Source organism: Gorilla gorilla, chromosome X (genome assembly GCF_029281585.2).
Source record: "Gorilla gorilla gorilla isolate KB3781 chromosome X, NHGRI_mGorGor1-v2.1_pri, whole genome shotgun sequence".
In the NCBI taxonomy this organism is placed as follows: Eukaryota; Metazoa; Chordata; class Mammalia; order Primates; family Hominidae; genus Gorilla; species Gorilla gorilla.
Genome location: NC_073247.2, coordinates 141,525,198 through 141,596,915, shown reverse-complemented (window position 1 = coordinate 141,596,915; position 71,718 = coordinate 141,525,198). Strand labels below are relative to the sequence as shown.

Genomic DNA, 71,718 nt, shown 5'->3' with positions numbered 1-71,718 from the left:
GTATGTGAGGCATTGTGGTGGAGATATATACTAGATACCCACACGCAAGTGGGCAAAGGTCTGGGATCAAAATATCTATTTGGGAATCTTCAGCATATGGGTGATAGTTGAAATCATAAAAGTGGTTGAACTCTTCTGGGACTCTCATATATTGTAATAGGATGAACGGCAGAAAGAACAGATACAGATACATATAGGTTGGTTAATCTGATGGTTGGAATGTGGACTTCGTATTCGATGTACTTGGTGTGTGTGTGTGTGTGTGTGTCTTTGTTTATAATGAAGTCAATTACTCAGTAATGTGCATATAATAAATTCCGTAGTGTGTGTGGTTCAGTCACTCGACTAGTTTTTAAAACTTCCGCTAAAGCTCTGAGTTGAAAGAACCCATGGTGGTGTTGTTATACATAAATATCTTTACTTGATAGACCTCATTGACTACAGTCAGGATTCTGGTAGATAAATTGGGCAGATGAGATGAACTCCCAACCCTTCTCTGGTGCTTTCTGAATAAGGCCTGTGTTTGTCTGGCTGTACCATACATTTTATTTTCTCTTTCATTCATTTCTAAGCCTCAGCAACAACCCCCTTCTCCAACACCTTGATATAAATTGCCTTCAAACTCTAATAGAACTTGAGAATGTTGATAACCTCAAACTATGGTATCCTGATGTTTCCATAGTAACTAATGCACACCAAGGGGGAAAAGATGGAGAATAAATGAGAATAGCATTTTAACAAAATAAGTGAGGGGCAAAGAGGCTTTAGACATGTTATTACCTCTTGTTTAGGAATATGAAAATATTCATCTCCTTAATAATGGGGTTATAAAAGTTGCTACAATGAGACTTGTCAGTAGCCATTTATATTTCATTTTTCTCTATAATCATCGTCATCAAAAGCATTTAAATGCTTCTCTGCCCAACAATACTGTAGAGAGTGAGTTAAATGGACATAGTTGCCATTTTCCCATGAACCTGCAATCAGAATAGGACAGGGTAGGCCAATGTCTGTATTCCAGTCTCCCCGGCAGAGTTTTGACCTAGTGGATATTAGGAGGAATGGGGATTCAAAGAAGACAAATCAGTGTTGTGGCATTTGTTTGCTTTGATACAAGACTTTACTAGCATCTCAGCACTTCCTTGGTTAAAGGGTGCGAGAATAGGGTGCTGCTGTTTCTTCTTTCCTATTTCATAAAAAAGAGGCTTTCTGTAAGCCAGGAAGAGAGCACTCTCAAGTAATCAAATTGGCTGGCACCTTGATCTGGGACTTCCAGTCTCCAGAACTCTGAGAAAATACATTTGCGTTGTTTAAGCCAGTGAGTCTGTGGTATTTTGTTATGGCAGCCTGAGCAGCCTATACACCGGTCAGTGTACATGCACAACCGATTAAGCTATTGTTAGATAGGAATAGATTTAGTAAGGGTGAAGAGAAGACTTTTTATTTTATGTATTTATTTGAGACAGAGTCTCTCTGTCATCCAGGATGGAGTGCAGTGGTGTGATCATGGCTCACATCAGCCTTGACCTTCCAGGCTCAAGTGATCCTCCCACCTCAGTCTCCCGAGTAGCTGGGACCACAGGCATGTGCCACCATGCCTGGCAAATTTTTGTATTCTTTGTAGAGATGGGGTTTCATCATGTTGCCCAGGCTGGTCTTGAACTCCCTCTTGCCTTGACCTCCTAAAGTGTTGGGATTATAGGTGTGAGCCACCATGCCTGGCCTAATATTTTTATTTTAGAATTAGAGAGATTAGGCCAGGCACAGTGGCTCACGCCTGTAATCCCAGTACTTTGAGAGGCCGAGGTGGGTGGATCACTTGAGGTCAGGAGTTCGAGACCAGCCTGACCAACATGGTGAACCCCTGTCTCTACTAAAAATACAAAAATTAGCCGGGTGTGGTGGTACGTGCCTGTAATCCCAGCTACTCAGGAGGCTGAGGCAGGAGAATTGCTTGAACCCGGGAGGTGGAGGTTGCAGTGAGCCGAGATCACGCTATTGCATTCCAGCCTGGATGACAGAGTGAGACTCTGTCTCAAAAAAAATAATTAGAGAGATTAAATTTCCACAGATAAGTGTAATAACTAGTGGGGTATCTATCTAACCCAGAACAGAAACACAGAAAGTAGAGGGACAGAAAGTATACTGAACAGCTCCAGGTAAGGTAGATAGCATGGCTGGGATTCCGCTTAACCTGATACCTTCCCCATTTAGAAGAGAAAGGTTAAAAAGCACATTCTTCTTCTTTGTCTTCTTTTTTTTTTTCATACTCATATCACCTTTTGAAAATTAGTCTTCAGTTTAGCTTTTGTGCAATGAATTCAGAGGTTAGAAGCAAGATGTGTTGGGAGGTAGGGTGAGGCTCATCAGTGAGAATGAAAGCCAATTTCCTAGACTTGCCTGGGGAAGGTATATTAGAACGGGGGCCATTTGTTCTCAATGTTCAACTCCCACTTATGAGTGAGAACATGCAGTGCTTGGTTTTCTTTTCCTGTGTTAGTTTGCTGAGGATGATGGCTTCCAGCTTCATTCATATCCCAGCCAAGGACATGATCTCATTCCTTTTTATGGCTGCATAGTATTCCATGGTGTATATGTACCACATTTTCTTTATCCAGTCTATAATTGATGGGCATTTGGGTTGGTTCCACAAACCTGCACGTTCTGCACATGTATCCCATTTTTTTTAGAAGAAATAAAGAAAAAAGAAAAGAAAAGAAAAGAAAAAAAGAATGGGGACCATTTATCCTGGATGGCCAGAGGTTTGGTAGACATCCTCAAGTTTAGACAGGCCTTAGAGTTCAGATGAAAAAGGAGTGTATCTTCATATTAGAGGCTCAGTTTGGACAAGGGAAATTTCGGTGTGTGTGTGTGTGTGTGTGTGTTTAAAATTTGTGAAATTTGATCTTACAGTCACTGGGAGAAGGCAGAAATTTTGAGGAAAAGGAGTCCTCAATAAAGCATTCTTTTACCCTAAGGTATTTGGTCTCTTGTCATTATTACATCCAAATTAAAACAAGACAGGGAACTATGTATTCCTTGATAAAATGGTCTTCTCTTGTAATCTGTATTAGAGTACTTAAAACTCCTGATCAATCAATTATATATCGTACATTGAAATGTAATTAAAATTTTGTCACTGCAACTTTTTCACACCTCCAATTATCCTTATTTATTTATTTTTTGATACAGAATCTCCCTCTGTTTCCTGGGTAGGAGTACAGTGGTGTGATTACAGCTGACTGCAGCCTTGACCTCCTGGGCTCAAACGATCCTCCCAGGCTCAAGCAATCCTCCCAGTTCAGCCTCCCAAGTAGCTGAGACTACAGGTGTGCACCACCATGCCCAGCTAATTTTTTGACTTTTTTGTAGAGATGGGGATCTCGCCACATTGCCCAGACTGATACCGAACTCCTTGGCTCAAGTGATCCACCTGCCTTGGCCTTCCAAACTGCTGGGATTACAGTTGTGAAACACCACACCTGACCTAATTTCTTTTTAGTTTTTTCACTGTGTGGGATTCAGAGTCTAATAGATTGCTGAAATACATATTTAATACCTCAGTTTTAAATATAAGAAATATGATAATATTACATCCAATTGTAGCTGTGCAGAGGTTTGGCTTAAGATCCAAATAGTATAGCTCAGCCGGGCACAGTGGCTCACACCTGTAATCCCAGCACTTTGGGAGGCCAAGATGAGCGGATCACCTGAGGTCAGGAGTTCAAGACCAGCTTGGCCAACATGATGAAATCCCATCTCTACTAAAAATACAAAAATTAGCTGGGTGTGTTGGGACATGCCTGTAATCCCAGCTACTTGGGAGGCTGAGGCAGGAGAATTGCTTGAATCCAGCAGGCAGAGGTTGCAGTGAGCTGAGATCGTGCCACTGCACCCCAGCCTGGGCAACAAGAGCAAGACTCTGTCTCAAAAAAAAAGTATAGTTTTGTACAATATACTGATATAAAAATTAATATTTTTGTATAGCTAATATAGGCACATGGAGCAAAGTTCCAAAGTTATCAAAGGGCATACACTGAAAATTAGGTCTCTCTTTCTCCCTTATCTCCAAGTTCTCCAGTTCCTTCCCCTGAAGGTAACCACTATTACAAGTTTCTTACGTTTTCTTTTACAAATATTCCACAGTGCATTGATTCTGGAACAAGACATTTCCCCCTCCTTAGCAAGCTCTCAGTATCTGGCAGCAAAAAATGTTGCTCTTCAAGGTGAAAAACTAATGTTCCGAGTAGTAGCATGGAACAGTGACCACTCTTGTTCCTTCTCAAACTCCTCCTTAGAAACCATATTCCCAGACTGGATCAGCAGACATTTGTCTATACCACTTCTAGCTGGACATAACATGAACACAGACACCTTTATCATGAGTGTACAAGAACCCAAACACCTAACACATCCAGACGTTTAATATTTATTTAGTGCATATGTGTAAAAAAGTAGGTGCTTTTGGTAGGTTGTTGAGCAAGGAGGGGGTTGTGGTTTTATGCAAGATGGAATCAGGGAGAAATTATTCACTCTTTTCCGAGAAGTTGGAGAGGATTTTATCAAAGAGGTGCTGTGTGAATGACAGAAAGGAGATGCAGAGAGGGTATTACAGCATGAGTTGTGGTCTGGGAGAAATGTTGGAATTGGGGTTTGGGATAAAAGAAAGGCGGTAGTGTTGAGTGTTGACTCGTGAAGAGCAAGGGGAGGCATTAGATTGGCAGGAGGAGGCAGTGAAGGGAGAGTGAGGTAATATGGGATTTGCATTTGTAGATAATGAAGGCTTGTATAGGACCTGTGGACAGAAGTCAGTAAAGAACTCTGTATTTACTATGCTTCCTATATTCCTAGCACTGCTGTTGGAACTATCACTTGGTCTAGAATTTTTCTCTGAGGCACTAAAGAATGGATTGTGGGTCTGGGCGCGGTGGCTCATGCCTATAATCCCAGCACTTTGGGAGGTCGAGGTGGGTGGATCACTGGAGGCCAGGAGTTCGAGACCAGCCTGGCCAACATGGTGAAACCCCGTCTCTACTAAAAATACAAAAATTAGCCGGGCATGGTGGCATGTGCCTGTAATTCCAGCTACTCGGGAGGCTGAGGCAGGAGAATCACTTGAACCCAGGAGGTGGAGGTTGCAGTAAGCCGAGATCATGCCATTGCACTCCAGCCTGGGTGACAGAGTAAGACTCTCTCTCAAAAAAAAAAAAAAAAAAAAAAAAAAAAGAAAAAGAAAAAGAAAAGAATGGATTGTGGATAGTATGGTGGGTTTCCTACATCATGTTCTTCTCACAGGTTGACTCTATTTACTAAACAGTCATAATGCTCCGTAATAACTTGTTATGCATCTATGATCCACTCATTTATGTAAAGCAGGGTTCCTTAGCCTTGCCCCTATTGGCATTCTGGTTTGAATAATTCCTTGTTTCGGCAAGCTGTCCTGTGCATTGTAAGATGCTTAGCAGCATCTTTGATGCCAGTAACACTCTCCCAAAAATGTCTGTAGACATTGGCAAATATCCCTTTGGAAGGGGGCAAAATCACCCTCATGGGGAACCACTAATATAAAACCTCACAAACCTATGTTTTGTTCTGGAAATTGTAAATTCCCCCCACCGTTTTTTTTTTTTTTTTGGAGACGGAATTTTGCTCTTGCCCAGCTGTTTTTGTATTTTTAGTAGAGATGGGGTTTCTCCATGTTGGTCAGGCTGGTCTTGAACTCCCGACCTCAGGTGATCCGCCTGCCTCGGCCTCCCAAAAAACCCCTTTAAAAAAATTAACATCTAAACTGGATGTGGTGGTGCTCATCTGTAGTCCCAGGTACTCCAGAGGCTGGGGTGGGAGGATCTCGAGCCCAGGAATTAAAGGCTGTAGTGCGCCATGATTGAGCCTGTGAATAGTCACTGCACTCCAGCCTGGGGAACACAGCAAGACCCTCTCTCAAAAAATTAACATTTAAAAATCTTTATCAAAATAATGCATTGGGCTGGGTAAGGTGGCTCCCGCCTATAATCCTAGCACTTTGGGAGGCTGAGGAGGGTGGATTGCTTGAGCCCAGGAGTTCAATACCAGCTTGGGCAACATAGCAAGACCCCCATCTCTACAAAAAAATTTTAAAAAATTAGCTGGGCGTGGTGGCATGCACCTGTAGTCCCAGTTACTCAGGAAGCTGAGGTGGGACGATGGCTTGAACCTGGGAGGTTGAGGTTGCAGTGAGCCATGATTGCACCATTGCACTCCAGCCTGGGTGACACAGCAAGACCCATCTCGAAAATAATAATAATAATAATCATGATAATAATGCATTTATGTAAATAAAAATCACTCATAATAGAAAGCAACTATCTCCTGCCTTGCCCCTGCCTACCTGTAGTCCCATTCCCTAAGAACTGCCACTTAACTGTTTCTGGTTTGGGTTTTTCTAATGATTTCTGCCATATGCATTCACCTGTTTATCCATTTACTTAAAAAATATATTAGTTGAGCACTGTGTTTGTTTGCTCGAGCTGCCATCACAAAATACCACTGGGTGGCTTAAACAATAGAAATTAATTTTCTCACCATTCTGGAGGCTGCAAGTTCAAGATCAAGGTGCTGGCAGGGCTGGTTTCCTTTGAGGGCCACCAGGGAAGGATCTGTTCCAGGCCTCTCTCCTTGGCTTGCAGATGGTTGCTGTCTTGCTGCCTCCGAACCTGGTTGTCCCTCCATGCATGTGTGTCCCTGGTGTCTCTTCCTCTTCTAAGGACACTAGTCATATTGGAGCAGGGCCATACCCCAATGGCCTCAGTTTAATTTAATCACCTTAGTGAAGACCTTATCTCCAAACATAGTTTCATACTGAGGTACTGGCATTTCAGTACATGAATTTTGGGGGACACTATTCAACCCATAACAAGTACCTACTGTGTGCCAGTCACCGTTCTAAACACTGGGCATGGAACAGCCAACAAAACGGATGAAAATCTCTGCTCTTGGCTGGCGTGGTGGCTCAAGCCTGTAATCCCAGCACTTTGGGAGGCTGAGGCAGGTGGATCACCTGAGGTCGGGAGTTTGAGACCAGCCTGGCCAACATGGCGAAACCCCATCTCTACTAAAAGTACAAAAAATAGCCGGGCATGGTGGCAGGTGCCTGTAATCCCAGTTACTTGGGAGGCTGAGGCAGGAGAATCGCTTGAACCTGGGAGGTGGAGGTTGCAGTGAGCCAAGATTGCAGCACTGCACTCCAGCCTGGGTGACAGAGTGAGACTCTGTCTCAAAAACAAAAACAAATAGAGTAGCCAGGGAAAACCTCTCTGAGAAGTCGACATTTGAGTAAGGACCTGAAGAAGGTGATAGAGAAAGTCATGCAAATGTCTGGGGAAGGATAATTCTAGGCAGAAAGAACAGCTGGTGCCAAGGTCCTGAGGTGGGAACATGTCCAGTTTGCTCAAGGAACAGCAAGGAGGCTCCTGGGGCTGGTGCGAAATGAGCAAGGGGGAGTAGCAGGAGCTGCAGGGGTCGGGGCATGGTGAGGCAGATGATGGCATAAGGCCTAGTAAACCATTGTCATGGCTTTGGCTTTTGTTCTGAGTGAGATAGCAAGCCATTGGACAAGTCATGGGTGGAGGTAGGTTTCAAAAGAATCTCTCTAGCTGCTCTGTGAATAACAGACTAAAAGGGGGTTAGGGAGGAAGCAGGGAGACCAGTAAGGGGAATGTTGCAATAATCAATTTTTTCTGAATCCTTCCTTGGTTTACCAGCTCTAGACATCCTCTATTGACCTGCTCTGATAGGTGGGGATTTAGCTCACTTCTGCTGCAGCACTGCCTTTTTCTTCCTGCTAATACATCACTAGTTTTAGTTTCTCTGTTTAGGTCCTTTCCCCAGAGGCAATCATTCTAATGGTATCTTTTTGTTTGTATGCCTTTTTGGTTATCTTTGTGCCTTTTTTTTTTTTTTTTTTTTGAGACAAAGTCTTGCTCTGTTGCCCAGGCTGGAGTGCAGTTATGTGATCACAGCTCACTACAGCCTCGACTTCCTGGGCTCAAGTGATTCTCCCATCTCAGCCTTCTGAGTAGCTGGGGTGACAGACTTGCATCACCATGCCCAGCTAGTTTTTTGATTTTTTTGTAGAGACAAGTGTCGCCATGTTGCCCAGGCTAGTCTTGAACTCCTGGGCTCCAACAATCCACCACCTCAGGCTCCAAAAGCCCTGTGATTACAGGCATGAGCCACTGTGCCTGGCCTCTTTGTGCCTTTATATAAGGTACATAAACCTCTATTTCTTGTTCATCTATAGATAATATCTCTTAATTGTACACTTTCTAAAATTAGAGTATTAGTGCCGCTACACATCCTTCCACCTCCCCTCATTCTGTCTACTTTCCAACTTCTGTAAGCTATGCTTTTACATTAAGTTTGTTAACATTTCCTTTATACTTTGTAATCATAGTTAAATTTCCTGTGATTTGTCTCTAGGTTAGATTCCAAAAGTTGAAAACCAATAAAGATAGTATTTACATTGTTATAATTATATAAATATTTTTCAGTGTAAAGCCAAGGGATGTGCCTTGATTGCATTTTCTTCTTTATAGTTCCAATGTCACAACCTCCATCAATAACTCTATATCATTCCATATTCTAGCTGCCTTTATTATTAGAAAATGGCATTCTTGATTGCCTTTTTTTGTAGTTAAGCTAGATATATGCCTTCTTTACCATATCTCTGCTATCTTCCAGCTTCTTCCTTATTTTGTCTATTGCTTAGAATAAAGTCCATTCTTCTTAAAGCCCACTTCCTGTGTTAGTTCTTTTGTTGTTGTTGTCGTTGTTGTTGTTGTTGTTTTCCTTTTTCTTTTTTTTTTTTTATGAAGATGGAATCTTGCTCTGTCGCCCAGGCTGGAGTGCATGATCTGGGCCCATTGCAGCCTCCGCCTCCTGGGTTCAAGTGATTCTCCTGCCTCAGCCTCCCAAATAGCTGGGATTACAGGCATGCACAACCACGCCCGGCTAATTTTTGTATTTCTAGTAGAGACGGGGTTTCACCATGCTGGCCAGGGTGGTCCCAAACTCTTGTCAAGAGGTGATCTGTTCACCTCGGCCTCCCAAAGTACTGGGATTACAGGTGTAAGCCACTGCAATTATATTTTATTATTATATTTTATTATTTATATTTTATTAATATAAATGTTTAGACTTAATATTTAGGGGACACTTGCCTGTCAGCACATAGATAGTTAATTATTGAGGAAAAAATATATATTTTTAACAAAAGTGTTCTTTATTTGTACAAAGCATTACAATCTTCTCAGCATTCTTTATTCACAAACTTTTCACTATATTTATTTAACAAGTTAACAGTGTCAAACTACATGTTACTACCTGTCAAGCCCCAAGCGTTCAACTTAGAGACAAACAAAAAGTGCTTGGAGCACTGAATGGAAACAGAAAAAGGCTAAGAAAGGCCAACAGAGATATTTTAGAAGCAGTCAAAGAGGATGGTTTGGGGAGAGTTAGATTCCTGAGCAACATCAGATTTCCCTTAAGGTTCAGAGGGGCTTCACAAAATAATTTTTAGTAGACATGAGACAAAATTAGCTGGGCTTGGTGGCATGCATCTGTAGTCCCAGATACTCGGGAGGCTCAGGCAGGAGGATGACTTGAGCCCAGGAGTTCAAGCAGGCAGTGAGCTATGATCATGCCACTGTACTCCACCCTGGGCCAGAGTGAGAGAGAGACCCCATCTCTTAAAAAAATAAATAAATATGGGGGAGGGGCGCCAGCCATTGCTGAGGCTTGAGTAGGTAAACAAAGCGTCCAGGAAGCTCGAACTGGGTGGAGCCCACCGCAGCTCAAGGAGGCCTGCCTGCTTCTGTAGACTCCACCTCTGGGGGCTGGGCATAGCTGAACAAAAGGCAGCAGAAACTTCTGCAGACTTAAATGTCCCTGTCCGACAGCTTTGAAGAGAGTAGTGGTTCTCCCAGCATGGAGTTTAAGATCTGAGAACAGACAGACTGCCTCCTCAAGTGGGTCCCTGACCCCCGAGTAGCCTAACTGGGAGGCACCTCCCAGTAGGGGCCGACTAACACCTCACACGGCCGGGTGCCCCTCTGAGACGAAGCTTCCAGAGGAATGATCAGGCAGCAACATTTGCTATTCTGCAATATTTGCTGTTCTGCAGCCTCCACTGGTGATGCCCAGGCAAACAGGGTCTGGAGTGGACCTCCAGCAAACTCCAACAGACCTGCGGCTAAGGGTCCTGACTGTTAGAAGGAAAACTAACTAACAGAAAGGACAACCACACCAAAACCCCATCTGTACGTCACCATCATCAAAGACCAAAGGTAGATAAAACCACAAAGATGGGGAGAAACCAGAGCAGAAAAGCTGAAAATTCTAAAAATCAGAGTGCCTCTTCTCCTCCAAAGGAATGCAGCTCTTCACCAGCAATGGAACAAAGCTGGATGGAGAATGACTTTGACAAGTTGAGAGAAGAAGGCTTCAGACAATCAAACATCTCCGAGCTAATGGAGGATGTTCGAACCCATCGCAAAGAAGCTAAAAACCTTGAAAAAAGATTAGGCAAATGGCTAACTAGAATAATCAGTGTAGAGAAGTCCTTAAATGACCTGATGGAGCTGAAAACCATGGCATGAGAACTACATGATGCATGCACAAGCTTCAGGAGCCAATTCAATCAACTGGAAGAAAGGGTATCAGTGATAGAAGATCAAATGAATGAAATAAAGCAAGAAGAGAAGTTTAGAGAAAAAAGAGTAAAAAGAAATGAACAAAGCCTCCAAGAAATATGGGACTATGTGAAAAGACCAAATCTATGTCTGATTGGTGTACCTGAAAGAGACGGGGAATGGAACCAAGTTGGAGAACACTCTGCAGGATATAATCCAGGAGAACTTCCACAAACTAGCAAGGCAGGCCAACATTCAAATTCAGGAAATACAGAGAACGCCACAAAGATACTCCTCAAGAAGAGCAACTCCAAGACATGTAATTGTCAGATTCACCAAAGATGAAATGAAGGAAAAAATGTTAAGGGGAGCCAGAGAGAAAGTTCAGGTTACCCACAAAGGGAAGCCCATCAGACTAACGGCTGATCTCTTGGCAGAAACTCTACAAGCCAGAAGAGAGTGGGGGCCAATATTCAACATTCTTAAAGAAAAGAATTTTCAACCCAGAATTTCATATCCAGCCAAACTCAGCTTCATAAGTGAAGGAGAAATAAAATCCTTTACAGACAACAAATGCTGAGAGATTTTGTCACCACCAGGCCTGTCTTACAAGAGCTCCTGAAGGAAGCACTAAACATGGAAAGGAACAACCGGTACCAGACACTGCAAAAATATGCCAAATTGTAAAGACCATTGATACTAGGAAGAAACTGCATCAACTAACGAGCAAAATAACCAGCTAACATCATAATTACAGGATCAAAATCACACAAAACAATATTAACCTTAAATGTAAATGGACTAAATGCTCCAATTAAAAGACACAGACTGGCAAATTGGATAAAGAGTCAAGACCCATCAGTGTGCTGTATTCAGGAAACCATCTCACGTGCAGAGACACACATAGGCTCAAAATAAAGGGATGGAAGAAGATCAACTAAGCAAATGGAAAACAAAAAAAAAGGAGGAGTTGCAATCTTAGTCTCTGATAAAACAGACTTTAAACCAACAAAGATCAGAAGAGACAAAGAAGGCCATTACATAATGGTAAAGGGATCAATTCAACAAGAAGAGCTAACTATCCTAAATATATATGCACCTAATACAGGAGCACCCAGATTCATAAAGCAAGTCCTTAGAGACCTACAAAGAGACTTAGATTCCCACACAATAATAATGGGAGACTTTAACACCCCACTGTCAACATTAGACAGATCAACGAGACAGAAAGTCAACAAGGATATCCAGGAATTGAACTCAGCTCTGCACCAAGCGGACCTAATAGACATCTACCGAACTCTCCAGCCTAAGTCAACAGAATATACATTCTTCTCAGCACCACATCGCACTTACTCCAAAATTGACCACGTAGTTGGAAGTAAAGCACTCCTCAGCAAATGTAAAAGAACAGAAATTATAACAAACTATCTCTCAGACCACATGCAATCAAACTAGAACTCAGGATTAAGAAACTCACTGAAAATTACTCAACTACATGGAAACTGAACAACCTGCTCCTGAATGACTACTGGATACATAACAAAATGAAGGCAGAAATAAAGATGTTCTTTGAAAACAATGAGAACAAAGACACAACATACCAGAATCTCTGGGACACATTTAAAGCAGTGTATAGAGGGAAATTTATGGCACTAAATGCCCACAAGAGAAAGCAGGAAAGATCTAAAATTGACACCCTAACATCACAATTAAAAGAACTAGAGAAGCAAGAGCAAACACATTCAAAAGCTAGCAGAAGGCAAGAAATAACTAAGATCAGAGCAGAACTGAAGGAGATACAGACACAAAAAAACCCTTCAAAAAATCAATGAATCCAGGAGCTGGTTTTTTGAAAAGATCACCAAAATTGATAGACCGCTAGCAAGACTAATAAAGAAGAAAAGAGAGAAGAATCAAATAGATGCAATAAAAATGATAAAGGGGTTACACCACCGATCCCACAGAAATACAAACTACCATCAGAGAATACTATAAACACCTCTATGCAAATAAACTAGAAAATCTAGAAGAAATGGATAAATTCCTGGACACATACACCCTCCCAAGACTAAACCAGGAAGAAGTTGAATCTCCGAATAGACCAATAACAGGCTCTGAAATTGAGGCAATAATTAATAGCTTACCAACCAAAAAAAGTCCAGGACCAGATGGATTCACAGCCGAATTCTACCAGAGGTACAAGGAGGAACTGGTACCATTCCTTCTGAAACTATTCCAATCAATAGAAAAAGAGGGAATCCTCCCTAACTCATTTTATGAGGCCAGCATCATCCTGATACCAAAGCCGGGCAGAGACACAACAAAAAAAGGGAATTTTAGACCAATATCCCTGATGAATATCGACGCAAAAATCCTCAATAAAATACTGGCAAACTGAATCCAGCAACACATCAAAAAGCTTATCCACCATGATCAAGTGGGCTTCATCCCTGGGATGCAAGGCTGGTTCAACATATGCAAATCAATAAATGTAATCCATCATATAAACAGAACCAAAGACAAAAACCACATGATTATCTCAATAGATGCAGAAAAGGCCTTTGACAAAATTCAATAGCCCTTCATGCTAAAAACTCTCAATAAATTAGGTATGGATGGGATGTATCTCAAAATAATAAGAGCTATTTATGACAAACCCACAACCAATATCATACTGAATGGGCAAAAACTGGAAGCATTCCCTTTGAAAACTGGCACAAGACAGGGATGCCCTCTCACCACTCCTATTCAACATAGTGTTGGAAGTTCTGGCCAGGGCAATCAGGCAGGAGAAAGAAATAAAGGGTATTCAATTAGGAAAAGAGGGAGTCAAATTGTCCCTGTTTGCAGATGACATGATTGGATATTTAGAAAACCCCATCATCTCAGCCCAAAATCTCCTTAAGCTGATAAGCAACTTCAGCATAGTCTCAGGATACAAAATCAATGTGCAAAAATCACAAGCATTCCTATACACCAGTAACAACCAGAGAGCCAAATCATGAGTGAATTCCCATTCACAATTGCTTCAAAGAGAATAAAATATCTAGGAATCCAACTTACAAAGGATGTGAAGGACCTCTTCAAGGAGAACTACAAACCACTGCTCAAGGAAATAAAAGAGGATACAAACAAATGGAAGAACATTCCATGCTCATGGGTAGGAAGAATCAATATCATGAAAATGGCCATACTGCCCAAGGTAATTTATAGATTCAATGCCAACCCCATCAAGCTACTAAGGACTTTCTTCACAGAACTGGAAAAAATTACTTTAAAGTTCATACGGAACCAAAAAAGAGCCCGCATTGCCAAGACAATCCTAAGCAAAAAGAACATAGCTGGAGGCGTCACGCTACCTGACTTCAAACTATACTACAAGGCTACAGTAACCAAAACAGCATGGTACTGGTACCGAAACAGAGATATAGACCAGTGGAACAGAACAGAGGCCTCAGAAATAACACCACACATCTACAACCATCTGATTTTTGACAAACCTGAAAAAAACAAGAAATGGGGAAAGGATTCCCTATTTAATAAATGGTGCTGGCAAAACTGGCTAGCCACATGTAGAAAGCTGAAACTGGATCCTTTCCTTACACCTTATACAAAAATTAATTCAAGATGGATTAAAGACTTAAATGTTAGACCTAAAACCATAAAAACCCTAGAAGAAAACCTAGGAATACCATTCAGGACATAGGCATGGGCAAGGACTTCATGTCTAAAACACCAAAAGCAATGGCGACAAAAGCCAAAATTGACAAATGGGATCTAATTAAACTAAAGAGCTTCTGCACAGCAAAAGAAACTACCATCAGAGTGAGTAGGCAACCTACAGAATGGGAGAAAATTTTTGCAATCTACCCATCTGACAAAAGGCTAATATCCAGAATCTACAAAGAACTTAAACAAATTTACAAGAAAAAAAATCAAACAACCCCATCAAAAAGTGGGCGAAGGACATGAACAGACTCTTCTCAAAAGAGACATTTATGCAGCCAAAAGACACATGAAAAAAAGCTCATCATCACTGGCCATCAGAGAAATGCAAATCAAAACCACAATGAGATACCATCTCACACCAGTTAGAACGGCGATCATTAAAAAGTCAGGAAACAACAGGTGCTGGAGAGGACGTGGAGAAATAGGAACACTTTTACACTGTTGGTGGAAGTGTAAACTAGTTCAACCATTGTGGAAGACAGTGTGGCGATTCCTCAAGGATCTAGAACTAAAATACCATTTGACCCAGCAATCCCATTACTGGGTATATACCCAAAGGATTATAAATCATGCTACTATAAAGACCCATGCACACGTATGTTTATTGCAGCACTATTCACAATAGCAAAGACTTGGAACCAACCCAAATGTCCATCAATGATAGACTGGATTAAGAAAATGTGGCACATATACACCATGGAATACTATGCAGCCATAAAAAAGGATGAGTTCATGTCCGTCGTAGGGACATGGATGAAGCTGGAAACCTTCATTCTCAGCAAACTATGGCAAGGACAGAAAAGGAAACACTGCATGTTCTCCCTCATAGGTGGGAACTGACCAGTGAGAACACTTGGACACAGGAAGGGGAACATCACACACCAGGGCCTGTCGTGGGGTGGGTGGAGGGGGGAGGGATGGCATTAAGAGATATACCTAATATAAATGACAAGTTAATGGGTGCAGCACACCAACATGGCACATGTATACATTTGTAACAAACCTGCACGTTGTGCACATGTACCCTAGAACTTAAAGTATAAATAAATAAATAAATAAACAAACAAGGCCGGACATGGTGGCTCACGCCTGTAATCCCAGCACTTTGGGAGGCCGAGGCGGGTGGATCATGAGGTCAGGAGATTGAGACCATCCTGGCCAACATGGTGAATCCCTGTCTCTACTAAAATGCAAAAAATTAGCTGGACATGGTGGTGCGCACCTGTAGTCCCAGCTACTTGAGAGGCTGAGGTAGGGGAATCACTTGAACCCAGGAGGTGGAGGTTACAGTGAGCTGAGATCATGCCACTGCACTCCAGCCTGGCGACAGAGCAAGACTCCATCTCAAAAACAAACAAACAAACAGCAACAACAACAACAACAAAAAGCATGATGAGATTAGAACCAAGGAATCAAGAGATCAGAGGAACTCACACTTTGGAGTACTAAGCAGGTAATCAAAGCTCCTAGACTGACATAAGTGAGAAAAGGAGGGAGAGCAGAAAGTGGGATGGGGAGCAGAGGAGAGGCAGAAGAGAGAAAGGAGGTAAGAGGCGCAGAGGGAGGAAGCTGTGCCTAGAGGAAATAAAGTTTGGAACTCATCATGAATTGAAGAATGAAAAGCCATAGTCACAAGTCTGAGAGATGGACTTCAAGAAGAGGAAGCCTGGGGTTTTACACCTTCCAGCAGGTGATGACAAATCCTGAAGCTGTACAGTAGCAGAGAGTAAGATACATGTGACACTATGCCATCTGTTTTTGTAAAAGTAAGACACTGGCACCCTTGCTTGACGAATACCATTTTAAACTGCTGATTTAAGAACATTTGTGACCAGATTACCCCCACCCCAGCAGGTCGAATATCTACAGGCAATTTAGGAAGGTTTTGAGCCAAGTGGGTCTATGAAAAACAAAATTCAGTTAATGCTTCTGTCAAGTGAAGAGACAGAACAGATTTTGTTATTATCCCACAGCATTTTAGTAGTTTCCTAAAGCTTACTTATTCTGACCAGTCTTAGTAAGCTACTATTGTCAAAGACTGTGCAATCAAACATAGGCTGACCATAAGCAAAGCCCCAATTTTCCTGAGCCTTGGCTGCCTCTGTGATCTGGAACACATCAGGCAGCATGGAAGTTATTATTACTTATTTGGGGGAATAGGAAAGACTGCGGATCAAAAACCACCTAACCATATAAATAAGTAACCAAAAGTGATCAAACTGACTAATTTAGCCGTTCAGAATCCCTTTTGCCAAAAAGTCATAACCTTGAGGTTGATGAAGTAAAACAGGATTCTGCTACTCAGATGCTTTCAGTTTAGGAAGTGCTGGTTTTGATGGTATTTCTAGTCAGTTTTTATTCTGATCTTTTCAGGCACTTCTGCCTGAGACTACCCTGCCCAGCATGAAAAAGCTTCACAGAAACATGTAGCACATCTCATTTCAAGTGGTACCTTCCAAGATGCCACAGTCTCCTGCCCTATTCAGTTGTCTACTTCTTCCTCTTCGTTCTGTTCTTCTTCCAGCCTTTCTTCATCTTCATCATTGTTCTCATCTCTGCTCTTGTCTTGCTCTTCCGAGTCTGTTTTTTTGTCTTTGTCCTTCTTCTTTTGCTCTGAGGCCCCCTTCTTGCCTTTCTGCTCTTGCCTATATGCATCCAGAGCTTCTTTTTAAAAAAAATTTTTTTATTTTTTATTTTTTCTGAGACGGAGTCTCACTCTGTCACCAGGTTGGAGTGCAGTGGCGCGATCTCGGCTCCCTGCAACCTCCGCCTCCTAGGTTCAAGTGATTCCCCTGCCTCAGCCTCCCAAGTAGCTGGGACTACAGGTGCGCACCACCACACCTGGCTAATTTTTGTATTTTTAGTAGAGACGGGGTTTCACCATGTTGGCCAGGCTGGTCTCAAACTCCTGGCCCCAAGCAATCCACCCGCCTCGGCCTCCCAAAGTGCTGGGATTACAGGCGTGAGCTAGTGTGCCCGGCCTCAAGAAAATATTTTAATGTAAAATTTCCATTGAAATATTCCCACATATAGGAAGGCAGTGGTCTGCTCTTTTCTGTATGAATGTTATATACCATTATTTTTAATAGTTGCATAGTACTGTACTGTATGGATTTCCAAGAGTTAATGGCCTTTTTTGTTTGCTAATTTTTGCAATTACACATACACAATTATGCACATTCACAAACAATTGCAATGTGTGTAGTGAACATCTTTGAACATATATCTTTGAACATTTGTGCGAGTATTTCTAGATAGAAGTAGGATTGTTGGGTCAGTGGTTGTGTAATGCAAAAATGTTAAAAGATACCGCCAAATAGCCCTGCTGAAAGATTTTTACCAGTTTACTTCTCTACCAATAGTATTTGAGAAGCTACAACCCTTTGAGGCAAGATCTCCTTAAGAAGTTGGAGACTCTGCTATGCATAGTTGAGAATTTGACTCTGCACTGTTTTGTATTTATCTTTAATGACTTCATAGGTGCTAGTCTTTTTGCCCCTAGAATATTTTAAGTTCCTTGGAGGCTGGGATCATGTCATATACTTCCTTGGTATTTCCCATATTGCCTAGTACAGGCTGAGCAAACTATGGCTGTTGCTTAATACATACTTCATGATTGATTGATAAACTGGTTCTATTTTTGGGCTGCACAGTGATTGAGGTGAGCTCTTGGAATGAGAGAGCTGGGCAGAGTCAGAGACTAGGGCTGTGCCGGGTCAGTATCAGATGCTGTCACTTGCACATCAAGTTTAGACCGTAATCTGAGAATCTAAATGTATAAAGCACCTACTACAATCCCTGGCTCAGAGGAGGTCCCCAATAAATGATTTCTATTGCTGTTATGATTCTCTTTTAATGAGAGGATTGTCTTAGGGCTACTGTTGAGGGTTCAAGCATAGGACCTAAAGCCATCCCAGGCAGAGTCAGAAATCCACAGTCCAGAGATGAAGTCAAATTGGGAACCAGTGGGAGCAGCCAGGCATCTGAGGCAGAAACAGAGACCTGGGTTTGGGCAGTTCACTTGCATTGTGATGAACACTTTCCTGGCCATCCCAGGCTGTTTTTTGGGGGAGAGCTTTCTGCATGTTTGGCTTTCATGCAAAAGTATCTTTTTTGTTTGTTTGTTTTTGAGACGGAGTCTTGCTCTGTCGCCCAGGCTGGAGTGCAGTGGCGCAATCTCAGCCCACTGCAACCTTTGTCTCCCGGGTTGAAGCGATTGTTGTGCCTCAGCCTCCCAAGTAGCTGGGATTATAGGCACCTGCCACCAAGCCCAGCCAATTTTTGTGTTTTTATTAGAGTCGGGGTTTCGCCGTGTTGGTCAGGCTGGTCTTGAACTGCTGACCTCAGGTGATCCACCCGCCTCAGCCCCCCAAAGTTCTGGGATTACAAGCGTGAGCCACTGCGCCTAGCCATGCGAGGACATCTTTAAGGTGCTGCTTAGTTCCCAAGAGAAGCCAACAATCTCAGCACAGGGCTGTGAACATAGGAGGTGCTCAGTGAAAGCAATCCCATTTACCTTTTGCCTGTTGAAACAGATAATGTGGCAGGAATGTCAATGATTTACTTGAAACGATGAGGCTAAGGATCAGCCATTCTACTAGAACAAGATTACTATCCAGGCTTTCCCCAGTCCCGGGTGGGGTAGGGGACTGGGAAACCCAGTCAGATAAGGATTCAATTCAGTGATGAATTTAGAGGTTATGAAAACGTGGTGGTACATGGATGACAAGGACTCTATACAGTGAAGAATGGGTCTCATTTTTTCTACCTCTCTACTCCAGTCAGCAGGGTGGCTAAGGGAGGGAGATGGGAGGGGGCAGTAATGGAGATGTCATTATAACATACAGCATTGATTGTGTCTCTCTTCCATGCCAGACAGTTAGCACACAATTCCCTTTATAACTCCATGATATAGGTATTAGCTTTATTTTATAGATGAAGAAATAGTCTCAGAAAGGATAAATTACTTGCCACAGGTTATACAAGCTATTACGTAGCAGAGCCAGGATTTGAACCTAGGCCTGTCTGGCCATAAGGCTTATGTGCTTTCTGAGCTACCTACCATCCTGGATCTTCTATGTCAGTGATAGCAGCCCAGGCCTCAGAGAAACAGATGTTGCTTAAGAATACTAGCTCATCATGCGTGAGTAGGGCATTCCGTGGTTCATTCTTTTGTTCATCAATTCGTTCTACACACACATGCATTTATAGCCAGAAAGCAGAAAGAGAATTGCAAGTCAGAGAGGTGGGGTGGAAAGGGCTGTGTGTGTGGGGAGGAGGGCAAAGTGACATGACAAGTTTGAGGCTACAGAAAATAGAGAATAAAGGAGCTATCATGAGCTCAAAAGCAGGATGGGGGCTGATGCTTTTTGTCTGCTCCTGGATGTCGTACTGAATGGGTCTCCGGGTGGTTACAGAAGAGTCTTTGAAGCAATACTAACAGGAAAGCTTCAACCCAGTGGTGGCACTCAGGATCAAACAGCACATTACACCTACACCTACACACGCCTACACACACACACACACACACACACACACACACACAAACACACACACACATGAAGAATAAATGTGGAGATAGGTATTTTTAAACAAATACTCCAGAACATACATGATAACACAAGGAGCTGTCTTATAAACTGGAAGGCTATACCTTGATTTTTGTGGTGTTTCTAGTGCTCATCACATGACTATAACCCCTTTTCTTCTCTCTCTTTCTTTATTTCTTTCTTTCTCTTTCTCTGTCTCTCTCTCTCTTAGATGGAATCTCGCTCTGTCGTCCAGGCTGGAGTGCAGTGGAGCGATCTGGGCTCATTGCAACCTCCGCCTCCCAGGTTCAAGTGATTCTCATGCTCAGCCTCCTGAGTAGCTGGGGATTACAGGCGCCTGCCACCATGCCTGGCTAGAGACAGGGTTTCACCATGTTGGCCAGGCTGGTCTCAAACTCCTGTCCTCAAGTGATCTGCCTGCCTTGGCCTCCCATAGTGCTGGGATTACAGACGTGAGCCACTGCGCCCGGCCTGTAACCTCTTTTCAAAAGAGCCAACACTGACTTGGATGTAAAAAGCGGGAAGTCTGTTGAAAAGAGAAGAGAAAAGAATAGGAAAAAACAGTCTCAGTTTATAGTCACAATTTAGTTGCGTGTGTGTATTAAGACTTTAAGGATTATATAAAATGATGTAACTACATAGGAGGAAGTACTATGGGATGTTTGTCCACATAAATTTTCCTTATTTTTCTTTGAGTGTTGAGCATAAATAATAACAGATTGTAATAAAACAAGCCTGACTCACATAGCCACTTAATCCGAGAGGGAATGTGACCCAGAGCAGGGAGGGACAGAGCTCAGGAATGTGTCACCATGACACATCGATTCCAGGACTCCTCAGGCTTCACCTGCACCTGAGCTATGGACAAAATATGTTTGAGTGCTACAGAGGCTTATTTTTCACTGCTCCATAGTCAGAAGGATGGCAGCTGGGGTGACCATACTATTCCTAAGGGTATCTGATATACATAGGCTTGGAAATCCACAGGGCTGATGAGGTTTAGGGAAGTTCTTCTCCCTCCCATACCAAGTGTGTGCAATACCAGCACCCTCCAGAATTCAAAGCGGGAGAATTGGAGGCAATGATACTGATCGTACACTTCATGAGGAATAAACTGATGATCATAATCAGCATGAGTGCTAAGGAAAAATGGAAGCTTTATAAAGACAAACCTTCCTTTGCAAGTTAATTACAACACATCTCAGAATTACCTAGTGTTTTTTAAATCCTTTAAGAATTTTGAAGGGTGCCATGAAAGTGTCAAATGTAATTATTATGTAGCTTTTTGTTTCATATCGTGTGGGACACATATACTGTAAAGGAAAAATAGTTCTTGACCATGTATGTGGTCCTTCAACTAACATACAACTGCCTTAGGAAGAGCTTTGGCAGTCTCTTCTGTACTAATTCCAAATACCAAATTTCTAAAACTTTGAAATTTTTATCACGCTTAGGAAAACCTAGGCTGGTAATGTAGGCATTCTCCTCCAATCTTCAACCTTTTCTCTTATTTCCTCTTACACTTGGAAAGGAGATGCCACCTTCAACCTTTTCTCATATTTCCTCTTATATTTGGAAGGCAGGAGCCATACTGGTGAAAACAGACCTAGTGTCTTTTAAAGTCACCCTATAGTATAATACTGTGGTTCCCAATTGTTTCCCCACTTCAATCTCAAACTTTTTTTTTTTTTTTTAAGACAGGGTCTCTCTCTGTCGCCCAGGCTGGAGTGCAGTGGCATGATCTTGGCTCACTGTAACCTTCACCTCCTGGGTTCAAGCGATCCTCCTGCCTCAGCCTCCCTGGTAGCTGGGACTACAGGCGAGTCCCACCGCTCCCCACTAACTTTTGTCTTTCTAGTAGAGACGGGTTTTGCCATGTTGGCCAGGCTGGTCTTGAACTCCTGACCTCAGGTGATCCACCTGCCTCGGCCTCCCAAAGTGCTGGGATTACAGGCGTGAGCCACCGCGCCCAGCCCAATCTCAAACTTTTAATGCATGCAACTCACTCGGATCAGTAGCAGTGGCTCATGGTGGCAGTAATGCAGAGCTGGGTGGCAGAAGGAAAGAATCAATCTGGTTGGTGGGTGGGAATTCTGCCTTGGATTCTCCCCTTAATTATCATAAGCTTTCCAAACCGAATAAAAATTTACAACCTTTTTGGCAATCTTTACTTCATTACCTACCTGGAAGAATTTATGTCCTCAGTGGAGTTTCTTTAACTCCATTAATGTCAATTAGTTGTTTTAGGTGCTGCAAAATGATAATATGTTCTTGGGGACATTTATCCTTTACAACATGCTTTTTATGCTTGTTTGTGTGTTTTGATTTGAAAGACTTAGAGATGCAGGCTAGGGTGACTGGGACAGATATGGGGTCCCTGGCTACTGAATGAGACTTGGGAGGCAGAGGACTTGTTTTTATGCCGATAAAGAGTAAAATCTCAAGTTGCGGTTGATTTTAAAATGCAAGCAGGGCTGGAGAGGCCCATGGCAGACCTAGTTTGGGGTGAGCACCCGGATCTGTGAGCTAGTGTTGCTTCAGCATCTCACTGTGTGTGTGTCTGTCTGCGCGCGCGCGCGCGTGTGTATGTGTGCGCGCGCGCGCGCGCGTGTGTGTGTAGGCTGGTTCCACCCTTTGCTGTCCCATCGGCACTACCCTTAACCTCCGTCTCTGCGTAACTATATTAATAGAAGGCAACACTTCACATACTGGCGCTCAGACCCCAAAGAGAGGCTGGCAGTGGCTTGGCAGGTGGGCATGCAGCAGGGAGATGGGTGGGGGAGTGGGCGGAGGCATCGTCGAGTGGCGTTAGGCAAAACCAATGGCAGTTCGGGATAGGGGCGGCCGGGGCGGAGGCGCCGTGGCCGATCGGCCAATAGAGGGCGAGCAACTACTGGAGCGACCTGGTGACGTGAGGAGCGTTCCATTTGGCCAGTGGTGGGCGGTTGCCACAGCTGGTTTAGGGCCCCGACCACTGGGGCCCCTTGTCAGGAGGAGACAGCCTCCCGGCCCGGGGAGGAGAAGTCGCTGCCACCTTTGGCTGCCGACGCCATTCCCTGGGACGGTCCGTTTCCTGCCGTCAGCTGCCGGCCGAGTTGGGTCTCCGTGGTTCAGGTAACGAGGGGTGGGGGCGGGGGTCTCCCGGGCTCGGCTGCAGGGTGGGCTGCCTCCCCTTCCGCGGCGCCTGGAGGCGGGGACGTCGGCACCGCCCTTCTCAACTCGGCAGCCGCCGAGCCCCTGGCCCGGGGTGACTACACGTGGCGGGGCGTGTGTGAGTGTGTACGAGCGTGTGGCTGCGTGTGCGTGTGGATGTGGCGCGCGTCCCAACCTGCCTGGGGCGGTGGTCCGCGGCGTGGCGGAGTCAGGGCGGGCCTCGAGAGGCCGCGCCCGCGGCTCGGCCCCGGACTCCGGCCTCCGGCCCCCCGCTGGGGAGCCGGTCGCTGCTTCCCGACGGATTTTGATCTTTGTTCTTCCAGGCCGGCTCCCCCTTCCTGGTCTCCCTTCTCCCGCTGGGCCGGTTTATCGGGAGGAGATTGTCTTCCAGGTTAGTTTTACACAAAGGACGGGTTCTCTGCACCTCTGGGCCCCCCTCCCCTTCCCCGAACCTTCTACCTTCTCGTTTCCCTGCTCCGCTCCTAGGCTGTTTTTGGACCTTTGCCCTCTCCAGCCCGGGAATGATCTCGAGTTGGCTGTTTCTCCCTTCGTCCGTCGGGCTGTAGGCTTCCGCCTCAGTCCTGCCAGCGTGGGGCATGTGGTGTCGGTAAATAGAGGCCACAACACCACACCTGAGCGGAGGAGAAGGGTGGCAGAGGCTGAGAAACTCTGGACCTGGGAATTCAGGATGCTGAGTAGAGATGGTACTTAGGACATGTCCCAGAAAGCGCCCTTGTGACTTTTCTTAGCTGCTGCCATTCCCCACCCCCCAACCAGCCATCAGCAGTCACCAACCATTCCAGAATCTCTCCTGCTTAAGTCAGCCTTTCACCTACAGGTCTCTGATGTGGTTTCATTAAGATTCTCACAAACGTTAGGCTAGACCAGCCAGATTGTTTCATTTCCCGGACTCAGGAAGTTGCAGAGGGTTTGATGAGGGGAAATCTGTTTTGTGTAAATACAATGCACGTATGTGCACAGAGCGTCCAGAACCTCCTGGCCCTGCCAGAGGGTGACTTGTTCCCTGCTGTGATTCATATTCGAGTGGCTAATTGAAGAAAAAAGGTGAAGTGGAGGAAGGGAGGGAGGTTTTATAAGGACAGAAACTCTACTATTATTTTTAGAGTCCTTTTAATGATGTTGAAAGAACATTGTGGCATAGTGGAACATGCCCTTGACTGGAAGTTAGCAGTATCAGCATTGCTGCTGTGTGGTCCTGGATAAGTTATTTCCTCTCTCTGGTCCTCAGTTTACTCATTTACAAAACAAAGTATTAATAATTGGCACGATCACCTATAAAATCCTCTCTAGTTCCAAGGTTCTGTGATGATCAGATCATCAGCATTAGATTGGAAGCATAGAGGCTTATTTAAGAAGAAATACTAGCCCCTTTCCTTTTTTGAGAACCTTTTATCATACCTTCTTTTAGAGAACAAACACGAATTGGAAATAAACTTTTCCCACTTCCCCGTCCCCACCCCTTCAGTCAGCTTTCAACTTTCTGTCTCTGGGAAAGGAGGGTTGAACTGTATTTTCTTATTATTGCCTCATTTTTTTTTCTTTTTCTGCTTTTTCTTAGGGCTAGCAATTGGACTTTTGATGATGTTTGACCCAGCGGCAGGAATAGCAGGCAACGTGATTTCAAAGCTGGGCTCAGCCTCTGTTTCTTCTCTCGTGTAATCGCAAAACCCATTTTGGAGCAGGAATTCCAATCATGTCTGTGATGGTGGTGAGAAAGAAGGTGACACGGAAATGGGAGAAACTCCCAGGCAGGAACACCTTTTGCTGTGATGGCCGCGTCATGATGGCCCGGCAAAAGGGCATTTTCTACCTGACCCTTTTCCTCATCCTGGGGACATGTACACTCTTCTTCGCCTTTGAGTGAGTTTCGGTTGAGTAGAGTTACCTGATTATGGTTACTTTGGGTCCAGGGGAAGAACCTGCTTTCTGGGGAGTTTGGGGCTGGTCCTTGGATGACTTTAACGTCCTCTTGAGCGATGTCTGTAGAGATGCCAGCTGAATTCATTGCTTCGTGGTCATCACAGAGTATGTACTTCCTAAAAAGACCAGTACCTTTGATACCAATTTTGTAGTACTGATTCGGGGCTGTCCTTGATAGACTTGGGAAATAAGAAAGTTTGTCTTAATTACTCACCTCTCCCTTTTAGTGGTCTCCTTAGAAGCTAAATGACAGATGGCCTCCCCTGCACACAAACCTGAGAGCACCCCTCATTGTTACATCACTCAGCAATCCTCACCTATTTTGTTATTCTGGGTCCTGTTTCCTTAAGGCTCAGCTCTCAGCTAGCTGGTACAGTGAAAAGCCAACTGAGTTGGGAACCTACAGATTAGTTCCAGCCTCAGCTGGACCACATACTAGTTGTGTGCGTGGCACATACGTGCTTATTAGAAGTGAGTTGCTCTTTCCCTCAAAATCACTCAACGTAAACAGCTCTATATTCTGTGTATGTCTGGTACCAGCCTTGAAGTGATTTTTTTTCTGTGGTTTAATACCTTGTACTCGAGCCACTGTTTGAAGTCTGTGTAGGTCTCGTCTCTAGGGGAGGTGGCCGGCTGGATTCTAGGGCACTGTGGCGTGTCTCCTGGGTGTGCTGAGAATGCTCTACACTCTAGGGATGGGAACGTTGCTAATTGTTTTGGGATTACTGTGAGGAGGCCTTTGAGAGCCAAGAGGTGTGTGTGTGTGGACTGTAAGCCACACCTGAGGTGAGCGTGCTATGGTGTATGTACATGGGTGACCTGGAAATGGAGGGCTTATGCTGGGGTGTGGCCATGGGAGGTAGGAGGGGGCACCTTGGCCAGCCTAGTGGGGAAGTAAAATGAGCTCTGGTCCCTTGGGGCTCATTTTTGTCCTTCTGTGAGGGCTTCAGGCTTTCCCAGTGCACCCAGAGTGATTTTTGGGCTGCTTTGCCAGACTTTTGGGTGGTTGCAGCTGGCTTGAGTAACAGCAGGGGGAGGGGGATCCAGTTTATAACGGGGCTGGGAAAGTAAGGTCAGAGGAACTCTTTGTTAAAGGTCCTTTTGCTGCTGCCGCTGCTACTGCTGACTTTGTGAAGTGTTTAGTGAAGTCAGGCAGGTTGCTGAAGCCTTCTTATTTGCTTTCCAGTTTGAGTTTCCTGAATGAGTGTGTGTGTGTGCATATGTGCACGCACGTGCTTGTGTGTGGTACCAGTGAACATGTGTAGTCAGGCAGGCATAAGCCCCTAGCATTAAAAATTGTTTTTCCTTCTCCTCACCCTTCTCTCCAAGTATTCCTTGCCTCATTCCTGCCCTGCTTCTTCTTGGAAGTGCAAAGCTGACATCTGTTCTTTATCATTCTTCCTCTCTTTTTGTCCCCACCCCCACCCCCAGGTTAAATTTTTATTATTACAACTATTCCAAACAGAGATGAGCCTTGTTCCCAGGCTTTGAGTTAGTTGGTAGTTCTGGGCCCAGGAAACCTCTGGTTTGACTGGCCAGGGGTACTTGAAATTTGGAGGTATTGCCATTTGTCCCCTTTTGTATCTGGGAGCCAGCAGAAGAATCTGATTGGAATCTGTTCCACTGAGGCCCCTGCAGGCCTCTGAAGAAAACCGCTGGTGGGATGAAGCTTCTAATTAGCCAAGTTACCATTTGACAGAGGCAGGTTGAGTTTTCTACCATGACTTCCCCCCGCCCCAGGTTATTTCTTGCATTTTGAAGGGTGAGGTTATTTGTAAAACTTACTTGAGTACCAGCTGTCTGTGTGAAAGACTAAATATTTTTGAAGATAGGGCTGGAGGAGGGAGTAGTGGGAAGAAGAGGGGAGAAGGAAGTAAATGTGTTAGCAGAGGAGTGCAGGGGGGAGGTGGAAATGTGACCACAGAGGAGAGGACCCTGGTGATGAATACTTTGTACATGTGTGGATGTGCGTGCTTATGTATGTGTGTGTGTGTCTGTCATATACAGACACATAGACACTTTAGGTGGTGGCTGCCTTGTGCCTAGCCAGTGACAGGTTGTACAAGGTACACCAGCATGCCTCTGAGGAATGAAATCTCCTTCTGGTTGGCCTCTTTCTTTGGCGTCTATAATTTCCTGTCCACCACATAGTGGGGGCAGGGTTTGGGGAGCAGAATGTGGGCTGCTTTGTTAGTATTAGGATTTAGCGCAGTGGCTCATGCCTGTAATCCCAGCACTTGGGGAGGCCAGGGCAGGCAGATCACTTGAGGTCAGGAGTTCGAGACCAGCCTGGCCAACATGGTGAAACCCCCGTCTCTACTAAAAATACAAAAATTAGCCCCGTGTGGATGTTGTGCGCCTGTAGTCCCAGCTACTCGGAAGGCTGAGGCAGGAGAATCCCTTGCACCTGGGAGGCGGAGGTTGCAGTGAGCTGAGATCTTAGCCTGGATGACAGAGTGAGACTCTGTCTTTAAAAAAAAAAAAAAAAAAAGAACTTAGCGAGGCCTCAGGAAATCAGTTGATCTAGCCCCCTGCCTTCAGGCAGGTGAGGGTGTCTGAATAGACAAATGGTGATCTATTTTCATTCTTACATTGTCTAGGAGTAGAGACTCCACATCCTCTGGCTGCTGTATTTTTGCCTTGTGGGAAGGTAGTCCAAATCTTGAGGCACATCTGGAGCTGCATTTTAGTAGCAGGGTCCTGCTTGCAGTAGGTGCTTAGGAACAAGTGTGAGTTGATTTATAGCTGCCTGCAGCACAGCTCTGGGCCAGCCAGATGGCTTGAGAAGTCTGGTCAGGCATGTGGGTGCCCCTTAATGAAAAACGCATAATGTTAGCAGTGCTGGCAGATGTCCTTTTATTTTTGGATTATGCCTTTACATATCTTCTAGAAGACTTTTCAAATGAGTGACCTGTAATTTTCAGTGGACACGTAGTAGATTGAATACATAAAACAAAAAAAAGTTGTCCATCCTGGAGCCAGTTAGCTCTGTATTGTTAGAGTGTTTCTTTTTTTTTTTTTAATTATTTTTTATTTTTTATTTATTTTTTGAGACAGGGCCTTGCCCCATCACCCAGGCTGGAGTGCAGTGGCATGATCTCTCCTTTTGCAACCTCTGCCTCCCGGGTTCAAGCACTTCTCCTGCCTCAGCCTCCCGAGTAGCTGGGATTACAGACACCTGCCAAATACAAATAATTTTTGTATTTTCAGTAGAGACAGGGTTTCACCATGTTGGCCAGGCTTGTCTCGAACTCCTGACCTCAAGTGATCCACCTGCCTCAGCCTCCCCAAGTGCTGGGATTACAGGCATGAGCCACTGCGCCCGGCCTGTTAGAGGTGTTTCTGAAGAAGCCGGGGGGTCTCTCTCAGGGCCGCTGTCACCGAGTAGAAATTTGGCCGAATATTCACTAAGCCTCTTGCAACTCCAAGAACCTGAAATTCTGTATAACTCTGTGTCTGTCTGGAAGACTCAAATACACACAAAAGGAGATTATAGATTACCAGTAGGTTGCTATATTTAAATATAATTGTATTCATGGTAAACGTATTTAAGTTTAAAAGCAGAGTGAAAAATGGTATAATGCTTAAAGAAAAAGGATTTTCTAATTAATTCTTAGGGTGAGGTATTTAAGAAATGTGAGTGTGTATTGCCAGTTTCAGCTTTGAGCACATGAACAATTTTCAGTTCTTTCTGCTTAAGCTCTATCCAGCTTGGGCGATGAACACATAGCTACCAGCTTGGCCTGAAGTGTTAGGACACTGTAGCAGAATGCCACTGACAACCTAGGAGACATCCAGCTACTGAAAGGCTATCGTGGTATTCAGTCAAATTCAACTTCCTGATAAAGTGTGATCCTGGAGAAAGGAACAAGTGCACTGTCTCCTGGAATTGGCTTCCAGCTTTCTCATTTAGCTTTCTGACCTGGCCACTAGTGGGGTCAAGGTCCTCAGACTTCTCTTGTGGCAAGAATGACTATGAGACTCTTGACCCCTGAAGCAGAAGCAGTTTGCTGCTATAATCAGTGCTTATGGTCTCACTGTGTCCTCTGTATATGAAGGAAATCTTATCAAGGCACTGTCAGACCAGGTTCTGTCAGATTTGGTCCCCATTAGAGCTTTTGATGTATATATTGGCAGAAGAGTCATTGAATTGGATGAACTGAAAACAGCTTTGTAACACTGCTTAGTAATCAATAGTAATCAATACAAAAAATACTTTTCTAGCCTATCCAAATTCTACCCCTCTTTCAAATTCTTTCTTGAGTCTTTCTTCATGAAAACTTTCCAGTAATTTCTGCATTCATTGGGCTAATTGTACACACCGCTCATTCAACAGATAATCACATGACATTTCTTATAGTTTGGAGCTATATGGTGATTACACTTCTCACTGTTGTTGTCCCCCGCAGCTAGTCTCTTTCAAGGTCAGAGACTATGTTCAATGGCTGTGTAGCCCCCACAGTGCTCTCTACCATGCCTTACATAGAGCAGATGGCCAATAAGTGTTGCTGAATTAAAACATTCTGGATGTACTTAAAATTTAACAATCTTGACCCACAGAATCATAGGATGGTAGATCTGGAAAGGGCTTTGGAGACTATCTCCATCCTTGTGTGGGGTGAGGAAACCAGGCCCACAGAAGTGAGGTTCCTTCATCAAGATGAGTTGACCAGCCAACGTCTCTATACTGACTCAGGGCTTTTTCTTCTAATTTCGACATTTTATCTCATTGTTCATTGTTACCCTTTGGCTATGGAATCCTGAAGATATTCAAACACACATGCTTTAGTAAAGTGTACATAGTACCAAATACTAGGCCAGCATATTCCAGATTCTTGAGAGCTAGTGTGTGTGTTACCCAGTGGCATCTAGGCTCTTTGGGTCTCCCAAGCTTATGCTCCTAGAAAATGAAGGCATCTTTGCAGAGAACTGATGGTATTGCAGCATGGCATTTCTGGTAGCCTTGCAGGAACAGGGAAGCCTATCAAGAGCTTTGTGAGTTAACGAGGGATCATCACTGCTGTGGCCACTCCTGGTCCCTGCTGCCAAGATGAGGATGGCTTGGAGAAAAATCAAGCAATGTGTGCTCTGTACATTGTTACTTAGTGACTTATCCTGATGAAAGGGGCAGCGTGGGCTGGGCGCAGTGGCTCATGCCTGTAATCCCAGCACTTTGGGATGCTGAGGCAGGTGGATCACTTGAGGTCAGGAGTTCGAGACCAGCCGGGCCAACATGGTGAAACCCTGTCTCTATTAAAAGTACAAAAAGTCAGCTGGGCTTGGTGGTGCACACCTGTATTCCCAGCTACTTGGGAGGCTGAGGCAGGAGAATCACTTGAACTTGGGAGGCGGAGGTTGCAGTGAGCCGAGATTGTGCCATTGTACTCCAGCCTGGGCAACAAAACAAGAACAAAACTCCATCTAAATAAATAAATAAATAAATAAAATAAAAAAAAAAAAGAGGAGGTGTGTCTGGCAGACAGGTGAAATAGAAAAAGCAGACCTGATAATATGAACTTACTAGGTTTGAGGAGACACAAGACTATGTAGACCAAAGCCAAACTTTGACATACCAGAATGTTAGTGCCCACAGTGACAAGGTCCAGGTTCCTGAAGAGCATCCTTATGTGAGATTGGGAAGAGGAAAAAGTGACTATATTGTGCTCTGTAACCAAGAGTGCATTTTCTGGGGAATGACTCTATGGAGGTCAGTCTTGGCTTTATCTAGCTTCGGATTCTGTCTGTGACTTGACTAACCAAATGAGTTTTAGAAAGGCATAGTTGCCTCTTTGGTATCAATCTGTTACAGTACTTAGCTAAACTTAACTTCCTGATGAAGTATGTTCCTTGAGAGAGAGTTCTTCCCAAGAGTTCCTTGGGTTGTATCTCCTGAACAGTTTGCTTTCTTTTTCTTTTCTTTTTCTTTTTTTTCTTTGAGACGGAGTTTCATTCTTGTTGCCTAGGCTGGAGTGCAATGGCACAATCTCGGCTCACTGCAACCTCCGCCTCCCAGGTTCAAGTGATTCTCCTGCCTCAGCCTCCCGAGTAGCTGGGATTACAGGCATGCGCCACCACGCCTTGCTAATTTTGTATTTTTTAGTAGAGACAGGGTTTCTCCATGTTGGCCAGGCTGGTCTCGAACTCCTGACCTCAGGTGATCCGCCCGCCTCTGCCTCCCAAAGTGCTGGGATTACAGGCATGAGCTACTGCACCTGGCGGCAGTTTGCTTTCTTTTAATAATTCTTTTTTTTTCCTGTTTTTTTTTTTTTTGAGATAGGGTCTCCCTCTCTTGCCCAGGCTGGAGTGCAGTGGTGTGATCTTGGCTCACTGCATCCTCTGCCTCCTGGGCTTAAACAGTCCTCCCACCTCAGCCTCCCAAGTATCTGGGACTACAGGAGTGAGCCACTATGCCTGACTAAGTTTTGTATTTTTTGTAGAGACAGGATCTCACCATCTTGCCCAGGCTGGTCTTGAACTCCTGAGCTCAAGTGATCCAACAGCCTTGGCCTCCCAAAGTGCTGGGATTACAGGTGTGAGCCACCATGCCTGGCTCCTTTAATAATTCTTTATGGTTCTGTCATTCAGAATTTCTCTACATTTTCAGCCTCTATTTCCTTTTGTGGTAATGAGTTTCACATTGTCAGTCTCCACTGAATGCCTCTCCCATCTTTTGAGGATGAGTCTTAATTAAATATAGTGATCCTCTGTTTTGGGAAAAGCAAGCCCAGAGAACAGGGATGTTCCCCAACATGCTGACATCAGTTGAGATGTTATTGAGGGAAAGAAGAGACTCCTAAATCTTTCTCCTCAGAGATGCTGGCGCTGGTATTATGCTTAAGAACAAAGGAGGTACCTTAGGCTATTTGCAGTAGCAAGAAGCTAGCTAATTCAGGGTAATTAATTAGTGGGATGTTTCTGGAATGGAGTGGGGAAGACAGGGCCCTTATGATGATGATTAGTTAAGGCCAGTTAATGGAGAGCCTTGGAATACTGACCTGTTGAGTTTGGGGCATAATATAATAGGCAGCAGTGAATGGTTCTAAGTTCTTGAGCAGGGGTATATTGTAACTGAAATTTGAACTTTGTTATTATAACTGAAATTTGGAAATTACTGAGCGGGTTTGCCTGGATAGAGATTTTGATGAGAGGATGGCTTCTCACTTCAGAATTGAAAGTGTCCCTGTTTGGTTAATTTTCTTTATTGCTACTGGAGCAAAAGAGGGTTGTGCATTTTTCTCTGACCTTCACATAGAAGTAAATCTGGAGGCTGATTGTAAATTATGTTTTTAGTGTTAAGGGAAACTTCCCCTCTCAGCAGACTCTGAGGGTCATCAGAAGAATCTTGAAACAGTCTTATGGGTGGTTCTACATGTTTATTGTGTTCTAGAGGTAGTGTCTTAGTCTGTTCTGGCTGCTGTAAGAAACTACCATTGACTGGGTGGCTTATAAACAACAGAAATTTGTGTCTCATAGTTCTGGAGGCTGGCAAGTACAAGATCAAGATGACTGCAGGTTTGGTGACTGATGAAGGCCTGCTTTCTGGTTCATAGATGGCTGTCTTCTCTCCCTTGCCAGGATTTCTTTTATAAGGATGCTAATCCCATTCATGAGGGTGGAGCCTTAGGTGACCTAATCACCCCCCAAAGGCCCCACCTCCAAAATCCATCACATTGGATGTTAAGATTTCAACATATGAATTTTGCAGGGATACAGACATTCAGTCAGTAGCAGGTAGGTAGTAAGAGGACAGATGGCCATCCATATCAGGGAGGTATTATAGCAAAGGCTTATTTCTCTCATGTGTGACCAAAGAGTATCATGGGGCTCTGATCCTTGGGCCTTCTTCCTTAAAGCCATACTTACCAGCTGCTACTGGAGCAGTTTCAAGCAGCCAGCAGCTCCCCTACAGAGCTCTTCCCTGACCACTTACAGCCCTTAGAGGCTGAGTCACCATTCTAACACTTGATTATCGGTCATCTTATTCTTTAGCTGTTTCACATTTCAGTTATGTTTTCCCCAACAAAATTAACTCCTACTTCCCTTGTTCTTCATTTGTTAGACCAACAAGTACTTGTTGGCTGACTGATTACATTGATAAAAGAACAAACAAACCAAAAAACATAGCAAGAAAGCTGTTAGGGAGACTTAGAAGCAGTGTATTGTACAGAACACCAATCCAAGCTGCCAATCCGTAAGGCATAGCTCTCTGTCTAGATTCTTACCCATTCTACTCATGAATCTCTTCTGAGTGTTTTCACGTGAATTGAAGTCTGTGTCATTATCATCATCCCTCCAGTGAACTAGCATGCTAGGGATGGGGGATGGGACACGACACATGAGCCCAGCCTGGCACTGATGGTTACTGCTGGTCAGTACCACCGGGCCGCCTGAGGGGACATGTGGGAGTCCAGTTGTCTAGTCCAGCTATGGTAGCCTGAGGACAGTCAAGAAGTCAGTAGAGGATGGTTTAAAATGATGATGTCTCTTCAGGTGGCAGAAATGAAGACTTAGTTGGGACATGGTTGCATTTATAAAATTCACAAGGGAGAAAAGGAACTCTAATCCCCAGGAAGGAGAAAGGCCTCTTGGTACTTTGAATACAGGAGAGTTCTGTTTTAAGAAGTATATGGATATTATTATTCCATGGAGTGATATAGGGAGTTTCAGAAACAATTAGCTTATATTCGTGGATGACAGATCTGATCTAGTCTTTTTTTTTTTTTTTTTGAGGTGGAGTCTTGCTCTGTCACCAGGCTGGAGTGCAGTGGTGCAATCTCAGCTCACTGCAACCTCCGCCTCATGGGTTCAAGTGATTCTCCTGTCTCAGCTTCCCGAGTAAGCTGGGATTACAGGTGCATGCCACCACGTCCGGCTTATTTATTTATTTATTTATTTATTTATTTATTTATTTATTTTTGAGACGGAGTCTTGCACTGTCGCCCAGGCTGGAGTGCAGTGGCACGATCTCCGCTCACTGCAAGCTCCACCTCCCGGGTTCACACCATTCTCCTGCCTCAGCCTCCCAAGTAGCTGGGACTACAGGCACCCGCCACCACGCCTGGCTAATTTTTTGTATTTTTAGTAGAGACGGGGTTTCATGTTAGCCAGGATGGTCTTGATCTCCTGACCTTGTGATCCACCCATCTCAGCCTCCCAAAATGCTGGGATTACAGGCGTGAGCCACTGCACCCGGCCTTATTTTTGTATTTTTAGTAGAGACGGGGTTTTGCCATGTTGGCCAGGATGGTCTTGAACTCCTGACCTCAGATGATCCACCTGCCTTGGCCTCCCAAAGTGCTGGGATTACAGGTGTGAGCCACTGCGCCTGGCTGATCTAATCTTTATCTAAGACAAATTAGTGATGTTTGAGGATACTCCTGACTTTGGAGGTCTATATTGGGAATTACCACCAAACTTTCACGTAGCTTATTCTTGTCAGAGACAGACTTCCAGCTTATAGCAATTATGGGATTAGCCTAGGGTGATATTTTTGAAGTATTTTTTAAATTGACAAATATTTTTTATATATATATATAAAGATATATATACAAAGATATATATGTATCTGGTATACAATATGATGTTTTGATACATGTATGCATTTGGAATAGTTAAATCAAGCTAATTAACATATGTATTACCTTACATACTTATTTTTTTAATGGTGAGAACGCTTAAAATCTACTCTCCTAGCAATTTTCTGGTATACAATATAGTGTTATTAACCATAGTCCCCATGTTGGGCAATAGATCTCATGAACTTATTCTTCCTTACTGAAATTTTATGTCCTTTGACAAACATCTTCCTAATCCTCCCTTCCCAATACCCCCGGTGGGGGTATTTTTTATCATAACTTTTGAAGACAAACACTATGGGCTGTAGTTCACAATAGTCTTAGTGGCTGGCGCTCGAAGTTTCCCCTTACTTAGAGTAGAAAGGCCTGCTAGTCCCACATCTGGCTTCCCAGCCACACCCACTCACTAGAGACGACTGGCTGCCAATAGCCTCATCTCTGGAGGAGAACAATACAATAGGCCTGTTGTGTACTTGTTGACATACAGAGTGGATTGTTTTAGCAGGTGCAGAAGATGCTCTGTGTGGAGATTACAGAGACCTTTATCCTTGATGGCATAGCGTAATTCAAATCTAAGTTGTCCTTTGTCTGGCCTACAAGCAGGTGTTGGAACTGGACTTAGTTAAGCTCGGGTCCTTCTGTGCAGCGGGGCAGCATTAATTTAGAATTTTTTGCTGTTGCTCTACTCACTCTGTATGTTTTCCCTTTAATAAAAAAATTAAGCTCTCTTTGGTGGCCAATCAGATACATCTGATTTTTTAAGGCTTTTGATTGGAGACTATACATCCAGGGCAGTTTGCGTCCTGGAGACATTACTTCTTTGTTTTCAAGAATGTTCTTAGTGATGAGCAGTGGCCAGGAAGATTCCTATTTGCTGTTAGTGTGGTAATTTCACTTGGCTTGTTCATGAAATGAAGCCTCATGCTTCTCCTGCATCCTTTGGGTTCCTGATAAGTGGAGGTGATTTTCGCTTCTGAATTCCCTTTTTGTTAATCTGTACCAGTGAAAAGGAGTAGTGGAAAATAGGGTAATCCACAAGTTAGTCATATGTAAGAACCTTAATTACCCTGAACTCAGCTGCCAGATCCTTCAGTTCTCCAGTTTTCCCCCAACCCTTGGCTTTTAGGAGAAGGAAGTAAATCATTAAAAAAGCAACTTAAGATGAAGGATTTTGTTAAAAATAAGCAAGTAAGCAAACACAAAAGTCACTAAAATCATCCTTCAGGTTCAGTACATATGTTCACCTTCATCAAAAACTGCTTAGTCTAATATAAAACTTGGCTTGTGTCCCCCCATGAAGTTGTGTGTGTGGCAAGGAGCTAGGGGAAGACCTCATGGGGGTTGTTCCGAAACTGCAGAGAATATATAACCAGGGGTTAAACGTTTGCTTTGAATGGCCAGTAGCTTGCTTACTCCCCATGCTGATGAGGTAAGCGTTTTTCTTAGCTTACTTTCTCTGCTCTCTCTCTGCTCCTTGCTCATCCACTTATAGTCTGCCTCCAAGTGAAAACTCTGTTTTCAAGGAGAAATGTGCCTCAGGAGGAGGAGGATAAAAATAGGTCAGCGATAACTCTCCTCACATATTCCTATTTATTTTGTTTGAAATTCAGTTCAGATCAACAAGTATTTATTGATAGCTTCTTTGTTCCCTTACTTGTATTAAAGCTCTGGGAGATACAGAATCATGGTGATAATGTTAATAGCTAACATTTTACTTAGTGTTTAGTATTTACTGTGTGTCAAGTGCAGTTCTAAGCACTTTATTTATACTAGTGCGTTTGATCCACACAATGACCTCATCAAGCACTGTCATTATCCTCATTTTATCGATAAGGAGACTGAAGTTAACTAAGTCACCCAACTAGGAGCTGGTAGAGCCAGAATTCAAACCCGAGCATTCCCAGTCCAATAAGACTAGGTCCTTGCTCTTAGGAAGTCCAGTTGAGGGAGATGCCATCAACATACTGAGAAATAACTAGGAAATAATGCAAGGCTCTGGAAGTGAGGACCACAGGGAGTAGAGAAGAGAGATATTAGTGCAGCTTAGCATAAGCCTTTTGGAGGAGGTAAGAATTCTCTAAGTCTCAGATTCTTCATCTATCAAGTGGGTATAGTAGGATCTATTTCATAGATTTAGTGTGAGAATTGGATGGGATAATGTAGATGAAGAGCTTAGTGCAGTGCCTGTCTTATGGAGAGCCCTCAATAAATTATAGTTGCAATGATGACAATGATATTGATGTCTCTGGCACCTGAAAGATGAATAGAGTTGGGATATTCAGAGAGGAAGAGAAATAGCTTGCCAGATGCATTATGAGGAAAGAGGGGAGTGAACATGATGTTGGGAAGGGGTACTAAGGATAAACGATTTTCATATTTTCTTGCTGATGGTCATTAGTCACTTATTAGCTGAGCTAATTGAGGAGACCAGAGGAATGGATGTTGCAGAGTCAGTCAACAGCCCTGAAGGTTTTCACTGGTCTTGAAGCATGCTGAGATACTCTCTGTCTGACACTGTGAACCTGCTTTCTGGTTGGTCCTCATCTTTTCTCCCTCTTCATCAAGCTCAGCTTGAATGCCAGATCAGTGGTTATGAGAAGCCCTGGACATCCCAGAGTGAGATCAACCTGTGTTGCTTAGAAATCCAGGTTCAGTTGCTTCCCTATTCTTAGCAGGTGTGAACCTTTCCTGAGGTAGAGGAAATGTAGCTCCCAGTGGGTTGATAGGATAGACTGGACTTGGGGGTAAGAGAGTGTCCTCAAGCGTGTCTTCTGTATGTTATAGGTGGCAGCAGTCAATTATTTGTTGAGCTCCTACTATGGGTAAAGCCATATGTTAGGGGTTTTGGGTAATTCAAGAGAAGAAACATGGTCCCTGCCCTTGAGGTGCTGCTGATTCTGTTGTGGGGGCCAGGTTGACATACTGGTAGCAATTGGAGATCAATATAGGGTAGGTATCATTAAATGCTGAATTGTCTGCTTTCTTCAGGTGCCGCTACCTGGCTGTTCAGCTGTCTCCTGCCATCCCTGTGTTTGCTGCCATGCTCTTCCTTTTCTCCATGGCTACACTGTTGAGGACCAGCTTCAGTGACCCTGGAGTGATTCCTCGGGCGCTACCAGATGAAGCAGCTTTCATAGAAATGGAGATAGGTGAGTCTTCCAACCAGCTGGCAAGCTGCTGTGTAGTGGGTGGCCCTAATCAGTAAGAGAATGGAATCATAATAGTAGTTGCGGATTAATAATCACTTCTAGCCTTTTCTCTCAGATCCTGAATCTGAGATCATGACTACCCTGTGAATTTAGTAATGCAGGTCTAGCAACAGTCTAAAGTCATAGACTTTGTCCTTCACTGCATTTGGTCACATTTCAGGAAGGATTTGTTACCAAGGTCCTGCTGTATTGTTCCCAGGAGGATGGTTTTTTACTTTTTTGGGGGAGGTGGTCACCAACACATTTTTTCTGAAGCAATGAAAGCACAGATTTATTATTTATTTATTTATTTAGAGACAGAGCCTCGCTCTGTTACCAGGCTGAAGTGCAGTGGCGTGATCTTGGCTCACTGCAACCTCTGACTCCCAGGTTTAAGTGATTCTCCTGCCTTAGCCTCCCGAGTAGCTGGGATTACAGTCACACGCCACCACACCCAGCTAATTTTTGTATTTTTAGTAGAGACGGGGATTTCACCATGTTGGCCAGGATGGTCTCGATCTCCTGACCTTGTGATCCGCCCGCCTTGATCTCCCAAATTGCTGGGATTACAGGCGTGAGCCACCACACCTGGCCAGCACAAATTTATTGAAACAAAAGTACACTCCACAGAGTGGGAGGGGGCTCGAGCAAGTGGCTCAAGAGCCACTTTTTGGTTTTTTGATGAAAGCTGTAAACCTTCTCCCCATAAAAATGCTCTTATATGCATGTACATGTACACAATTTTGTATGTAATTTCGGGGATTCATAGATCTTCTGAAGTTCATTCATGTTCCCCCCAACCAAGAATTCCTGCTTTAGGCCGGGTGCTGTGGCTCACGCCTGTAATCCCAGCACTTGGGGAGGCTGAGGCGGGCAGATCACTTGAGGTCAGCAGTTCAAGACTAGCCTGGCCAACATGGTGAAGCCCTGTCTCTACTTAAAATACAAAAATTAGCCGGGCGTGGTGGCATGTGCCTGTAATCCCAGCTACTCGGGAGGCTGAGGCACGAGAATCATTTGAACCTGGGAGGCGGAGGTTGCAGTGAGTCTAGATTGTGCCACTGCACTCCAGCCTGGGCAACAGAGCGAGACTCCATCTCAAAAAAACAAACCAAAACAAACAAAAAACGCTGCTTTAGGGGAACATGCAATGTGAAAGGGGGCAGCTGTGGTGCCAGGAACCACTGAGAATTCTAAGAGGGGTAAAAGAAGCAATTGCAGGCTCAGTAGAGTGCAGACTGCAGCTCAGGATAAGGATCTTTGGTACAGAGATGAAGTGCTACATTATCTAGGAGCCAGGGTGGCTTCATGAATTGAAGCAGAACCATCCCAGGGCCAGAGGAGGAGATATCCTGGGATCTCACAGTGAGAAAGAAGACTATGATGCAAGTACTAGGAGGGAGTGGGAGCCCACCAGATCAACAGCAGTGCCTACCTAAATGGTTCTCAGGTTTGGTACCCAGGTAGCTTGAGTCAGCATCCAAGCTAGACAGAGTAAGAAAAAGGGACCCAGGACTCGTAAGACTAAGAAGCTGTGCCAGTAGAGCACCAATCTGTGGCTAGCCTTTAGTTCTTTGACGGTGCTTTGAAGGCTTCCATGTATTTCTTTTTTCTTTTTTTTCCCCTCCCTCCCTCCCTCCTTCCCTCCCTCCGTCCCTCCCTCCCTCCCTCCCTCCCTTCCTTCCTTCCTTCTTTCCTTTTTCCTTCCTTTCCTCCCTTTCTTCTTTTTTATTTTTCCTTCCTTTCTTCTTTTTTATTTTTCACAGTTTCACTCTGTCCCCCACGCTGGAGTGCAGTGGTGTGATCTCAGCTCACTGCAACCCCCACCTCCCAGGTTCAAGTGATTCTCGTGCCTCAGCCTCCAGAGTAGCTGGGATTATGGGCACCCGCCACCACTCCCAGCTAATTTTTGTATTTTTAGTAGAGACGGTGTTTCACCATATTGGCCAGGCCAGTCTTGAACTCCCGACCTCAAGTTATCCTCTCACCTTGGCCTTCCAAAGTTCTGGGATTACAGGCGTGAGCCACTGCGCCCGGCCCATGTATTTCTTTTGTTTATTTTAGCTGTGTTTTCCCTTAGGCTTCTTAATGGATTTCATTTTGAAAAATTCCAGCCTGTTTTAGTTGAGCTAAGGAGAAATGGGTTTGTACACATGTGAGCTATAACTATTTGGGGGTGGGGTGAGGGTGGGGATAGTGGGAAGAGAGCAGAGGCGACGTGTGCTGGCACAGCTGGAGTTCTGGGGAGACCCGATAGAACTAGGAGTAGTTAGGAGCAAGATGGTGAGGAAGAGTTGTGAGTGCTGTTTTTTCTCCATCTGGATTATTCTTTTCCAGTTCCCTTCCCATTCACATATGGAGAAACTGAGGGTCAAGGCAGTACCTTGACTTGTCTCCTGCCTCTCACAGCAGGTTGTTAACAAAGTTAGCTCTTTTCTGCCTGATCACTGGGCCTGGGGCTCAGACTCAAGCAGTCACATTGCGGCCTCTGCATTTAGCATGTTTCTCTCACTAGAAGAGTACATTTTTCAGTTCATATGTATGTTTATGTTAGCAAGTTTTTGTCATCTTATATTCAGTCCTGTACTGGGTATGCTGTGGGTGGGGGATGGGGAGAGAGGAAGTCATGTGATGCCCTTGCCTGATACGGCCTCCTGAGAAAGGTGAACCATGAACCCTGTCTCCCAGGTGCCCTCATGGAAAGCATATGCATAGAATATTAAGGTGGCATGCTGGTACTTATCCTCTAATGAATAGCTGTCCTCATCCTTTTAAGACTTGTGACACATTGTTATTGTTCGATTTCACAGCATCTACCCCACTCCACAAAAAAAGGAAAAATGTTCCATATGGCAGATATTTTAAAAATCAAAGTGAATTGAAAAATATTCTCTTTTTAGAATTATACTGCATGGTGAGAGTGCAATGAGACAGGCACTCTCATATGCTGCGGATGGGCAGGCATGCAAATTCATACGGTCTGTCTGGGAAGCAGTTTGGCAACAAGTAATATGGACTTTAAAGGGTCATACCCTTTGACCCAGTAGTTCTACTTCTCTGAGGGTTTAGCTAAAGGAGATAAACAGATTTTTACAAATTACTGTAGAAGGATTTTTGGTGCATCATTTTTTCTTTTCTTTTAAATATGAGTAGCTATTTTAATGCCGGCAACTTCATGTATTACTGCTTATACTTCACCATTCTTTTCTTTATTCTTTCTGTTTTAGAAATTAATTTTAACACATGAGTATGTTCTTGGAAGGGAGGAGGGGACTAGGATTGAGGTGGTGATCGAAGGAGATTTAAGCTTTTCTCTGTAATGTTTTAAATTTTTACATGTAACATCACCTAAATAGTAAAAAATCCCAACAATGTGGAATATTTAAATAAATCATAGTACACGTATCTGATGGAATATTACCAGTAGTTATGTTTTAGAAAAAAATTAACAATGAGAAAATGTTCACAGCATATAATATTAAGTAAATACTTCATGGTACAAATCTGCATTTATAATATGATCTCAATTTTTTAAAAATTATGAACGTTTACCTGTTAATAGAAGATTAGAAGGAAATATGCCAAAAAATATAAATATCTCTGAGCTGAGAGAGTGTCAGTGATTTTTATGTTTTCTTATTTATACTTTCTGTTTTTTTCCAAAAAAAAATTTTTTTTTGAGTTGGAGTCTTGCTCGCTCTGTCACCCAGGCTGCCTCCCAGGTTCAAGCGATTCTCCTGCCTCAGCCTCCAGAGTAACTGGGATTACAGATGTGTGCCACCATGCTTGGCTAATTTTTGTATTTTTAGTAGACACGGGGTTTTGCCATGTTGGCCAGACTGGTCTCGAACTCCTGATCTCAGGTGCCCCGCCTGCCTCAGCCTCCCAAAGTGCTGGGATTACAGGCGTGAGCCACCATGCCTGGCCCTATTCTGTTTTTTTCCAAAATTTTTACAATAAGCAAGCATTACTTTTATTTCAGTAACTGTTTTTGTGTTACCAGTCTTTTCTTTTCACATGTGTATATTTTATGTTTGCAAGATAGTATTGTTTTATGCGTATTGCTTTTTAACATACATTTTCATTTTGCCATATATTGTATTTTCCTGTTTTCACCATTCTTTCGTCTATGTCATTTTTAACGGCTGCATAATATTCCATTCTATGCACATAACATAATTTACTTAACCAACCTTCTATTGTGACATTGAAGTTATTTTTAGTTTTTCACTATTAAAAGGAACTCTGTGACAAATATCCTTATATAAACATCTTTCGTATATCTCATTATAATTTTGATAAGTTTCTAGAAGTAGACTTGATCAGTAAATGAATATACATGTTTAAAACTTTGGTAGCTGGCTGGGCACGGTGGCTCACACCTGTAATCCCAGCACTTTGGGAGGCTGAGGCGGGCGGATCACTTGAGGTCTGGAGTTTGAGACCAGCCTGACAAACATGATAAAACCCCATCTCTATTAAAAATACAAAAATCAGCCAGGCATGGTGGTGGGCCCCTGTAATCCCAGCTACTCAGGAGGCTGAGACAGGAGAATCACTTGAACCCAGGAGGCAGAAGTTGCAGTGAGCCAAGACTGAGATCCCACCACTGCACTCCAGCCTGGGCAACAGAGCAAGACTTCATCTTAAAAGAAAAAAAAAGTTTAGTAGCAGCTGCCATATTGCTCACTGATAAGATCTAAGAATGACCTTTCCCCACCCTTGCTAACATGGGGTATTTTTATTCTTTGTAATGTTTTTTAATATGATAGGTAAAAATGGTATCTTTGTGCTTTAATTTTTATTTCTCTGATTATTAGTGAAATTGGATGTTTTCATTTAATGTGTTTTTAGCTATTTTTTTAAATGAATGTTTTTCTTTGTAATTAGAAAAAAAAGCCTCGAAGAAACACTTTTTCTTATGTATACAACAGAACTGCATGCACTTAGTGGAGTTTTATGGGCATATTCTGTGATGTTGAGTGTCTAGTCTATAAAAGACAGGGGGCTTAGGGAACCTTGAATGCCCCCATTGGTTTTGGAGAGGTGGTGAGACTTTTGGGCTCAAGTAATGGCTAGCTGTGATATTAACTGTCTTTATTGATTTACAGAAGCTACCAATGGTGCGGTGCCCCAGGGCCAGCGACCACCGCCTCGTATCAAGAATTTCCAGATAAACAACCAGATTGTGAAACTGAAATACTGTTACACATGCAAGATCTTCCGGCCTCCCCGGGCCTCCCATTGCAGCATCTGTGACAACTGTGTGGGTGAGTAAAACTACGGGGACATTGCCTAGGGAAAAGGCTGAGTTGAACTAGAAAGTCAGGGTGGTCACCAATTTTGGGAGGAGGGAAGATAGATTTAGATGAGAAATGAGCTAGATTTAGATAGGAAATTTAGATAGGCGACAAGCTCCTGAAAAACTGCAAATCAGCTGTACTTGTGTAGATCAAATCAAAATTTAAATATCCTCTAGCCTAAACTTTACAAAAACCTCTTTAGTAAATGGGAAAAATAAACTTTACCTATTTTTGAAATTTAGATTTTCCTGTACTGGATTTTCATGTGGGACCCACCTTACATAGTGGGAGGAGACACCTAGTCCACTGGAGGGCAGCACTGAGGAAGGAAGGTCTGTCTAAGACGCAACCCAAGAAGAGGAAAGTTGCTAGCATTTATTGAGTTTCTACTACATATTGGGCACTGTGCTAAGTGATTTACCTTTCTCTCATTTAAGACTTGTAACAGCCCCATGAGATTGGTATTATCCCCATTTTACGGATGAGGAAATAGGTGAAGCACCAGTATGTAAGTTCACATAATTAGTATGAGATTAAGCTAGAGCAGGTCTGATTCCAAACTGCTTATTTCTTCTCTTTGCTGCTGCTGCAAGAGGGTCAGGTATATGTGTGTCTAATACAGTGGTCTGTGCTTCCATCCACATATATGTGGCTTTGTTGTAATCACTGCCTACTGTGTGCTAAACCCTGGCCAAGATGAGAAATGGGCCATAAAGATTCCTGTTGATAGGCCTATATGTGAAATTGCTTATATCATCACTAGGCATACTTCTAACGTTCTTTTTAAAATTACTTTTTCTTGAGTTCCCATGATTGGATAATGTTTTTTCTGTATACCATGTGGCATCCTGAGGGCATTGCTTTCCTCTTACTAGCCATTTCTTTAGGCAAAGGTTGGGAGATATATATTGCTTTATATGGTAAAAGCTATATGGTGCTCTCTTCGGCAGCATGTATACTAAAAAGCTACTATATGTATATAAGATTTTTATAAATCAAAACCCATTTTATTATTATTATTATTATTTTTTATTTTACTTTAAGTTCTGGGATACGTGTGCAGAATGTGCAGGTTTGTTACATAGGTATACATGTGCCATGGTGGTTTGCTGCACCTATCAACCTGTCATCTAGGTTTTAAGCCCTGCATGCATTAGGTATTTGTCCTAATGCTCTCCCTCCTCTTGCCCCCCACCCCCCGACAGACCCCAGTATGTGTTGTTCCCCTCCCTGTGTCCATGTGTTCTCATTGTTCAACTCCCACTTATGAGTGAGAACATGCGGTGTTTGGTTTTCTGTTCCTGTGTTAGTTTGCTGAGAATGATGGCTTCCAGCTTCATCCATGTCCCTACAAAGGACATGAACCCATCCTTTTTTATGGGTGCATAGTATTCCATGGTGTATATGTGCCACATTTTCTTTATCCGGTCTATCATTGATGAGCATTTGGGTTGGTTCCAAGTCTTTGGTATTGTAAATAGTGCTGCAATAAACATACGTGTGCATGTGTCTTTATGGTAGAATGATTTATAATGCTTTGGGTATATACCCAGTAATGGGATTGCTGGGTCAAATGGTATTTCTGGTACTGGATCCTTGAGGAATCGCCACACTGTCTTCCACAGTGGTTGAACTAATTTACACTCCCACCAACAGTGTAAAAGTGTTCCTATTTCTCCACAGCCTCATCAGCATCTATTGTCAGAGCCCATTTTATTTATTTATTTTTTGAGATGGAGTCCATCTCACTGTGTTGCCCAGGCTGGAGTGCAGTGGCATGATCCACTGCAACCTCCACCTCCCGGGTTCAAGCGATTCTCCTGCCTCAGCCTCCTGAGTAGCTGGTATTACAGGCGCACACCACCACGCCCAGCTAATTTTTGTATTTTTAGTAGAGATGGAGTTTCACCATGTTGGTCAGGCTGGTCTGGAACTCCTGACCTTGTGATCCACCCACCTAGGCCTCCCAAAGTGCTGAGATTACAGGCATGAGCCACCGCACCCGGCTGTCGAAACCCATTTTAAATGAAGCAGGAAACTTGATATTTAAAGAAGGTCTGGCCGGGCGCGGTGGCTCACACCTGTAATCCCAGCACTTTGGGAGGCCAAGGCGGGAGGATCACGAGGTCAGGAGATCAAGACCATTCTGGCTAACACGGTGAAACCCCGTCTCTACTAAAAATACAAAAAATTAGCCGGGCGTGGTGGTGGGCGCCTGTAGTCCCAGCTACTTGGGAGGCTAAGGCAGGAGACTGGCGTGAACCTGGGAGGCGGAGGTTGTAGTGAGCCAAGATCGCGCCACTGCACTCCAGCCTGGGCGACAGAGCAAGACTCCATCTCAAAAAAAAAAAAAAAAGAAGAAGGTCTATACCCAGTAATGGGATTGCTGGGTCAAATGGTATTTCTGGTTCTAGATCTTTGAGGAATTGCCACATCTTCCACAATGGTTGAACTAATTTACATTCCCAACAACAATAGCGTTCCTATTTTCCCGCAACCTTGCCAGCATCTGTTGTTTTTTGACTTTTTAATAATCGCCATTCTGACTGGCATGAGATGGTATCTCAGTGTGGTTTTTGATTTGCATTTCTCTAATGATCAGTGATGTTGAGCATTTTTTCATATATTTGTTGGCTGCATGAATGTCTTCTTTCGAGAACAATGAGAACACATGGACACAGGGAGGGGAACAACACACACCGGGGCATGTTGAGGGGTGGGGAAGGGAGGGAGAGCATTAGGAAAAATAGCTAATGCATGCTGGGCTTAATACCTAGGTGATGGCTTTATAGGTGCAGCAAACCACCATGGCACACATTTACCTATGTAACAAACCTGCACATCCTGCACATGTACCCCAGAACTTAAGTAAAATAAAAAGGTCTGATGTGAGGTAGTATTTCCTTTCCTTATTAATATTCTTAACTATAAGGAACTCATACAAATCAATTTTTTAAAAAAGCACTGACATTCCAGGAGAAATATAAACAGTTCATAACAATATAATTGGCTAGTTATCATGACTAATAGTCAAATAAATGATTTCAGGATGCTTTTGTTTTGAGATAGGATCTCACTCTTTTTCCCAGGCTGGAGGGCAGTGGCACGATCACAGCTCACTGCAGACTCAACCTCCTGGGTTCAGGTGATCCTCCCACCTCAGCCTCCCAAGTTGCTGAGACTACAGGCATGCACTACCATGCCTGGCTTTTTTTTTTTTTTTTTTGTTTTGTATTTTTTGTAGAGATGGGTTTTCCCCATGTTGCCCAGGCTGGTCTCAAACTCCTGGGCTCAAGCAACCCACCTGCTGCAGCCTCCCAAAGTGTTGTGATTACAGGTGTGAGCCAATACCCCCAGCCCAATATGCTTTTTTAAATCTAGAAAATTAGCAAGGAAAACCTGATGTTTATTCTTCCACTAGTAAGAGTGTAAATTGGAACCAACTTTTTGGAAGGCAATCTAATAAGATTAATCGAAAGCCTTAAAACATCTATACCTTTTGGTGCCAGTGGTTCACTTTCTAGGGAGTCTGTCCCAAGAAATCAGAGATGTGGGAAATATTTCAGGGTGGAAATGTTTAACTCAGGATTATTATGACAATTAAAAGTTGAAAAGAACCTAATTGTCTACCAATAGATGAGTAGCCAGATAAATTATAGAGCCGGGCGTGGTGGCTCACTCCTGTAATCCCAGCACTTTGGGAGGCCGAGGTGGGCAGATCACTTGAGGCCAGAAGTTTGAGACCGGCCTGAGCAGCATGGTGAAACCTCGTCTCTACTAAAACATACAAAAATTAGCTGGACGTGGTGACATGTGCCTGTAATCCCAGCTGAGACCCCGGCTGAGGCATGAGAATCAAAAACCCATGAGGTGGAGGCTGCATTGAACCGAGATTGTGCCACTGCACTCCAGCCTGGGCGACAGAGTAAGACTCTGTAAATAAATAAATAAATAAATAAATAAATAAATAATAGGACATTCGTACATTAGACTGATGGAAAGAGTTCATACCAGAAAGCTAAATGACAAAATGGGAGATAGGCTACATTTACAGTGTGAAGTCAGTTACCTATTTTAAAAAAATCTAATGATGTATAAAGAAATATGCAAGGAAATACAGGAAATATGCCACAATTTTTATAGTTTATTATCTATAGGTTGTGGGATTATGAGTGATTTTGTTTCCTTCATTTTTTCATATGCCATCCTCCACTACTGTGATTTCTTCATTTTTCTTTTTATTTTTTTCAAGTTTTCTACAATGAGCATGTATTACTTGTATTATCAGAAAAGATGTGATTTAAAATACTGTAAAAAAAAAAAAATATATATATATATATATATATATATATAACCATTCTTCTCTATACCTTTCTTCCCTTTCCTGAAAAGATGTAGCTTCCTCAGCAGGAGATAGACCATTTTTACAGCCTTATTTTTTGACCAGTACACAGCTCACTTTTCTTTCAAATTGATATATTTTATTCTTTTTTTTTTGAGACGGAGGCTGTCTCTCTCTCCCAGTCTGGAGTGCAGTGGCGTGATCTCGGCTCACTGCAAGCTCCGCCTCCCGGGTTCACGCCATTCTTCTGCCTCAGCCTCCCGAGTAGCTGGGACTACAGGCTCCCACCACCACGCCCGGCTAATTTTTTTGTATTTTTAGTAGAGACGTGATTTCACCGTGTTAGCCAAGATGGTCTCTATCTCCTGACCTTGTGATCCGCCCGCCTCGGCCTCCCAAAGTGCTGGGATTACTGGTGTGAGCCACCACGCCTCGCCCAAATTGATGTATTTTATTCTTTTGTAGTCTTTTATTCATCAAAATAACACATGTTCATTGTGGAAAATATGGGAAGTGCAGAAAGTATAAATAAAACTTAATCCTAAATTCACTCTCCATTTTGCTATATTTCCTACTAGTGTTTCTGCAAAATTGGACTGTAACATGATAGAGTTTTTAATCCTGCTTTTGTCATTTAACATTCTATCCTGAGCGTTTTTCTACATCTTTAATAAATGTTTCTTTAATATATTATTTTAATGACTGCATAATCCATCATATGGTTCTATTCAAGTTTATTCAGGCAGTCTTCTGTCATTAGACATTATTCATTCTTCTATTTTATTCATTGTTATAACACTGCAATCATAATTATTAAACTTAAGGATGTGGAACAACTGGAACCTTCATACATTTCTGGTGAGAATGTAAAATCATGCAGCTGCTGTGGAAAAGTTTGGTGGTTCCTCAAAAAGTTAAACATAGAATTACCACATGACCCAGCAATTCCACTCCTGGGTGTATACCTATATTAGTCTGCTTGGGTTACCATAACAAAATACCTCAGACTGGCTGGCTCAAACAATGGGAATTTTTCTCTCACAATTCTGGAGGCTGGAAGTCCAAGATAGAGGTGCGAGAAGGGATGGTTTCTGGTGAGGCCTCTCCCCCTGGCTTGCAGATGGCTGCCTTCTTGCTGTGTCCTCAAGTGACCTTTTCTCTGTGCTCACACACTACTGGTGTCTCATCCTCTCCTTACAAGGACACCAGTCCCATTGGATTAGGGCCCCATCCAGATGACCTCATTTAACTTTAGCTACCTCCTTAAAGGTTCTGCCTCCAAGTGCAGCTACATTGGGGGTTAGGGCTTCAACATATGGAACTGGGGAGTGGGGGTACAGTTCATTCCATAACAATAGCCAAAAGAATTGACAACAAGGACTCAAAACCTACTTGTACGCCAGTGTTCGTAGCATCATTATTCACAGTAGCCAAAAGGTGTAACCAACCCAAGTGTCTATCAACAGATGAATGGCTAAACAAAATGTGGTATGTACATACGGTGGAATATTATCCAGTCATAAAAAGGAATACAGTACTGATACAATGTGGATGAACCTTGAAAACATGCTATGTGAAAAAAAAAAGACACAAAAAGACAAATATTGTGTGATTCCGCTTATATGAGATATCTAGAATGGGCAAATTCATAGAGACAGAAGATTAGAGATTGCTAGGGGATGGGGAAGGGGGAAATGGAGAGTTACTGCTTAATGGGTGCAGAGTTTCTGTTTGGAGTAATGAAAGGGTTTTGGAAATAGATAATGGTGATGGTTCCACAACATTATGAATGTAATTAATGCCACTGAATTGCACGCTTAAAATGTTAAAATGGCAAATTGTATGTTATGTATATTTTACCATAATAGATTTTTTTTTTTTTAAGACAGGGTCTCACTCTGTCACCCAGGCTGGAGTGCAGTGGTGTGATCTCAGCTCACTGCAACCACCGCCTCCCGAGCTCAAGTGATCCCCCCACCTCAGCCTCGTGATTGGCTGGGATTACAGGTGTGCACCACCACGACCCATAAATTTTTGCATTTTTTGGTAGAGATGGGGTTTCACCATGTTGGCCAGGCTGGTCTCAAACTCCTGACCTCGTGATTCCCCTGCCTGGGCCTTCCAAACAATACAAAATTTAATTTAAAAGTTTGAACTTCGGCCGGGCGCAGTGGCTCATGCCTGTAATCCCAGTACTTTGGGAGGCTGAGGCGGGCATTTCACCTGAGGTCAGGAGTTTGAGACCAGCCTGGCTAACATGGCAAAACCCCGTCTCTGCTAAAAATACAAAAATTAGCTGGGCGTGGTGGCGGATGCCTGTAATCCCAGCTACTCGGGCGGCTGATGAGGCTTGAACCTGGGAGGTGGAGGTTGCAGTGAGCCGAGATCGCACCATTGCACTCCAGCCTGGGTGACAAGTGTGAAACTGTGTCTCAAAAATAAATAAATAAATAAAAATAAAAATTTGAACTTATAATTTCTGTGTACATTTCTATTTTCTTATGAGAAATTGCTGAAAATGGACTTATTCTGCCAAACGGGTACAAGCTTTATGAAGGCTCTTGATACGTACTGCCAAATTGCTTTCTGGAAAGGTTCTTTCATTTTATGCTCCCACAAGCAGTATGTTAGAGTGTCCATTTTACCCTATTCTCACTAGCACTGGATTTTATTATTTATATTCTTATTTTGATAGGCATAAAATATGCTATTATTTTACTAGTATTACACTGAATTATTGGTGACTAGGAAAAATATTAAATATAGGTTTTATGGTATTTATTAGTTTTTGCCCTGTTTCCTTTTTGTTTGTTTTTTGTTTTTGTTTTATGTACAGTCGACTCGTGAACAATACAGTTTTGAACTGCATGGGCCCACTTAATAATGAGGGTTTTTTTTTTCCAATAAATACAGTATCAGTGTGTTCCTCATCTGCAACCAAACGCGGATCCAAAATACAGTCGTCCCTAAGTATCCTTGGGGGATTGGTTTCAGGGATTGCCCTTGAATACCAAACCCCATGCATTCTCAAGTCCTGCAGTGGCCCTGTGGAACCCATGGATATGAAGTCATCCCTCTGTATCCATCTCCAGGAGTTTCATATTTTGTGAATACCGTATTTTTGATCTAGGTTTAGTTGTGGTTGCAGAACCTGTTGATACGGAGGGCCAACTGTATTTATTGAAACAAATCCATGTACAAGTGGACACACGCAGTTCTAACCTGAGTTGTTCAAGGTTCAAATGTACAGTATTCACAAGATGCAAAACCTGTGTACATGAGGGGCAACTTTTCTTATCCGTGGGTTCTGCAGGGCTGCTGAATGACTTGAGTATGGGTGGATTTTGGTGTCTGCCTGTAATGCTTACCACGATCAAATGAACATATTCATCACCACACATAGTTACCATTGTGTGTGCATGTGTGTGTGTGGTGAGGACACTTAAGATTACTCTCTTAGCAAATTTCAAGTAACTTTTGACTATTATTTTCTTGATGAAGTATTTGTATTTTCCTATTGATTTCTAAGAACTTTTCATATAGTCAGGTACAACTTTACATAGATTGCCATTGTTTTTTTTTCTTTAGTCTTCTTTATGGTAATTTTAATATACACAAAATATTTTTTAAATTTTTAATTTTTTGTTGATATATAGTAGGTATATATATTTATGGTGTACATGAGAAGTTTTGATACAGGCATGCAATGTGTAATAATCACATCATTGATCACCAAGGAAATGCAAATCAAAACCACAAAATACTTTTTTAAAGTTTATGGAGTCAAATCTATTTTTCCTTGTCATCTGTTTTCTTCCAGTACTTTTATGCTTAGAAAGTCCTTCTGCATATAGAGGACAAATAAACATTTATTCTTTATAGTTATTTTATGGATTCACTTTGTTTTTACATTTAGTTCTTTAATTCATCTGGAATTTACTATGACAAGTAGTATGAAGACAAAAAAATCGATCCTTATTTTGCACCAAATAGCCAATTGTCACGTAATTGTTTATGGAATAATACTTCCTTTTACCTCTGATTTTGTAATGCTGAGTTTATTAGACAACAAAATCTTATATATTCTAAGATCTGTTTCTGGGCTCTTTCCTTTCCATTGAGCTATGCCATACCATTTTAAATATTGTAGTTTTACATTTTTCCTTGGCTATTTTGACCTGTTTATTCTTCTTGAACTTAGTAGGCCCACCGATTAAGATTTTATTTGGAAAAGCAGTGTCTCTGCTTTTAATGAGCTGAGTGAGGCAGATCACTTAACCTCTCCATGCCTTTTTTTCTTCATCTGTAAAGTAGGGAAAAGAGTATCTCCTTTTGCCCAAGTTCCAGGGAAATTGTGAGGATCAAATGAGATGGTTATGAAAACATTTTGAAAAAGTAAAAAAAAAAACCCTGTATTTTTTACAACTGAAATAGACAATGATCCTGGAGGTCTTTGAATTAGGTATTATAGGGATGGTGGGGTTGATTTTTGTTCTGGAGGCTTTTGGCTTTGGACTCTCTCTTTCTCCCACAGAGCGCTTCGACCATCACTGCCCCTGGGTGGGGAATTGTGTTGGAAAGAGGAACTACCGCTACTTCTACCTCTTCATCCTTTCTCTCTCCCTCCTCACAATCTATGTCTTCGCCTTCAACATCGTCTATGTGGCCCTCAGTGAGTATACAGGGCAGTGTCCGTTGTTGGAGTGGGGCAGGGTGGGGGAAGAGTTAAGGGCAGCTTAGAGGGTGGTTGGGTTTCCTGGTGGTACCACTGTGAAAGGTACTTTAGGACAGGTTAGAAATGAGCACAGTTATCTGCTCTTGAGCAGGGTTGCAAACCTCAGTGCACATCAATGAGTATTAATCAGTGTGTTGGCCTTCTCTTTGGCCAACTGCTGGGCACTGGGGCCATAATTACTGGTCTGTATCCAGAGTACTGGGGCATTTCTGAGGTAATCCCAAAGGTTGGGGATGTATTTTGTCTCGGAGCATCCTCTCTTCTTCTGCCTTGTAAAACTTGCCTTGTGCTGAGGGGTAGAAAAGGGTAAGGGTTTTGCCTGAGAAACGTCTTTTGGTAGCTCACGGTCTAGTTTGGGAGATAGAAAGCACACCCACATGTGTGCATGTGCACAAACATACACACACACCCACACACACACACACACACGCCAATCTAAGAGCAGATGTGATGTGGAGTTAAGGGAGTGGTCTTAAGACAGCTTTCTGGAAAGAGAAGAGTTCTGAGCTGGATTTTGAACAAGGGAGGGACATGTATTGGCAAGGAGAGAGGATTTTTCTTGGGTATTTCTGATTTCTTTTATCTGTTAATATCCCCCTAACATGTCCATAGTTGGGGGCTAGGGAAAAGGGAAGGGAGCCTGCTGTTCTTCTGCCCGCCTGTCTAGTCCAGGGCCTGGTCCTGCACTGGAAATGTGAACTCTTTAGTCATGAGACTACCAGCTAGGAGATGAGGCTCTTCACCCTTGCCCGAGTGAGAGCTTAGCTCTTGCCAGTGTGTAACATGGGAGAGGGAGGGAAGGAAGTGAGTAGGCACTAGGATAGTGTGTAGTTTTGACTGAAGTCACTAATTTTTCTCTCTACTCTTCCATCCAATTTCACAGAATCTTTGAAAATTGGCTTCTTGGAGACGTTGAAAGAAACTCCTGGAACATATCCTCCCCTGGCAGTATGTCCCTGTGAAGCCTTCTTAAGCTACTTTCCAGCATGCTTTTTCCCCACAGTTCTCCCACTATCTAGTTTTTCAGACATCAGAGAGTCTAAAATAATTTAAAAAAATATAGTCTTAGTGGTAGCAACCAGAATGGAAGATGACCAGGACTAAAAGGGAGGTCTTTCCTTCACCGCCTGCTCAGGACAGTGGCTGCATTTCTGCAAAGGGGGTTCAGATGAGATTTCTATAAATCACATCCTCTTTCTTTTCCCCCACCAGTTCTTCATTTATGAATTTTCCTTTTTTGAGACAGAGTCTTGTACTGTCGCCCCAGCTCGCCTCCCGGGTTCAAATGATTCTCCTGCCTCAGCCTCCTGAGTAGCTGGGACTACAGATGCCCGCCAGCATGCCCAGCTAATTTTTTGTATTCTTAATAGAGACGGGGGTTTCACCATGTTGGCCAGGCTGTTCTCGAACTCCTGACCTCGTGATCCGCCCACCTTGGCCTCCCAAAGTGCCGGGATTACATGAATTTTGTTTTTTGACAGAATTTCCATAGGCAGTGATGGCCAACATTGTTTAGCTTTGGCCCCTCCCACGCATCCCCTTCCAAGAGCCAATGATGAGTAAATAGGCACACCCTTAAATACCCTAGATACGCTAGAAATTCTTTCATAAGGGATCTATCCAGTAAGTTCAGAATTCATCTATTGTTATATATGGAAACATGGCTTTTTGTGATATACGGTCCAGGAGGTAGAGATGGTATGACCGGTGCTCTGAATATGGGCGGAGGCATCAAGTCTCCTGATGTTGAGTTCTTCAATACTCCTTAACCACACCTTACTGTTCTAGAAGTCCTCATTTGCTTCTTTACACTCTGGTCCGTCGTGGGACTGACTGGATTTCATACTTTCCTCGTGGCTCTCAACCAGACAACCAATGAAGACGTGAGTCAACTTTCTCTTCTCCTCACCACATATTCTTCTTCCCAAAGCCTATCCTCTTGCTACCTGCTAGAGAACTACCGAGTCTCCAGGGCCTGGGAGGTTGAGGCAGGCAGAAACGTGGTGTGCGAGATTGTTAAGTCAGATGTGTGGAAGAGAAAGGAGAGGGCTTTGTTGAATGCTTGTGGAGCATTAGGAAGAAGAGGTTGAAAAGTTGGGTGGGTATACAGCCTTTAACTGTTCACAGGTCCTTAAAGGCTAGCTGGTGCCTCTGTTTGGCATGGAGAGGGACAGTTGCACTGGATGAATCCTTGCTATATAAAAAGTTACCAATTAGGCTGGGTGTGGTGGCTCACGCCTGTAATCCCAGCACTTTGGGAGGCTGAGGTGGGCGGATCACCTGAAGTCAAGAGTTCAAGACCAGCCTGGCCAACATGGCAAAACCCTGTCTCTACTAAAAATACAAAAATTAGCCGGATGTGGTAGTGTGCACCTGTAGTCCCAGCTACTCGGGAGGCTGAGGCAGGAGAATCACTTGAACCCGGGAGGTGGAGGTTGCAGCGAGCAAAGATCATGCCACTGCACTCCAGCCTGGACAACAGAATGAGACTCTGTCTGAAAAAAAAAAAAAGTTAGCAATTAATCTACATTCACTGTAGAAAATCAGAAAATACAGATGAGCAAAAAGAAAAAGTAAGTTCCTCTTACTTTACTTCTTAGACATCACCTTTGTTAGTAGTATGATTTATATATTCTAGACTTGTCTAGACTTTTTTCCATGTTTATTTATGTGTTTATATTATGTACTTTTAAATAAAAATAGTATATATCATTCAGTTATCTGCTTTTTTCACTCTATTGTGAGTATTTTTCATGGCTGTGTATGTATTTCTTTTTTGTTGTGATAAAATATACATAATATAAAGTGTGCTATATTAAATGTCTTTCAACCCTGGCGATCAATGGGGTGACAGATGTTGCAGCCAGATCGCCCTCACATCCTAAATGTACAGTTCAGTGGCATCACATTGTTGTGCAACCATTGCCACCATCCATTTCCAGAACTTTTTTGTTATCCCATGCTGCATGTGTTTCTTCAACATTATTATTATTATTTTTCTTTTTTGTGTGGTTTTAAATTTTATTATTATTATTTGTTCATTTTAACATTATTTTTAATGTCAGCCTTGGTTTTTATCTTGCAGATCAAAGGATCATGGACAGGGAAGAATCGCGTCCAGAATCCCTATAGCCATGGCAATATTGTGAAGAACTGCTGTGAAGTGCTGTGTGGCCCCTTGCCCCCCAGGTGCTCAGGGCACTTAAAAGTCCTGGGACTGTTGGGATGAGCAGCTCAACCTGATCCTGTTACCTTGTCTGATGTGTTTTTCTGAGTGTGGCCTCTTGGTGTCAAATAGGTCTTTCCAGGGCTTGCCAGTTGGTACCATGTCTACATGGACCATAGACCATGGGCTGGTTGTTTTGGAGGGATGATCTTTCATTCTTAATTTCATTTGTTTGTTCCCTGGTTAACGTGACATTTCCTGGTTTGTGGAAGAAAAAGTGAATGGGAGATAAGAGGCATGTGCTGTGTTCAGGCTAGATTGCCAAAGGACAGGTTTATATTTTCCAGTCTATGCAGCAAAATTCCGTAGGCCAGGTGGGTGGAGGGGTGAATGCCCAGTTCTTTGTTAACTCTCTTATCTCCTTCAGTGTGCTGGATCGAAGGGGTATTTTGCCACTGGAGGAAAGTGGAAGTCGACCTCCCAGTACTCAAGAGACCAGTAGCAGCCTCTTGCCACAGAGCCCAGTAAGTGTTCCTGACTTAAGCCTGGGTCGATATAGAGAGGGCAGAGGCTAATTTACAGCTTGGAAATATAATTAGGCAATATTGTATTCTAATCACCCCAGCTTCCCTGCCTCTACACCTGCCCTGATGTTGCCTTCAGATCTTTGTGTCCTTGATGTAGATTAAGATTTAGTCATTTCTTTGGTGTATATTGAGTGACTCTGTGCCAGCCACTGTACTAGCTGCCAGGGATATACCAATGAATGAGGCAAACGATGTCCCTGCTCTCAAGGAGCTCATTGTCTAGTGGGGGCAAGAAACAAGTAAACAGGCCATTGCTCAACGTTGTGAAAAGTGCCTTGATGAGGAAAGCATAAAATGCTATAGGGGCAAAGACAGAGGTCAGGGGATTGTATTAGAGTTAGTGATGTGGTTACCGTGGTAGAAGGGGGCTTCCTAACTGGAATATGCAAAAGTTGTGGAAACTCTCCCAGCTGTCCTATTTAAGATATATAAAGTATATCTTTAAAGTATATAAAGTACTTTCCTAAAAAAAAAATATTATTTGAGCTTTTTTTTTTTTGAGATGGAGTTTTGCTCTGTCACCCAGGCTGGAGTGCAGTGGTGTGATCTCGGCTCATTGCAACTCCACCTCCCAGGTTCAAGCAATTCTCTGCCTCAGCCTCCGAGTAGCTGGGATTACAGGCGCCCGCCACCATGCCTGGCTAATTTTTGTATTTTCAGTAAAGACAGGGTTTCACCATCCTGGCCAGGATGGTCTCCATCTCCTGACCTCGTGATCCTCCCGCCTCAGCCTCCCAAAGTGTTGGGATTACAGGCGTGAGCCACCGTGCCCAGCTGAGCTTTCTTTTTTTAATAAGAACTTTATTGAGATATGATTCACATACCATAGGTCCCAATTTTTTTTTTTTTTTTTTTTGGAGACTGAGTCTCGCTCTGTCACCCAGGCTGGAGTGCAGTGGTGCAATCTCAGCTCACTACAACCTCCGCCTCCTGGGTTCTCCTGCCTCAGCCTCCTGAGTAGCTGGGATTACAGGCATGCGCCACCACGCCCAGCTAATTTTGTATTTTTTAGTAGAGACGGGGTTTCTCCATGTTGGTCAGGCTGGTCTCAAACTTCTGACCTCAGATGATCTGCCCACCTCAGCCTTCCAAAGTGGAGGATTACAGGCGTGAGCCACCGCGCCCAGCTGATCCCTATTTAAAATGTATGATTCACTGGTCTAGAATATTCACAGAGTTGTACAATCATTATAACAATCAATTTTAGAGCATTTTCATTACCCTTCCACCCTAAGAAACCCTGTACCCATTAGCAGTCACTCTCCCTTTCCCCTCAACTTCCCCAGCCACACCCCTAGGCAACCACTAATCTACTTCCTTTTAGTACAGATTTCTCTCTTCTGGGTATTTCATGTAAATGAAATCATACAATATGTGGTCTTTTGTGACTGGCTTCTTTTACTTAGCATGTTTTCGAGGTTTGTCCATGTTGTACTATGTAGCAGTACTTTGTTCCTTTATATGGCCAAATGATATTCCATTATATGGATATACCACATTTCATTTATCCATTCATCAGTTGATGGACATTTGGATTGTTTCCACCTTTTGATTATTATGAGTGATGCTGCTATGAACATTTGTGCACCAATTTTTGCATGGCCATATATTTTCATTTCTCTTGGCTATATACCTGGGAGTAAAATAGCTAGGTCATATGGTAGCTCTATGTTTAACCTTTAAGGTACTGCTGAACTGTTTTCCAAAGTGGCTGCACCATTTTATACCCCCACTAGCAGTGGCTGAGGGTTCCAGTTTCTCTACATCCTCTGCAACACTTATTATCTGACATTTTGATTCTAGCCATCTTAGTGAATGTGAAGTGGTATCTCATTGTGGTTTTGATTTGCATTTCCCTGATGACTAATGATGTCGAATATCTTTTCATGTGCTTATCGGCCATTTTTATGTGCTCATTGGAGAAGTGTCTGTTCAGAGCTTTTGTCTATTTTTTAATTGGATTGTTTGTCTTTTTTATTGTTGAGTTGTAAGAGTTCTTTATGTAATCTGTATGCAGGTCTCTTACCAGATATACAATTTGCAAATATTTTCTCCTATTCCGTGGGTTATCTTTTAATTTTCTTGATAGTGTCCTTTGGAGCACAAAATTTTTAAATTTTGATGTAGTCCAGTTTGTCTATTTTTTTCTTTTGTAGTTTGTACTTTTTGGTGTCATATCTGAGAAACTGTTGCCTAATCCAAAGTCATGAAGATTTATGCCCTTGTTTTCTTGTAAGAGCTGTACAGTTTTAGCTCTTACATTTAGGTTTTTGATCCATTTTGAGTTAATTTTTATATATGGTGTGAGGTAGAGGGTCCACATTCTTTCTTTTGCCTGTAGCTATCCAGTTGTCTCTGCACCATTTGTTGAAAAGACTATTCTTCTCCCATAGACTTGTCTTGGCACCCTTGTTGAAAATCTATAAATGTGAGAGTTCATTTCTGGACTTTCAGTTCTATTGTATTGCTCAATATGTTTGTTCTTATGCTAGTACCACGCTGTCTTGATTACTTTAGCATTGTAGTAAGTTTTGAAATCAGGAAATGTGAGTCCTCCAACTTTATACTTCTTTTTCATGATTGTTTTGGCTCTTCTGGGTGCCTTAAATTTCCATATGAATCTTAGGATCAACTTGTCATTTATGAAAAGAAGCCAGCTGGAATTTTGATGGGGATTTCATTGAATCTATAGATCAATTTGGGGAAATATTGCCATCCTAACAAGATTAAATATTCTGAGCCATTTACATGGACTGTATTTTCACATATTTAGGTATGATTTGATTTCTTTCAACAACATTTTGTAGTTTTCAGAGTATAAGTTTTACACTTTTGTTACATTTATTCATAAATATTTGATTATTTTTCATGTTATTGTAAGTGAAATTGTTTTACTAATTTCATTTTTGGATTTTTCACTTGGAGTGTATTGAAAGACAATTGATTTTTATATGTGGATCTTATACCCTAAAACCTTGCCAAGCTTGTTCATTAGTTCTTTTTTGTTTGTTTTTGTTTTTATTTTATGAGATGGAGTTTCGCTCTGTTGCCCAGGCTGGAGTGCGGCAGCGCCATCTTGGCTCACTGCAAGCTCCACCTCCTGGGTTCAAGTGATTCTTCTGCCTCAGCCTCCCAAGTAGCTGGGATTACAGGTGCCCACCACCACACTGGCTAATTTTTGTGTTTTTAGTAGAGACCGGGTTTTGCCATGTTGGCCAGGCTGGTCTCAAACTCCTGACCTCAAGTGATCTACCCTCCTCGGCCTCCCAAAGTGCTGGAATTATAGGCATGAGCCACCGTGCTCGGCCCTTGTTCATTAGTTCTAATAGATTTTTAGTAGTCTGAACTTTGTTTTAAAATACAATCATACTTTTAAGTGAATGCTTTTTATAAGGTAGATAATTGTTCTCTACTTTGCCTTTCCTAAATTTTGAATTTCCTTTTAAAGTACAGCAACCCGTGTTTATATATTATTGTTGTCATTTTTAATATTATTTTTTAAATGAGTCTGGACTCAAATTGTAACAATCTAGGTTAGTTATTCTTGGTTCAAAGTGGAGAAGGGTGGTATTTTAGAATCACTTGGGGACATTTTCAAACCACATATGACCAGCTGAAAATTTGGACACTTGGCCTTCTTTGGTTCAGAATCACTATTCTAGTGAGCTATGTGTTCGGGCAGAAACACGATTGAGGACCATTGGGTCAGGCCTTGTTACATAAGTATGTTATGACACTTGTTCTGAAGTGGGGAGGACCTGTGTAATTATTTGTGATTCCTATTATTATGACTATTAATAATAATAGAAAAATCTGTCCCCAACCAACAGTTAAGGATCAAACTCAAATAAACTTCAGTTGTGTTCTGCCGAGAAGACGATAGCTTGATGTTGGTTCTGAGTTTGGTGTCGGTGGCTGCATATCTGTAGCATCAGTGTGATCAGGGGGCTGAGAGGAAGAGTTCAGTGTCTAAGGTTTATCTGCATTTGGATTTTGAGGGACAGCTTTGTGTTGAATCTCATATCTTTTCCTTCTCAGGCCCCCACAGAACACCTGAACTCAAATGAGATGCCGGAGGACAGCAGCACTCCCGAAGAGATGCCACCTCCAGAGCCCCCAGAGCCACCACAGGAGGCAGCTGAAGCTGAGAAGTAGCCTATCTATGGAAGAGACTTTTGTTTGTGTTTAATTAGGGCTATGAGAGATTTCAGGTGAGAAGATAAACCTGAGACAGAGAGCAAGTAAGCTGTCCCTTTTAACTGTTTTTCTTTGGTCTTTAGTCACCCAGTTGCACACTGGCATTTTCTTGCTGCAAGCTTTTTTAAATTTCTGAACTCAAGGCAGTGGCAGAAGATGTCAGTCACCTCTGATAACTGGACAAATGAGTCTCTTGGGCCCTGGCACTGGTTCTCCATGGCCTCAGCCACAGGGTCCCCTTGGACCCCCTCTCTTCCCTCCAGATCCCAGCCCTCCTGCTTGGGGTCACTGGTCTCATTCTGGGGCTAAAAGTTTTTGAGACTGGCTCAAATCCTCCCAAGCTGCTGCACGTCCCGAGTCCAGAGGCAGTCACAGAGACCTCTGGCCAGGGGATCCTAACTGGGTTCTTGGGGTCTTCAGGACTGAAGAGGAGGGAGAGTGGGGTCAGAAGATTCTCCTGGCCACCAAGTGCCAGCATTGCCCACAAATCCTTTTAGGAATGGGACAGGTACCTTCCACTTGTTGTATTTATTAGTGTAGCTTCTCCTTTGTCTCCCATCCACTCTGACACCTAAGCCCCACTCTTTTCCCATTAGATATATGTAAGTAGTTGTAGTAGAGATAATAATTGACATTTCTCGTAGACTACCCAGAAACTTTAATACCTGTGCCATTCTCAATAAGAATTTATGAGATGCCAACGGCATAGCCCTTCACACTCTCTGTCTCATCTCTCCTCCTTTCTCATTAGGCCCTTTTAATTTGTTTTTCCTTTTGACTCCTGCTCCCATTAGAAGCAGGAATGGCAGTAATAAAAGTCTGCACTTTGGTCATTTCTTTTCCTCAGAGGAAGCCTGAGTGCTCACTTAAACACTATCCCCTCAGACTCCCTGTGTGAGGCCTGCAGAGGCCCCGAATGCACAAATGGGAAACCAAGGCACAGAGAGGCTCTCCTCTCCTCTCCTCTCCCCCGATGTACCCTCAAAAAAAAAATGCTAACCAGTTCTTCCATTAAGCCTCGGCTGAGTGAGGGAAAGCCCAGCACTGCTGCCCTCTCGGGTAACTCACCCTAAGGCCTCGGCCCACCTCTGGCTATGGTAACCACACTGGGGGCTTCCTCCAAGCCCCACTCTTCCAGCACTTCCACCGGCAGAGTCCCAGAGCCACTTCACCCTGGGGGTAGGCTGTGGCCCCCAGTCAGCTCTGCTCAGGACCTGCTCTATTTCAGGGAAGAAGATTTATGTATTATATGTGGCTATATTTCCTAGAGCACCTGTGTTTTCCTCTTTCTAAGCCAGGGTCCTGTCTGGATGACTTATGCGGTGGGGGAGTGTAAACCAGAACTTTTCATCTATTCGAAGGCGATTAAACTGTGTCTAATGCAAACTTCCTGCCTCCTCCTTCCCCCTTCCATTTCAAGAATATGTTTGTGTGTAGGGTGGGGGTGGGGGTTGGGAGGGGTTGCTTGTTACTCCCCAAACTTCCATTAACCAGGGCACCCTTGGGTTGGAGAGGTAGTTCCAAACTCTCCATTGATCTATACTACATTCTGGGCTGAAGGTTTTCTTATTCTGGACTATGAAGAAAGGACTTTCAAGGAGATATAGTGTGAACAGGATCGGGAAGGTAGAGGGATTATATTTACTTAAGAGAACAAGCTCTATATTAGGATATTGTTTTGAAGCAGATGGATGCTGTTAATTGCTAATAAGTCTTAGTTATTAACGCAGGCTCATCAGGGCCCCCCCTTGGAAATATTGGATCAGTGGTCTTTTACAAGTGATGGTATATATTTCTTTCTAGGTGGTGTATAATCAAGACTCCCTATCAATTCCCATCTCATACTTCCCAGTTAATTGGAATTAATGAAATTTGGCTGCTCCGAGACCTTTTTCCATGTCTTCCTATTTTCCTTGTAACAGGATTTAAGTTGAGCATTCTTGAGAGAGAGAGAGAGAGAGAGAGAGAGATTGGAAGAGAGATGGGGAGAGACTGACTCAGATCCCTCTCCTGTCTGCTTCTTTTTCTGGTTCTCTCAGTTTTTTTTCTTGAAGTTATAAAGCCAAACCTGGAGAAGTTGTTAGGTTTTCCCAGGTAACTTGGCACTCATATGAACTCCATTTTAATAAGTACTCAGCCCATCTCCTCTCCTGGGCTCAGATGGCTCTCTCTCCTCCCTCACCTTACCTCAAGTGTTCTCCTGAGGACCCTTAGGTCAGACAGAGAAGCTTTCTCTTTCTGATGGGAAGGGTCAAAGTGGAAATCTCTTATCTCTAGTGTGAAATGATTTTTTTTAAGTTTCTGCTTTTTCATACTCCCTGCCCTCTTTCTTTTCCTTAATAAATCTTCCGTGTTTAAGATGTTGGCCTGAAGATCTGTCCCATTCATACCATGCACCAGCTGGGACTGTCCCTATCTGATCAGAGGGGAGATTAAAGAATCAATGTTCCCAGGGGAAAAGGGCCTTAAATTGTTTGGTCTTTTCAATGGCTGACACTGTCTCCAACTCTCCCCTTCCTCCTTCTTCCTCAAGCTTCCTATGCACCCTACTTTCCCAGGCCAGGATGGTTGGCACTGATCCCAAACCTCTGGGGGCAGGTGGAAATTGGCTGTGGTGAGCCATTTCTTCATGTCCATTCAGCTCTGAGGCCTTCCTGGCCCTAGCTGAGATCATCATCTCCTCCTTTGCTTTTACCCCAGGAGTGAGGTTGGGTTAGAGGTGGATTCTGATTCTGTAGCAGCTAAATTCCATTCTCCCTGTCCTGACCATCCTGCCTTTACCCATAAAGCACCCGTTCCTACTGACCAAATCTCTTTACTTTGTTGGAGAAAAAAAGTATTTTGTTTTTAAATCTATTTTCTAACTTAAATGCAATTTAATATGTAAATCTCTGCACTTTTGTGTGAGCCTACAAATGTGTATGTGTTGGGGGTTTTTCACTCTCTGGTATTTCTTAATAAAGAAATCTTTCTTTTGGGGGGAAGCCAATTAATGAAGGAGCCTTGAATGGTTTTAGAAATACAGGGCTGTCTGTTTCTTTGTGCTTCTGCCTCATTTCTTTACTTGTGCCTAGTGTGAGTGATTGGCCTCCCTCCCCCACCTTTTGACCCCCTTCCTCTGAGAGGGCCCTCAACTTAGTGGGGCAGAGAGAAGGACCTGTCCTGTATCTGGTACCCCTCTGGGACCACTTGGATTGGCTCTAGTAGTAACCTAGCAACCCAGCCCCCTCCCCTCTCCCCATGGCCTGGCCCTGTTAGTCCTTTTCTTCCAGCTCAGTTCATTTTATACTCCTGAGTTGGGGCCAGGCCGGGGGAAATCACCAAGGGAGCACAGTAAATGGTTTTAAAAAAATGATAATTCGTTCTCATGCCTTGGTGCTACTAAAGAAGAGTCATGTTCCCAGTAATTCAAAAAGCATTTGTGTCAGTTTGGAGAATACATTCTAGGAATCTCTTGCTGTTCTTGGTGATAGGCTTTAGAAACAGTGTCAAAGGCTACAACTTTGAATATCATTTGTTTTAAAGGATGCAAGCCCAGCTCACAGAAAAAAGAATCATTATAAACTTTATATTTGGGATTAATATGAAAGGGCAATGGGAACTGCAAATCTACATCAGTAAAACTTTCAATGTTCTATACGTTAATGTAGGTGGAAAAACCTGGTATAATTAGCTAGACCTAATTATTTTACAAATGAACACAAAATGTTTTTACAGTTTTAATATATACACTGAATTTCCAGGAATGCAACAACTGTGTACATTGGGGGAAGAGGATATTTTATTTTGTTCAAAACTTTACTAAGAGTTGCTCACAACTTTTGAAAATCATGTCACTGATGACAGTGCCATTCATGGGTATTTAAGTTGCCAATATAACATACTTGTATGAGTCTTCATTTATAGAGATTGCTTGCACAGTGATTTTACATATAGGGAGAAGCACCTCATACTCTATTATATGCTTTAGTATAGTCTTGCCTTAGGTATCTGTATATTGAAATACATATCCTATTACAAATTACTTTTTTTCTTCTTTATAGTCTAATTAGTATATTATATTATTATTCTTGAAATTATGTGCATAAGCAGGTCATATTAACTATAAAGTTCATTTCAGGGTGGCAAAAGATGCATTCAAAATATGACATATACCAAGGGAGTGCTAGGGCTGCTAGTTTTGAGGACCACTGGACTAGATTATCTCAAGGGTCCCTTTCTAACCCTTAATATTTGGAAAGCTTGGAGAGAAAATAAACATCCTCCTCCCCTCACACCCTTAATGTGCTTTTTAAAAAATTTAAAGCTCATTTTTGAAAATTGGAGAAGTACAGAATAGTAAGATTTGAAAAAATCACCCATAACCTCATCACCAAGATGTAATAATCACCATTAATGTTTTGGTGCATTTCTTGGTAGTCTTTTTTTCTGTGCACATGTTTTTTTTAAACATAACTGGAATTAGACTATAAATGTAGTTTTGTAAACCTGCTTTTTTAACTTAGTATTTTCCATATCATTAGAAATTATTTGAAAATACTTTTTTTTTTTTTTTTTTGGAGACAGCGTTTCACTCTGTCACCCATGCTGAAGTGCAGTGGCGTGATTTCAGCCCACTGCAACATCCGCCTCCCAGGCTCAAGCAGTCCTCCTGCCTCAGCCTCCCAAGTAGCTGGGTCTACAGGCACATGCCACCAAAGTTGGCTAATTTTTTGTATTTTTTTGTAGAGACGGGGTTTTGCCATTTTGCCAGGCTGGTCTCAAACTCCTCACTTCAAGCAATCCGCTTGCCTCGGCATCCCAAAGTGTTGGGATTACAGCCATGAGCCACTACTCCAAGCCGAAAATACTTCTTTTTTTGAGACGGAGTCTTGCTCTGTCGCCCAGGCTGGAGTGCAGTGGTGCGATCTCAGCTCACTGCAAGCTCCGCCTCCCGGGTTTATGCCATTCTCCTGCCTCAGCCTCCCGAGTAGCTGGGACTACAGGCACCTGCCACCACGCCCAGCTAATTTTTTGTATTTTTAGTAGAGATGGGGTTTCACCGTGTTAGCCAGGATGGTCTTGATCTCCTGACCTCATGATCCACCTGCCTCGGCCTCCCAAAGTGCTGGGATTACAGGCGTGAGCCACCGCGCCTGGCCCAAAAATACTTCTTAATGACTTTGTAAAGTGTACATGTCAGGCATTTAAGAGTTTCTAATTTTTCATTATTACAAATAATGCTGTGATGAACTTCCTTAAATATGGGTGTGTCTGTGAGTATTTCTTTAGGATAGATTCCTAGAAGTGGAATTACTGAGTCAAAGGGAATGCTCTTTTAAAGGCTCTTGATAAATGTGGCCAAATTGCTTTATTGAAAGGCTGTCCCTGTTTGTTTTGCCAGCAGTGTATCAGAGAAGACTCTAATCAACCCATGTCATTTAAACCTTTCGAATTTTTATTTTAGCTTTTTTGAGACAGAGTCTCGCTTTGTCACCCAGGCTGGAGTGCAGTGGCACGATCTTGGCTCACTGCATTCTCTGCCTCCTGGGTTCAAGTGATTCTTCTGCCTCAGCCTCCTGATTAGCTGGGACTACAGGTGTGTGCCACCACACCTGGCTGATTTTTATATTTTTATTGGAGACGGGGTTTTGCCATGTCAGCCAGGCTGGTCTCCAACTCCTGACTTCAAGTGATCTGCCCGCCTTGGCCTCCCAAAGTGCTGGGATTACAGGCATGAGCCACTGTGCCCGGCCTAAACCTATGGTAATTTGATAGTTGTAAACGTATATCTCAGTGTTATTTAGTTTATATTTATTTGATTAATAGTGAAGTTAAACACTTTCTGCACCTCTCCTCTGCCTTATGTTTATTACCATTTGTATTTCTTCTGTAAATTGTCTGTCCTAATCTTTTGTCTGTTTTTCTTCAGGCATTAAGGGGTTTTCTGATTGATTAATAAATTAGAACTTAGAGTTCACACTTCACCACGGGCCAGGAAATGAAGGGGCCCTTGATTTAGAAGTGGCTTTACAACTTTAGAATCTAGAGTAGAATTACCTCCCTGACATTCCAAGCCCTTCACTTTCTTCACTCCCCCACTTGCCTTCTCACTGCCTTTTCTGGCAGCCCCTGCCCATCTTCAGCTGTTTAACTGTTCCAACTTGGTTAAAAGGGTTGGGGTTTTCTGCCCAAATACGAGACATGATGATTATTTGTCATAAAACGTAGATTCTGTTGAACGACATAGCTTAAAGGAACATATTGATCATGTAGTCTATGCTTCTCTCTCTCTCTCGCTTTCTCCCTCAAATTAAATACTGTAACTTAGGGTCACATAGAGAGTTACTGTCAGAGCCAAGACCAGAACCCAGATGTACTGGCTCCCAGTCTAGAGAGCTTTCTGGCATAACTGATTGGTCCTCTGTCAAGCAGGTGTAGACGGATAAAAGAGTTAGAATAACTGCAAATGACACTTGAATGAAATGAAGCTTTCATTTATTTAACATTCAATAAATACTTGTTGAAGATTGACTGCATGCTAGGGTTAACTTTAGGAGAAATTGCAGTACCAACCCTCATAAGTTGAGAAACAGCAATGATTTTTAGGATTATTTGCCATTTGGGATGAATATTACTGATAAGCTCTCCATTTTAGGCATACAGAGGACTGACTATATATAGTCGGGCTGATATGAGGCTGGTTGTTGGATTTTTGTTTTCAACTTAACTCTCTTAAGTCTCTCTCCAGACCCCTGCATTTAGGTTGAACTGATGATGTGGTTTCTTTAGCACAGAAAGTCAGGAAATTGCCTTGCTAAGTTCCCACAGTCAAGTTGGCTGTCCCTTTGTGAGGGCCATTGCTCTGGGCTCTTTCTGACGCTATCCCTGGCAGGTCCCAGAGGCAATGGTATACAAATGCTATATTGGTCACTGTGAAGTTATAGGAAAAGGTGAAGCCTACATATCAAGTGCTATAGAATTCCATTTATTTAGGTCCTTCCTGGAGGAGGAGTCTTGGCTGAGTCTAGAGGGGAGGCAGTTCCTTCCCACTTGATTGTGTTGTTGGCTGAATAATATGTAATATGGCCAATGTTGTGTGAGAAGCTATGGTAGCCTCTATTGTGAAGGAGAGGTGGGAGAGCCACTTCTTTTCCCCAGTGGGAAACCTCATACCTCATCCTGAATTTCCTGACTTGGGAGGGGGGAAGGGCCTTGTTGGGCCTTGTTGAGACGATGGTGATCAGTGCCTATTTTTCCCGTAAAAAACCTCGTTTAGCCTTTGTTTTAATGCCTAGGTCTCTCATGGCCCAACTGTGGGTGGGGAGCTCTGTGAGTAGGAAGTGAGAAACTGACTCATAGGGGCTGGGGCCTCAGTGCCATGTATCAGATCACAGTGCCATAGGGTTTGGGGTTTAGGAGAGGGAATTTGCAGAGGCCTTTGGGGGGCTGATCAGAACCTGCTGGGGTAGTCTAAGGTTAGGTTGTGAGATACAGAGGAAGCAAGTGAGAGAGGACATGGTTCAGTTGGGCTGTGCTGGTGCCTCCAGCTGCTTCTCCTGATAGGAAGGAGACACAGAAGGTGGCTCTAACTCTGAACTGGTGAGGAGCTGGCTAGACTCAACTCTTTCTTCTGAAATCTGGTCTTTATTCTCTTCTTTCTAGCAGCCCCTGGAAGTCCAAGAGAGTTGCCTAAAGTAAGTCTAATGCCCAGGGCTGATCAACTTGCTGTGGACTGGGCAGAGCCAGGGCTGCCCCAGGCTCCTCAAGTGGGTTTTCTTTCATCACCAGACTCTCTGGGTTACCAGAGTTGGCACCCTTTACCCCTGAATCCCAACACCTCCTGGGGACCTGGACATCAGTGGTGTCTGGGATATGACAGGTCTGAACATCAGTCAGTCCTCAGACAAGCATGTACCGACATGGCCTTTGTGCCCAGTCTTGAGCTCAGTGCCTTGGAGGTTACAAAAAAGTCGAATAGCCGCCATTTAATGTCCTATGTGCCAGGAACTTTGTACGAGTTATCTGATTGATTTCTCTCATGACCCCCAAGAGGTAGGTATTATTAGATCATTATTCCTGTTCCACAGAAGAGAAATGTATATGTATGTACTTTACCCAATGTCATATAACTAGTAAGTGGTGTAGCAAGAGTTTGAAAACACTTTATTTGAACTCCAAGGCCTTTTGCTTTTGGTCACTTCACTATACTAACTGGGAGTCAAAGGTCAGATGGGCCTTGAAAGGAGTGAAATGGAGGTAGCAGGATGGAGCAAATCGAGGCAGCCAGACACACTATCACTCCTTGAGCATTTATTTTGTGCTGGACACTGTGCAAAGGACTTTATGCTAGTACATTAAATCTTCATAACAGCCCCATGGGGCTAGTGCTAGTATTCCTACATTATTGTCGTGGAAACAGAGGCTCAAGGAGGTTAAATGACTTGTCTAAGGTGACCCAGCTAGGAAGTGACACAGCCAAGACTTGAACTCAGGTAGGCCTGAGCTCCTAAGTGCTAGGCCTCAACTACCCTAGAGAAGCTTCTGCTTGCTCTCCCCAGGCCCTGGAGAGGCCCACGGGCAGAAGAAGAGCTTGCCTCATCACCCTTTTAGACCAGCCTGTCCCCACCCTTCCAAGGGGAGTCAGCTAGAGGCTACAGCTCTCTGGGCTGCTGACGTCCCAGGCTGGGGTGGGCGTGTAAGGTCTCCAGCTGTGAAGAATCAGCTCTTTGCACCCTAGACCTTGGTTGCTGGATTCAGGGCACCACTTGGCATCTTCTAGAAGTGCATGGGGCAGGACAATAGGTGTCAGCAGCCCTGCCTGGAGGAGGAGCTTTGGGCCCTGTGGCCCTGCTCAGCACTGCCTTTCTTGCCCCTTAGGCCCTGGCCTGTTCTACATTCCCTTGATGCCCCACCTCACCTGCCCCTCCCAAACTCCTGTGATCCTTGGGGTCCTTGCACAGCTACCTACCTCCAGCCTGTAATCATCCTATATGCCAAACTGGGCCTGATATCTGAGACACACTCCCACCCCTGAGCTGCCTCCCCAGGGTAGGAGAGGATTTCCAAACATCATGTTCCCAGGCATTCCTCTCTTTCTGATCTTTTCCTTTCCCCAGCTTAGAGCAATACCTATTACACAGGGGTTTTAAAAGGTTTAGGAATCTCCTCTGATAGGTGCACCCTGGGATGCATGGATTTTAAGCACTTTGGCCATTATTCACCTCTCATCTTTCCAGAACCGTGTGCCAAAAGGCAGCAGGATAATGATTTTGCTGCTACTGTCCCGTATTGGAGGCCAGAGGCGTGGGCCCTATTTATTTGTTAATTTAGTTTTATTTTTTTTTCAAAAATTGAAATGCAGTTTCCTTTTCTTCATAGATATAAAAATAATACTTTTGAAGTGCAAATAAAAGAAGAATGTAGAAAGTGAGCATTTTTCTCCCTCACTCCCCTAGTCCCACCCCACACGCCTCACAAGATCACCAGTAGTAGTCATTTGGTGCAGATCTTCATAGTCTTTATTCTATGTATATGTTCTCCTTTTCTAAAATAAAAATGGAATCATCCTATTAATAATGTTTTAGGATTTGCTTTTCCCCTTGCTATAACACAAATTTATTTTACAACTAAAATGTTTATACATTATTTGTGTAATTTTCAAATTTGAAATTGAAGGCTGGGTGTGGTAGCTCACGCCTGTAATCCCAGCACTTTGGGAGGCTGAGGTAGCAAGATCGCTTGAGCCCAGGAGTTTGAGACCAGCCTGGGCAACTGGGCAACATAACTACACTTCATCTCTACAAAAACTAAACAAAAATTAGCTGGGTGTGGTGGCGCATGCCTCTAGTCCCAGCTAACTCAGGAAGCTGAGGTGGGAGGATCACCTGAACCTGGGAATTCGAGGCTGCAGTGAGCTATGATTGTGCCACAGCACTCCAGCCTGGGCAACAGAGCGAAACCCTGTCTCTAGAAAAATAAATAGAATCAAAGAATAAAAAAACACAAAGATTTTCCTCATGTTATTAAATATTTTTCTACAACATCATGTGTCATGGCTGCGTGGTATATGAACAAACCATAAAGCATTTAATTCCCCATTTGCATTGTTTTCAGTTTTTTACTATTACAGACAGAGCTGTTGTAGATATCTTTGTCCATAGGTATTTGTGCACTTATGTGGCTGTTTCTGCACTTATGTGGCTGATTAAATTCTAGAAGGGAAATGGCTGGGTCAGAGAGTCAGCTTGCCCTCCAAAGTGCCCAGGACTTTTGAATGCTTGTTGGATGAGGCCTTTGGAGAAGCATTGTAGCATAGGAGTTAAGAACATGGGTTCTGCAGTCAGGAAGACTCCTGCTCTGTTACTTTCTAGTCAACTTCTTCAACCTCCCCAACCCTCAGTTTCCTCCTCTGTAAACTGGGATGATGAGGGCACCCACCTCAGGGGGACACTGTGAAGATTACAGGAGATGCTATATGTAAAGTGCTCAGTGCCTGGCACAAGTGGAGGTGCTCCTTAAATGACTGCAATTATTCAGTACCCTTGGGGCTTTGAGGCTGTTAGGGCTCTTATATCTTTGGTGAGGATCATGCTTGCAGTTTCCTGGCACCCCCAGTCACTAAGGGCGGTGGGATGAACGCAACTGAGAACAAGGCCTGGAAGTCAAGTGGCCTCGTCCTCACTCTGGTGGCAGCTCTCTCTCCAGTAACCCCCTTCCCAATGCCCAATGCAGTTAATTCTGGCAGAAACAGAAAGGAAGCTAGGGGTCTTCATCTCCATCCTACCTCCCAGGAGATGGCACTGCTTTAGTGGGTACAGGGTGGGGGCCAGGAAAAGGTGACTTCAGAGGAAAGGCCATGCTGACCCCAAATCTCCCCCTCTTAGATCCTGGACAGCTCCTCAGTGCAGGCCTTTCTTCACACGGGTGAAGGTCTTTAAGGGCCCTGTTAAAATGAACAGTTATTGGATGAGGGAAATAGCCATTCCCCCCTACACCTCTTGGACCCCAGCAAAGCCCGTGGTCATGGGAGCTTGACCCTTGTTCTGAGGAGGGCTGGTTAGAGGGAAGGGCAGAGCCAGCTAGGGCTTCAGACTGGAGCTTTAGGTCAGCAGAGTCAAGGGCACTGAACATTTAAGGGAAGGGAAAGATGGACCTGAAAGGACAGTGAGGGACACTTTGCTGAGGCCAGCTTTGAAGGAGACCGGTCTGCCCCTCCCCACAACACTCTCTCCATAGAAAAGATAACTGGAGACGGTAATTTAGTTCTACCCATGTTTATTGCTACCAGCTGGTCTCCCTCCACCCTCTCATATTTACACCCAACCCCTTCCCCAAAGCTAGCTTTTACCAAAGTTCCTGGTAGGAGGTCAAGAAGTGTGTCCACTTAGCCGGCAGTCCTAGATGTAGTGGACGCTGTTAGTCCCCAGGCCAGTTGGGCACCAGGGAAGGGCTACTCTGGGGATTCAGGGCATAGACTTCGTACTGGGGTCAAGGGAGGCCCCCACTCACAGATACTCTCGTTTCCTTCTGGGGCTCAATGTACACCAAAACCTTCAGAAAGCAAAGTTGGAGTGGTGGACCCCCAATGTCAAGTTTAGTGCTCTC

General features: G+C 43.3%; 2 protein-coding genes across 4 annotated transcripts in view; one reads left to right on the top strand and one right to left on the bottom strand.

The window, feature by feature from the left end:
• The first annotated feature begins 22,805 nt into the window (after nt 1-22,805).
• ZDHHC9 (zDHHC palmitoyltransferase 9) lies at nt 22,806-61,518 on the top strand. 2 transcript variants are annotated; one of them, XM_031005759.2, is made up of 11 exons: nt 22,806-23,059; nt 23,422-23,489; nt 24,678-24,979; nt 37,603-37,763; nt 42,914-43,072; nt 51,982-52,119; nt 53,066-53,114; nt 53,963-54,065; nt 55,268-55,371; nt 55,776-55,872; nt 59,974-61,518. In XM_031005759.2, the coding sequence occupies exons 3-11, from the start codon at nt 24,813-24,815 to the stop codon at nt 60,088-60,090; spliced, it is 1,095 nt and encodes a 364-aa protein (XP_030861619.1). In that variant the 5' UTR covers nt 22,806-23,059; nt 23,422-23,489; nt 24,678-24,812; the 3' UTR covers nt 60,091-61,518. The 2 variants fall into 2 exon arrangements, with proteins under 2 accessions (XP_030861619.1, XP_055232220.1); XM_055376245.2 differs by lacking the exon at nt 53,963-54,065 and having other exon boundaries at nt 22,839-23,059; nt 53,066-53,130.
• A 9,841-nt stretch (nt 61,519-71,359) lies between these two features.
• Nucleotides 71,360-71,718, bottom strand: part of SASH3 (SAM and SH3 domain containing 3) — a 15,320-nt gene continuing 14,961 nt past the window's right edge. For both annotated transcript variants that reach the window (XM_019019341.4, XM_004064839.5), the window contains one exon: nt 71,360-71,718. This exon is cut by the window's right edge and continues 1,214 nt beyond it. The gene's annotated coding sequence lies outside the window, so the exon portion shown is untranslated.

Coding starts and splice junctions, on each gene's coding strand:
- ZDHHC9 (XM_031005759.2), top strand. CDS start 24,813: ATGTCTGTGATGGTGGTGAGAAAGAAGGTGACACGGAAATGGGAGAAA. Junction 54,066..55,267: donor ACCAGACAACCAATGAAGAC/GTGAGTCAACTT, acceptor TTTATCTTGCAG/ATCAAAGGATCATGGACAGG. Junction 55,873..59,973: donor GCCTCTTGCCACAGAGCCCA/GTAAGTGTTCCT, acceptor TTTCCTTCTCAG/GCCCCCACAGAACACCTGAA.